The sequence below is a fragment of the Gossypium arboreum genome, chromosome 9, assembly GCF_025698485.1.
Source record: "Gossypium arboreum isolate Shixiya-1 chromosome 9, ASM2569848v2, whole genome shotgun sequence".
Lineage (NCBI taxonomy): Eukaryota > Viridiplantae > Streptophyta > Magnoliopsida > Malvales > Malvaceae > Gossypium > Gossypium arboreum.
Window position 1 is genome coordinate 17,126,340 of NC_069078.1, and position 72,089 is coordinate 17,198,428.

Consider the following 72,089-nt stretch of genomic DNA (forward strand, 5'->3'; position numbering starts at 1 on the left):
AACATTTCAAAAACTACCGAGATAAGCTGGATAATGTGACTTGAGTGCCGATCCGATCGTCCAACCTTTTGAGAATCTACAATGATAATAAACAACACAAGTAAGCTTAATGATGCTTAGTAAGTTCGATGAGTTAAATGATAAATCTTACTAAACTAACTATAATAATTCAAACAATAATAATCATCCAAGAAAACTTTCTGTCATTCACAACTTCAATAGATAATTACATCCATATTCAGATCAATACGAAATAAATAACAAATCTTTCATATTCATTAAACAAATTATCTTACTGAGATTTTCCATTCGAAGAACGACTTATGGGTAAGAGTACATCATCAACAGAAGCTCATAAGATCTAGTCCTCTCGAAGACGCCAACAGAAGCTTATAAGAGCTGAACAGAAGCTCATGAGAGATTAACAGAAGCTCGTGAGTGCTTAACAGAAGCTCATAAAAGCTGATCCACCCAAATCACTCCAAACAGAAAGTCAAACGTGAGAGTTCACAAAAAATGTTGAACCCCGGTTTACTTGGGTATTATGTCGATATCTCCCTCCAATACCATCTCCACTCCAAACCCCCGTCATACACCAAACAAGAATGTACTTAAATCTCTTGTTCAATCCAAACCGAGTATTAAAATAGATAATATAACTCTAACAATAATTCATTTCCAACAATAGAACATATATATATATATATATATATATATAATATCAATCATCAATTTATAAAAATGCTAGGTTTTAACCATACGAACTTACCTGGACTAAATTGTAGTCGTTGTAAAAGTTCAGGGATTATTTCGCTATTTTTCCTTTTCCACGAGTATCTACAGGATTTTAATCTAAAATGTAAAATTCTTCATTTATTAAAACATATTTCGTTTTCAAACCATTTTACAATTAATACCCTTTTATTTTTCAAAATTACACAATTACCACAAACTTTTACCATTTTTACAATTTAGTTTTTTAACCCGAAATTCATCAAATTAATCATTTTTCTCAAGTCCATATTTTATCCAAATATACTAGGCCCTCAAACAGCCCCTAATAAACATCAATTTCAATATCCAACTCTAATATTTTGACATTTTCACAATTTAATCCTAAAAATCAAAATTTAACAAAAATCACTTTACAAAATCATCACACAACACAATCAAAGCTCCAAATACATCATATTCATAAAAAAAAATCAAATATTCAATAATGGAACCTTCTAAAATTTTTAACAGAATCAGAAACGAAGGTACGGGCTAGCTAAACCTAGTTGCAACGATATCAAAAATAGAAAAATTACAAGAAACGGGTAAGAATTGAACTCACATGCAAGCTTCTATGCTCAACTGATTCTCCAAGATACTTCTATGGTGTTTCGGCAATGGAATAAGAAGAAATGAAGATGAAAAACTTATTTCTTCTAATTTGTTTTATTTAATTTCTATTTATTTACAATTATGCCATTAAAATCTCATTAATCTATCATTTTAATTTCTCTTGTCGTCCAACACTATCCATTGAGGACTAATTATTATATTTCTCCCTCCTCATGTAATTATTAATCTATTTAATCATTTAATTGAACTATTATTAACTTTTGCACCTTTTTTAATTTATTCCTTTTTGTTTAATTAACAATCTAAACGTTGATATTTCTAGACCAAATTTTAATACGACTATAATGAATCTATAAATACTCTAAAAATAATATTTACGAGTTGATACAACAGAAATTTGTGGTCCCAAAACTACTATTTCGTCACCACTGAAAATCAGGTTGTTACAATTAGCATATTTAATTTTCTTGCAAAACTTTCTTTTTATGATTCACTGTAATAAAAAATCATATCAGTAACCACCTAGATTCTATAGTTTACGCTATTTATCACTCAATCGCCCTCTCCTTTGGGTTCGATCATTGGAATACTCTAGTGTTCCATTGTAACACTACAAATATTACAATTGACTTGTACACTTGCAGTAAAACTGCGCTTTAATTTTTTTATAAAATTGTTTCTTTTATACGCACGCGAGAACACGATCAAATTTGTTGGCATTGTTGTCAGGGAGACAATGCAAGATTGAGTAATTTTTTGTTGTGCATTTTTATTTAGAGATAAGTAGTAAAAGTAGGATTTAATTTACATTACTCTCGTGTGCTTGTAGGATGCATTGCATGGCTCAGATCATTAATGGTGTCTTACAATTTAAACCAAAACGGGAACGTATCATCACATATGCGGGGAGGGAGTGACATCCTAGAGACACCCAACCTCTACTAAGAGAGCAACCCATCAAAGATCCATGAGTAGAGATTCAACCACCACCACGTCCACTCATAGAACAACGTACTTTTCACTACTACACTATGTCCAATCTGGATGATGTTCAAGGTAGCATTAACCGCCCAATGATTAATGTTAATAACTTCGAAATCAAGCTAGTAATGATCCAAACGATACAAATAAACCTTCAATTTTGAGGATCAATGAATAAAGATCCGAACAAACATCTTAAGAGATTTCTAACTATTTGTGATACCTTTAAATATCATGGAGTATCTGGTGACGTTATCCGTCTTCAGTTATTCCTTTTCTCTCTTACTGATGATGCATTTATGTGGCTAGATTCACAGCCGATAGATTCCATCAACACTTGAGATGAGCTAACGAGCAAATTCTTGGTCAAATACTTTTCCCCTAGTAAGAGTATGAAGCTTTGAATGGGTATTACAAATTTTCAAAAATTAGAAGGGGAATCACTATACAAGGCATGGGAGCGCGTTAAGCTCATTATACATAAGTGTCCATATCATGGCTTGTAAGATTAGCATGCTTCTATTTTGTTATAAACTCATTTTATGTATGACTAGTATGATTTAAAGTTTCCTAGGGTATTCTTAACCTTGAATATCTATAAATGTTCAAATTTGTTAAAGTTTGCATGATAATAAGACATTATGTAACCAGTGATGTTGCGACAGTGGTGTTATAACATCCAGAATTAGGGCCTAGTCAGAACAACGGTTTCGAGACCATAAATTTGAAGTAGGAATAATTATTTTATGATTATTATAAGGTCTATGATATGATTGCATGCTTGTGTGAAAATTTTGTGAAGAAATTTTATGCCTAAAGTGTTTAATTTGTAGTTAGGGACTAAATTGAATAATTTGCAAAATACATGTTCTAGAAGCATTGAGCATGAAATTTCCATGGATTCTTAATTAGAGGGCCTTAAATAGAAATTTGACCAAATTCTAAAATTTTGGACAAAAAGGGGCATGGATAGTAAAGATATGAAAAAAATACCTTAAGGGCATTTTTGTCATTTGGTTATTAAATGAGCAAAATGGGAAAAATCAAGCCAAAAATGTGTGTCCATATTCTTCCTTGGTGCCAAAATTTGCATGCCCTCCATAGCTAGAGTTTTCAACTTTTCAAGCTTGATTGTAAGTACTCTTAAGCCTTGTTTTTGATGTTCTTTCCATTTTTGAAGTCCTTGAAGCATGGTCTATCCATTTCTAGCCATATTTTGAGCTAGCGTTCATGTATGAAATTTGATCCATGTGTGACATGTTTGTAATATGATGTTTAATGAAGTAATATGAAATTTTGATGTGTGTTTAACAAATTTTATTAAGTGATTTTTCATGAAAACCCATAAAAGGACCTTTTTGAAAAAAAAGTGTAAAATATGGGTGTTAAAAATGTGATTTGATGAGAAATGTGGGTTGCTATGAGCATGTTATATGTTCGGCTAGGCTTGGATAACCAAGAAAATGCATGTCTTTCATTTTACAAGCCTAGGGACTAAAGTGTAAATAAGTGAAAAGTTAAGGGTGAAATGGTAACTTTACCAAAGTATGTGTTATGGGTCGATTTGAAAAATATATGTATTAAACGAGTTAAATTTGGTATTATAGAGCAAGAAAAGCAAGGAATGAACCTTGACCAGGGGAAAAACAAGGTGTACGACGATTAGGCTCATTTTTACTATTTTTGTATTGAGGTAAGTTTATGTGTAAATAATACAATATTTTATCATATTTTAACACTTTAATTGTGTATGAATTTCTATGTTCAATTGTTATGATGAGTGTATGAATGACCTATTAGTAAATGAGAATAACTTTGTGATGAGTTTGTCAAGGATACGATAGTCGAGAAAATCTCGTTTGAACCTTAGGAATAATTTAGGATACAAAGTGAGATGTCACTAGGAACCATATGAATCGAGCTCATGAGATGTATGATATGTGTGTATGTGAGTCTGGGTACTGGTCTTGTACGTCCTACTAGTGGCTAGGTAGCCCGACATGTGTTGCGGGTACCTATCAGCTTGTGTGAGCAGCATTGGGTAGCTATATCCCGACTGTCAGCTTGTGTGAGCAGGCCTGTGATTAGCTCGAGAGCGAGCATATGTGTAATATGTGATATGAGGTAGTGTGTGGCTACGTATGAAGCACTATGTGTAAGTTTTTCCATCTATCCGTTAGTATTCCAAGTGTTCAATGGGTAAGACAGTAAGTTATTCAATGAATAAGTCAATGAAGAGAAAATATACAAATATGCTACGAGTTGGTACAGGTATGTACGAAAAACTCATGAGTAAAGAACTAGATATGCTATGAACATATGGTAAGAGTGTATGTAAAAAGTTAAGCTTATGATGCTTTGCCTTTCGTTAATTGTATGAGTTATATTGCTTATTATTTGCATGTAAAATTACTAAGCTTTATGCTTACTCCCCCTCTTTTCCATTCTCTTATAATATCGCCAAGCTAGCTCGGGGATCAAAGGACGTTGAAGGCTCACTCACACTATAAATTCGATCTTTTGGGTATAGTTAGTCTCATTATTTTGAGTATGGCATGTATAGTAAACATGGTTATTTTATTGTGTGTCATATTGGTTAGCCAAATGTATTGGCTTATGATGGTGTTACAATTATTTTGTATATGGCCATGAGAGATGGCTCATATTGACTATTGGGTTGTAAACCTAATTAATTATGCATGCATGCAAATGTGTTTATGCTTGATATGGTCGCTTGCTTATGAATGGCATATGTGTGTAAGGAATGAATAGAGACTAATAGGTATGACCATAATTATGGTGTAATTGAATAACTTAAAAGAAGAAGTATAATAAGGAATGAATATGAAATTGGTGTGGAATGCAATATTGAAAGTATGATGGTTGGAGTTTGTGATATGTTCATATTATGAAGTCATAGACTAGTCATGATTGTATATGTTTGTGAAATCAACGTGCCATGTCGCATGCCATGAAGTGAGACTATGGGTGTAAGCGTATAAGGGTGACAATTGGCTTGGAAAATAGCCTCAAAGTTTTCCACACGGGTAGGCACATGGGCGTGTGTCTAGGCTGTATATGACACATAGTCTGCCCCATAGGCGTGTGTTCCGGCCATGTGTCCCCTGTACCCTAATTAATGCAAAATAGAATGCATAGTAGTAAACACATGGACAAAGACACAACCGTGTGGAGCACACGACCTTAGGACATAGACGTGTGCCCAGGCAGTGTGAAGTCTGTACTTAATTTTTAGAATTTAATTCGCCACATGGCCTAAGGACACAGGCCTGTGCCTTGGCCATGTGACCTTATTTGAATGACGACATCATAAACAGAATGTCCCCTAATTTGGACACAGCCTACAACATGGGCGTGTCCTAGAACCACACGGGCGTGTGTGACCACACAGCCTACCCACATAGGAGTGTGACTCTCCAAAATATGAAAATTTTCTAAGAGTTGTAAAAGTTCCAGAACTTCTCGATTTAGTCTCGATTCATCCTTAATGTATGTTTTGGGGCCTTGTAGGCCCGTATAAGGGACGTTAAGCATAAGTTTGAATGATTTTTAATTAGAATGAAATTTTATGGTCTCGGCTTTGTGTATGTGATTGTGTTTAAGTCTGGTAATGCCTCGTACCCTGTTTCGGCATCGAATACGGGTAAAAAGTGTTACATTTAGTGGTATCAGAGCTACGGTTTAGTTGATTCTTGAACTAACATAGCATGTGTGGGAGTCTAGCTGTACATGTCATACATATATTGTGATAGTGTAACGACTCTTGACAATTTTCAATTATGTTTTAATATAGTAAATGGATCCCGATCGAGCCATGTTAGATGATGTAGAAAGTAACGCGCCGGCTCCCGCTGAAGGGGCGGTGTCGACTGAGAACCGACCTCTCACGGTTAGTCAGAGAGGAGGAGAAGGGGCTTAAGAGGCCTTTCTCCACATGATGAATGCCTGGTATAAAGAGTTCGTATGAACGAACCTGAATTCTCAACCCCCTCCACCCCCGCTTATTCCTCAACCTGTCCCTGTAGCACCCCAAGGTATGGATTTCATGAGGTTGAATAAACCCTTAGTGGATAAAATTCGAAAGTAAGGAGCCGAAGAGTTCCACGCTAATAAAGATCATCCCGAAAGGGTAGAGTTCTGGCTCGAGAATACCATTAGGGTATTTAATGAACTGTCATATACACCTAAGGAGTGTATGAAGTGTGTCATGTCGCTTCTGAGGGATTCAGCCTATCAGTGTTGGAACACCCTTGTGTCAGTTGTACCAAAGAGGAGAATTAATTGGGAATTCTTTCAAGAGGAGTTCCGGAAGAAGTATGTAGCCAACGGTTTATTGATAAAAAACAAAAGGAATTTCTTGAGTTAAAACAAGGCCGGATGATAGTGACGGATTATGAGCGTGAGTTCATGAGACTTAGCAAGTATGCTCGAGAATATGTATCGACTAAGGCCATCATGTGCAAAAGATTTAAAGATGGGTTAAACGAATACATCCGATTTTTTGTTGGTGTCATTGAATTGAGAGAATTTGTTGTGCTCGTAGAGAGAGCTTGTAAGGCCGAAGAATTGGCCAAGGAGAAAAGGAAGGCCAAAATTGAGTCTCGTGACTCGAAGAAGAGACTGATGGGTAAATCATTTTAGTCTTCATCTAAGAAACTGAAAGAGTTTAACATTTGATCGAGTGCTTCAGCTGGATTATCAAACAAAAACCAAGGAAAACAGTATTCAGGTCATAAGGCTTAGACTACTTCAGTAGTGAGTGTGGGTAATGCTCGACCTAATAGACCTGAGTGTCAACATTGTGGCCGACACCACCCCGGTGAGTACTGGATGAATAGTCGGGCATGTTTCAAATGTGGTTCACATGACCATTATATCAGAGATTGTCCTGAGATGGTTGAGAAAGAGAAATCCTAGAATGCGAGGTCTAGCAATACTGCTCCTAGAGGAAGACCACAGAGAAATTCAGGAAATGGGGTGAGTAATAAGGGTGCCCCAGTTGGGAGGCCTGAGGGTAAAGCACATGCGAAGACGTATGCTATTCGCGCTCGCAAAGAGGCTTCATCTCCTAATGTGATTACTGGTACTTTTTCTCTTTATGATACTCATATTGTTTCTTTGATTGATCCGGGATCTACCCATTCATATGTTTGTGTAAAATTAGTGTCTAGTACAAATATGCCTGTTGAATCTACAGAATTTGTGATAAAAGTGTCAAACTCTCTAGGCAAGTATGTGTTAGTTGACAAGGTGTGTAGGAATTGTCTTTTAATGTTTAGAGGTTATTATTTTTTAGCTAATCTTATGTTGTTGCCGTTTGATGAGTTTGACGTAATTCTTGGTATGGATTGGTTAACAGCTCATGATGTAGTGGTAAATTGTGGAGGAAAATTAATTGAACTGAAATGTGAAAATGGTGATATTCTCCGGGTTGAATTAGATGAATCGGATAGCTTCCAGTAGTAATATCTTCTATGGTCATTGTAAACCTGAAAAATATATAGAATTTTTCCTATATAATTCATCACCTTTTACTTAATTTTTTTAAAACCAAGTAATTTTTAATAAACTAATGAAATATATGAAAATATGAAATTGGGATCTAGAAATTATTAAAATGTGATTTTATGCTTTATTATATAGTTTTCATACGAAAATGGCTTCTTTTATATTAATTTGAGCATATTATATTTTCAAGTTATAAAGTGGGCCATGTATGATAAAATTAAATAATAAAATATAAAGTTATATTTAATAATTTACTTTAATATATTTCATTAATAAATTGAGTTTTAATTAATTAAGTAAATTGATTAATTAAAGTGGTCCAATTATATTCTTTGGTCCTCTAAATTATCTACTATTTTTGGACAGGTTTGAGAGCTTTAATTTGATTACAAAACCATCCAAATAGAGGACCAAGTCAACCCAACATTCAGTTGCATATGGACGCTCATAAATCAAATTTTGGTTTAATTACACAAGGTTCTTAAAGAGATGAAGTAATCGGAGATTTACCCAGAGATTTGTAATTGATTGAGTCCTAATCCTGATGATGTTATGGCACTTAAATCAAGAAAAAATCAGCCACATTTCCACAAATCATGGCCGGCCACCCTTGGAGGAATTTTCAAAATATGGACACTCCTATTTTTAGCAAATTAGATCCATTGCCTCACCTATAAATAAGACCCCATTTCTCACTTTTCTGATCTCATTCACTCATCATTCTTCACTCATTCACCTTTCTCTCTTCTCTCTAGTTTCTCTTAGTATTTTTCTTTCACACGCCTAGCATCATCTCTTCATTGAGATTTTAGCCAATTAGCCTCTTAAAGAGCCCTTGGTCAGCCATCTTCGAGAGCCATCAGCAAGGAGCAAAGCGAAAGAACGAAGGAGCCCTCATCAGTCAGAGTCTTGGGTGACAGACACTCAAAATTGGGTTTAATCTTTCTTTTCTTTAATTTAATCTAAAAATGTTTGCTATGTGTTCTTGGTTCTTGTTTTCAACAATGATAGCTTAATTTTATTTAAGCTAGGATGATTATTTTGATTAAATAAAAATTATTTGATTCATGCTTATAATGTTTGTGCCTCAATCGATCATGTTTTCAATTAAAATCAAGTCTGTATTTCGTTCATACGTGATTGAAATGCACCTGAATTAGCTGAGCGATCCTAACCAGATGACGGCTAATGGATGTATAATTGAAATATGCATGCTCAATTTAGATCCTAACCCAATAGAATTGCAGGTTGCATAACAACCCTAACCAGGCTTTGTTATCAGCATAGTTTTTAGATTTGTGTGATTAAACTATTTCAAACCTAACACGTCCCTGTTACCTCGCACAAATACTAAGAAACCTTTAGTAAATAAGGATCAGTAAAATGCGTATTTACTAAGTAAAGGATTCCAAAAGGACCTAATGTGGTTTCCAAACTCATGAAAGATCGAGTTGCCATAGAATGTTTTTTCGAATATTGTTAACATGTCAATAATAATTTGAGTTTAATTAAAGTAATTGTCCCGGCTTATTTATGTTATAATTGTTGCTTATTGTGTTAATTCTGCTAAAATCTATTTCAAACATATAGTTTGCATACTTAGGATATTTTGCATCAGGGATCATTGCATTTAGTTTCTTATAATTTTTCATCACTCCCCAATTATATTGTTTTTATTTATCAAATTGTCAATATAATTTTACAAATTAAGTGACTTAGCACAAATACAATCCCTGTGGAGACGATAACTTGATACTTAGTTATTACTTGATAATGACTGTGTACACTTGCACAAACCCGAGCGTTATAATTGCTCGAAAATGTATAAAGAAGGGTTGTGAAGCCTATCTTGCCTTTTTGTTGAATACAAAAGAGTCGGAGTTGAAGATTGAGTCGGTACTGGTAGTTTTCGAGTATCCGGATGTGTTTCTAGAAGAGTTGCCCGGATTACCTCCAATTAGGAAAGTTGAATATGGTATTGACCTAGTTCCAGGTACGACACCCATTTCTATTGCTCCATATAGGATGGCTCCAACCGAATTAAAGGAGTTAAAGGCTCAGTTGCAAGAGTTGAAAGATAAAGGTTTCGTGAAACCCAGTTATTCACCGTGGGGTGCACCAGTTTTATTTGTGAAGAAGAAAGATGGTTCAATGAGGCTATGTATTGACTACCAACAACTCAACAAGGTGACGATAAAAAACAAGTACCCTTTACCAAGGATCGATGATTTATTTGACCAATTGAAGGGAGCCACAGTATTCTCCAAGATAGACTTGAGGTCCGGTCACTATCAGTTGAGAGTCAAGGACTCAGACGTGTTGAAAACTGCATTTTGGACGAGGTATAGTCACTATGAATTTTTAGTGATGCTTTTTGGTTTAACGAATGCTCCTGCGATTTTCATGGATTTAATGAATTGCATTTTTCGACCTTATTTGGATAAGTTCGTTGTGTTATTTATTGATGATATCTTAATTTATTCTGGTGATGAGTATGAACATGTCAATCACTTGAGGGCTGTTTAGCAAACTTTGAGAGATAAGCAACTGTATGCTAAGTTTACCAAAAGCGAGTTTTAGCTTAAAGAGGTCGGATTCTTGGGGCATATTGTATCAGGTGATGGGATCCTAGTAGATTCGAGCAAGATTTCAGCTATTATCGATTTGAAACCTCCGAAGAATGTATCCGACATTAGAAGTTTTTTGGGTTTAGCCTTCTATTACCGAAAGTTTGTTAAGGGATTTTCCATGATCGCTACTCCAATGACAAGGCTGTTACAGAAGGATGTTAAATTCGAATGGTCAAAAAAGTGCCAACAGGGTTTTGAGAAACTAAAAACATTGTTGACTGAAGCCCCAATTTTAGTTCAACCTGAACCGAGCAAAGAATTTGTAATCTATAGTGACGCGTCGTTGATTTGTTGGTTGAGAAAGCCGAGGATATTGAGGAGACTTTTGTTAATTCGCTTCATTTTGTGGTAATTGAATCGGGTAAAAGGACTTCTGATGGTGCATCTGGTCGATCGCCTAAGAGAGGGCATGATATTTAGATTTCTGGTAGACATACGAGACGTGGATTTTGACTAAGTCAGTCTAAGTAGTAAAGTAGTGTTGTGGTTAGTACTAGGGTTCGATTGGTGGTTCTAGTTGGTCGTTTTGTACACATTGTGGGCGTAGGCATCTTGGTGAGTGCCACAAGTTGACAGGCGAATTTTTAAGTATGACTCAAAGGAAAATATGTTGAGGGATTGTCCAAACAGAGTTGAGGTTTCACAGACTCAGAGTTCTGCATTTGCGCCTGCTAGAGGCCGTAGTCATGGTAGAGGTAATGGGAGACTGGTTGGGCAGCAATTTGTTGCTCATACTGTTGCTACTCAAGTTGAGTTTGGACGTTCTAGCTTAGGTTTATGCTATTAAGGAGCAGAATGATTAGGATCTGACTGATGTCATCGCATGTACTTTTACTTTGTCGTCTATCCCATTATTCTCTTTGGTTGATTCTGGTTCTACGCATTTGTATATCTTAAGTGAATTATATGTAAGTTAGGGATTCTTGTAGAGATTATTGGTTTGGGTATGACTGTTATTATTTCTTTTAGTGATAGCATTGTGGTAAATCGAGTGCATGAAATGTGTCCCCTTATGATTCAATGTCATGTTTTCTCTATGGATCTTATGAAATTGCCTTTCTATGGTTTTGATGTTATTCTTAGAATGGACTGGTTAACTGAACATAAGGCTAAGGTAGATTTTGAAATGAAACAAATTACTTTGAGGAATAGTGATGTGTTGGAGATTGTTGTTGTCGGTGAGAGACCGAGATTTATGTCTAATGTGGTTTCGGCTATTAAGGCTAAGAAGATGATGGGGAAAGGTTGTGAAACTTATTTAGCTTATGTGATGAACTCGGTTAGTAAAGAATTAGGAGTTCAAGAGATTCGCACTGCTAAAGATTTTCCTAACGTGTTTCCCGAAGAATTGTTTGGTTTATCGTTAGAGCATAAGTAGAGGTTGGTATTGAGCTTTACCCTGGTACTACATCGGTGTCTATTGTGCCCTATCGCACGGCACCAAAAAGCTCAAGGAGTTAAAGATCAAGTTGCAAGAGTTTCTGGACAGAGGGTTCATTCGGCCGAGTATGTCTTCGTAGGGTGCACCATCTTTTTGTAAAGAAGAAGGATGGTACGATGTGGTTATGTATAGACTATAGATAGTTGAATAAGTTTACCATTAAGAATAAGTACCATTTGCCTAGAATTGATGACTTATTTGATCAGTTGAGAGGAGTGATAATGTTTTCGAAGATTGATTTGAGATTTGGGTATTATCAGTTGAAGGTGAAGGAGTCTAACAACTTGGAAATGACTTTTAGGACTTGGTATGGCCGTTATGAGTTTTTGGTCATGCCATTTGGTTTAACTAATGCTCCTGTTGCATTAATGGATTGATGAACCGTGTGTTTCATTTGTACTTGGATCAATTTATGGTTATCTTCACAGACGATATTTTAGTTTATTTTCGTTCTAAGGAGGATCACGATGCATATTTGAGGATTGTTTTACAGATTTTAAGGGATAAGCAATTGTATGCGAAGTTGAGTAAGTGTGAATTTTGCTTAACAGAAGTGACATTCTTAGGTCATGTTGTGTCAACAGAAAGAATCCATGTGGATCCATAGAAGATTGAAGTGATCTTAGAGTGGAAGCCTCCTAAGAGTGTCACTAAAGTTCAAAGTTTCTTGGGTTTACATGGTTATTATTGTAGGTTCGTTGAATGGTTTTCTCTTATTGCTACCCCCTTAACGAAACTACTTCAGAAAAATGTGGTGTTTGAATGGACTAATGAAAGGTAGAAAAGTTTCGAAGAGCTTAAGGCAATTTTGACTGAGGCACCTATGTTGATTCAACCAAAGCCTGAAAAATATTTTGTGGTTTACAGTGATACTTCGTATTCAGGACTCAGTTGTATGCTAATACGAAAGAGCAAGGTTGTGGCTTCTGCCTCGAGACAGTTAAAGACGCATAAGCATAATTATCCAACTCATAGCTTGGAGTTAGCTGTTATGGTATTCGTGCTTAAGATTTGGTGTCATCATTTGTACAGTGAGAAGTGTGTTATTTATATAGAACATAAGAGCCTTAAGTACCTCCTCACCCAAAAGGAGTATAGTCTAAGGCAACAGCGTTGGGTTGAACTTTTGAAGGATTATGATTGTGTGATAGGGTATCATCCTGGCAAGGTGAATGTTGTTGTTGACGCTTTGAGTAGGAAGTTGATGATCGAATTGAGAGCTATGTTTGCGCGCTTGAGTTTAGCCAGTGATAGAGGTTTGTTAGTTGAACTTCAAGTGAAGCCAACTTTGTCTCAACAGATTAAGGAGAAACAACTATTAGAAAGGGATTTGTTAAAGAGAATTCAACTGGTTGAGCAAGGTGTTAAAAGAGATTTTGATGTTGATAGTGATGGTATATTGAATTTTTGAGGTAGATGGTGTGTGTTGCATCATGTGGATTTGAGGCAAATGATTCTTACCGATGTGCATAGTAGCCCTTATAATATGCACATTGATAGTAGTAAAATGCATCATTATTTTCCAGAGATTTATTGGTGGCCTAGCTTGAAGTGTGATGTTACGAATTTTGTGACTCGCTATTTTGTTTTTCAGAAGGTAAAAGCTGAACATCAGTATCTTTCAGATTTATTGCAATCAATTGCGATTCCTAAATAGAAGTGGGAAAGGATCACCATGGACTTTGTTTCGGGTTTGCCTTTGACCCCGACGAAGAATGATTTAGTGTGGGTAATAGTTGATCAATTTTCGAAGAATGTGTATTTATTGGCAGTGCGTACCATTTATTCTTTGCAGAAGTTGGTAGAGTTATATATTGTTGAAATTGTACGCCTTCATGGGGTTCTAGTTTCTATTATTTAATATAGGGTTCTGCATTTTACTTCTAGGTTTTAGAAGAGTTTGCAAGAGGCTTTGGGATTGAAACTTAGTTTTAGTACAACTTATCATCGTCAGACAAATGGTCAGTCAGAGAAGGTAATTCAAGTTTTAGAGGATATGTTGCAAAGTTGTGTGATCGAGTTCAATGGTAGTTGAGAACGGCATTTGCCCTTAGCAGAGCTTGTTTAAAACAACAATTTTCAAGCGAGTATTTGTATAGCACCATTTGAAGGGTTGTATGGTAGGAAGTGTAGGACTCTTTTGTGTCAGACAGAATTGGATGAGAAGCGAGTTGTGGGATCGAATTCAATTCGTGAGATTGAAGGGAATGTGAAATTGATTTGTGATTGATTGAAATCAGTATCTGACAAGAAAAAATCTTATGCAGATGAAATGTCGAGATATCGAGTTCCAAGTTGGCGATAACGTGTTTTTGAAAGTTTCACTTTGGAAGAAGGTTTTGAGATTTGGTAGGAAGAGTAAATTGAGTCCAAGATATGTTGGACCTTATGAATTTGTTGAGAGGATTGGTGCGATGGCTTATCGACTCAATTTACCACCAGAACTTAATCGGATCCATGATGTTTTCCATGTATATATGTTACAGAAGTATCGTTCAGATTCGTCACACATTATGCTAGTGGAAGAGATTGAAGTTCAAACTGACCTCACTTATGAAGAAGAGCTGATTGAGATTCTGGCTCACGAAGAAAATGTTTTACGAAATAAGAGGGTTCTATTAGTTAAGGTTTTGTAGTGCAACCACAAGACAGAAGAGACTACTTGGGAAGCTGAAGATGCGATGAAATGAAAATATCCTTATTTTTTCAGCTTAGGTAAATTTCGAGGACAAAATTCTTTTTAAAGGGGGAGAGTTGTCCCTAGTAGTTTTGAGGGTATTTTAGGGATTTTAGCTCTAGAGTGCTTAAAAATTTCATACATTGGTAAACTGGAAATGTCTTCATTTATGGCTTTTAGAAAATGAAATCAATTTTTGAAAATGATGTTCAAAAGATCTTTAATTTTGAAATAAGGACTATTTTAAAAAAGGGTTAAAACTAAGAGTACTAAAGGGGAAAATAGCCTAAAACTTTAAAATGAACCTAATATTTCTCCCTACCTACAGGTTCTCACGAAACCCCTCCCCTTTTATTTTTGTTTGCCATCCCTAGCTTAACCAAGTCATATTCATCCAATTTTAATTCTCAAACTCCAATTCCTTTTATTTCTACTATCATTCTAGCATTAAATCTCTTTAGAATTCCACCAAAACTATCAAAGATACCATTGATTTCACCATTGCTCAAACTTGTGGATTTTCTGGATTTTCAACCAAAAATTTGTTTTTCTCCCATCGAAGGTAACGATTAGCTTTCTATTAGTTTCTGATGTTATCTAGTCTTTTAAATAGAGTTTTTTTACCTATTGAATCGAATGTTTTGAATAAATGTTAAAAATTGGGTCGTTACTGGTGGATTTTGGGATTTTGAATAAAAACAAGGTTTCAAAGTGTTTTCCAATTAGTTTTGATATGACTAGAAGGTTTCTAAACATTTCTTAAAATTTTGTTAAAGAATCCTAATGTTTTATTGAATTTTCGTGAAAATTGCCATAATATATCGAAATTTTGGAACCATGAATCTGTATAGGTTTGAGTAGTTTGAAGGTTGGGAATTGTTTTTGGATATTTAATTAGTCGATTGGAATTAGTTTCATGCGATAGGAATGAGTATGTGTTGAGATTTTTATGTTTTGACTAAGCTTGTCAAAATTTTAGTTTCATGAGTATTTGGATTAGGCTTGTGTTTTTAGTTGATTTTGATTAGTCTTTGGTTGATGTTAATTGTGTTTGTGGTGTGATTTACTTTGGTGAAGTTTCAGAATCGTTAGGACCTTCTACAAGTAAAGTGAAAGGTAATGAAAAGTTAGTCTAAGCTTTCGGTGACAAGGCGAAAGCGCGATTAGTGAGTGTTTGGAATCGCTACTTGTAGATGCATGTCATAATGTTAATTGAGAACTTAGGAGTAGCCTAAACTCCTACTCTAAGTTCCGAGTGTAAGCTTACTTATACTGTAACACCCCAAACCCGTGACCGTCACCGGATTTGACCACGTGGTGTTACCGGGCTTACTTCCCTTATTTCTCTCTTTGAAATAATTGATTTCTGTTCCAGGCAGGCTAGCTAACTGCATCACTGTCACCTTAGAAATCATATCTCGAGTTCCAGAACTCGAAAATCAGTTCCGTAAATTTTCCCTGAAACTAGACTCATATATCCATCCCTGGATTTATTTCTAGAATTTTTGGTTGGGCCAATTGGCACAGTTTATTAGTTAAAGTCGCCCATGTTACAGGGGTCGACTACACTGACCTTCGCGCATTACGACCTGGATATCTTCTCGTACAGGGCTTCAATTCTCATGTAGTTTGTTTCTAATGAAACTAGACTCAAAGGGGAATCTGCACATATAAGGCACGACTTCTAATTCCTTCTGTATAATTTATGGTAAATTTTAAAAGTCGAGATAGGGGATCCAGAAACAGTTCTGGCCCTGTTTCACGAGAACTTTAATATCTCTCAGTATACTGCTCATATGGTCGTTTCGTTTCGTCCATATGAAAATAGATTCATCAAGGTTCAATTTCATAATTTATTCACTATTTAATTCTACTTCTACTATTTTTAGTGATTTTTCAATCTCATATCACTGCTGCTGTCCGCAACAGTTACTGCAGAGACTATGCCAATTTCATGAATCTTTCCTTGGCCTTACTAATCATCCATCATACATGACACAAATTATGGCCACCTTATCAAAATTAAAGTTTCTAAGACTCGTGGCTATAGGTTCTAGCATCCCACTCAACGACCACATAGGCCATTTTCACATGGCTTAAAGTTTACAACCCACAATTCAACAAAACATAATAGCCTATACATGCCAAATGTTCTCCTAGTTCAACTACGAAGACAATACCAAAAGATTTCCAGCCGGTGTGATGACTTCAACGACGGTTCCGAGCACGCAACAATACGAGTCCAAGAGACCTAAAATGGGTGACAAGAAAACACCGAGTGAGTTTATAACTCAGAAGTCATAAGCATTCATCAACCATCCATTAATAAAATTTTCACAACATCAAACAATAAACGAGGCTAGGTACTTCATCCATATCGAAACTATACCATAATTCCTCGGACCTTTCGGTTCAATCTCATACCAAGTCATACATCCACATTTCATATTCTATACAATAAGATATTTGAGGCATTTTACACACCAACTCATTCACACCACAATCATACAATTGCAATCATCACATAGATTTAAAGCTTACCAAGCTCAACCCCGAGCATGAACGTATTGCCTATTCGTCATGAGCTCAAGGTACTTACCCGATCCGCTGTCCGGGATTAACTCGATAATGTCGCACACTCAGTGCCAATTGTAATGCAAGAGCATATAGTGAATCCACACACTTAGTGTTATATATTTTCAGCTCGCACACTTAGTGCTATATAATTTTCAGCTCGCACACTTAGTGCTATATATTTTCAGCTCGCACACTTAGTGCTATATAATCAAACTCGCACACTTAGTGCTGTACAATTTAAACTCTGCACACTTAGTGCCAATCTTGTCACCGTGTCCATTTATACCCGCACACTTAGTGCCGAGACCAATACCTTATGCATTTTGCTGCCTTTATACATTCAACAATGGCATCATTCCATACACATACATTTTCATTTACACATCAACTCATTTAAACACAATTGCGTATATATTATGGTCATTTACATCAACACCAAATATATGCTTAATGACTTACATTATGTAGGGTAGAACGGTTCCAATTCGCTACTCGTTTGCTTTCTCCTTTCCTTTGTCCGATTTAGTCCCCTTTGCTCGGAGCTAAATCAAACAATTCACCTCTCCATCAAACACAAACATACGGCATTCATATACATTATTATGATTATTGCCGAATACTTAACACAACTAAGCTAAAATTTACTCAATCTCATCTTAATTTATTGCTACTTATTCATCAAATTCCCAATACAAGGTATTTAACACCTATGCAACAAAACCGGATTAGCAAACACCCATAGCCCATGGCCGATTACAACTTAAACACAAGTCAACAAGATCTCATGATTTCAAATCAAACTCTTCTCAAGAATGCACCATGCCGAACCCTTAAATGATTAAACATCTAATTTAGACAATCTTAGAACATCTAAACGACACTTGTTCAAGGCATTAAACCACTACATGTTCGGCTATTACCTTAGGTGCATTAGAAATTTATACTATCAATAAGCTCAACTTCTTGCAACAACAATTTCTTCCTCAAGGTTTAAAGGCTAAAATCAAATTATTCTCCCATTAACCATAAACGAATGTACCATACCTCCATCAAGATTTCAAGATTCTTTTGGCTTGGGTTAAGTAAGAAGCAAGATGATTAACCTAAAACAAGCTTGAATTTCAAAACAAATCTAACACTTTTCACTAACCTTTCTTCTCCTTCCATGACCGAAAGTCTTTCTCCCCTCTTCCTCTTTACATTCGGCCAAGAAGAGCTTAAGTTCCAAGCTTTGTTTTCATCACCCTCTTGCTAGCTAAAGAAGAATGCCGATTTGCTTTAGGGAGATTTCCCCTATTCCTTCATCTTTTCAAGTCATGGCAATTGTAACAAAAATGAGGAAGGATGAACAACCAATTTTCTTCCCCTATCCATACACACATTTTTCTTCATCATTTTCCCCCTTTTTTTTTTCATTTCTTTATTTCCCTTCCATAATGCACTAGGCCAACATGTCTAGGACATGTTTTCTTTGCCCATCATCATGTCATGGCCGGCCACTAACCTTAAGAAATGGGTTATTTGACATGCAACTCCACCTTTGTGTTAACATGCACTAATAAGCCATTTAAAATTAGCCTATCATATTTCACGATGTTTCACATTGATCCCTATTTAATAATTTCTCACAAAATTGGTAAAATTAGAGAATGAAACTTCCATATATGCATGCACACACATAGTAAGCATAGAATATAACAATTAATTATTTTTATGACTCGGTTTAGTGGTCCCGAAACCACTTTCCGACTAGGGTCAATTTAGGGCTGTCACATATACCCTTGTTTAATTTGTGAAAAATATGATTATGTGTTGTGGTATTGTGAATTAAGATGTGATACTATGATATGTGAAATAAACTTGTGATGGCTGTTGTGAAAGTGTTAATTGCGAGCATGTTGTACATGTTGAATGACAATGATTATGTTGTGCTTATAATGTGAATATGTTGAGAAAAAATGCTAAAATGGTAAGTAAATATTTGGTTTATTGTGGATACTTTGGCCTTGTGACTTTATGAGACCATTAGATATAGTTGACATGTCATAAGATTGTGAATACTTACCTATATGTTGTGTTTTGGGGGAATTAAGGCCCGGGAAAATTTTTAGAGAGATAAAGGAATATGAGCTAAGCTCTAGTCACCGGGACATGTTTGGCGTGTTGGAGAGTGCTAGCTATATGCTATGCTTTTGGGATATGTTCGACTCTACGAGTCATTTGGTGTGTTAGAGATTCGTGTATCCAATGAATGGTGTTAGAGCCTACTTTTATATTTCATAGCCTCAAGTGCCAAACTATCGCTAAATATGATTTCCTAAAATGTGATGTTATAATTTGTGATGTAAGCATGAACATGTGGAAAAATAAGCTAAATGTGTTGATTAGTAATATTTGAATATGTTAATATGTTCTCTTCATATAGTGTATATGTAGTTGAGCTTTGATCGTTTTCGATTAACGTATGATTGCATGTCTATTTGGTGGAGATTCTAATCATTCACTGAGCTTGTTTAAGCTCACCCACTCCTTTTTAAACCTTTGTAGACTGTTAACGTTGCAGTGTGAACAATGCGGAAAGTTTCTAAGGGAGTGATCCAAGTAGACTTAGCATTTGTGTAGGTGATTTATAACTATTATTTTGAATTGTGGGAATAAGGCAATGTGGTAGAATTTCAGTTGTTATTGCCATGATGTTTCTATGTTTGCTCGCTATTGTTTCTTGTAGAAATTATGGATGTTGATTCTAGTTCATTAGATTGTTTAGTTTAAATTATTGATGATGCGTGAAATCACCGATTTTGGTATTTCTGACGTTTGGATTATGAGACCATAAATGCATGATAACTTAGTAAGTGTATGGTTGTGTTATATGCTTTGTTTTGATAATATTACTGCTATTTTGTATTGAGGTATCGATAATTGGGTATTTATTATCGATACCTCATGATATTTTGAATGTGTAGGAAGTCAGTAACTCAATTTGGTATCGATACTTTGGATAAATTTTCTGATACTTCTCGATAGGGTATCGATAGTTTGCTGGTTTGAATTTTTGAGGAGAAACAATATGTTGATTTGACACCAGTTTTCTGATTAGTATCAAAACCATCTATGTGAATTATCGATACCATTGAATAAGTATCGATACCTACGTGATTTATTTTGACTTATGTGGTCTTAAAGCATGCTTCTATTTTGTTTTAAGCTCGTTTGATGTAGGATTAGCATGATTTAATGTCGCCTAGGGTATTCTTGACCTAGAATCTCTATAAATGTTCAAATTTGTTGAAGTTTGCATGATAATAAGACGTTATGTAATCGGTGATGTTGTGATAGTGGTGTAGCGTCCCGTTACTCGGGCTTGGCGACCTGGCCTGGTATAGGGTGTTACACTAAATGTTTCAAATGGTTAAGTTGTATATGATATGATCTTATGGTAATGTTTTGAATTTCTTTTTAGATATGTTCATATAGTTGGTTTTGAATTTTAAGGTAAATGGTTATGCATTTGAATGAATTTTGGTTGGTTTTAGGTATGAATGGTTGAAGTTAGATTGGATAGTTGATGTTTTAAAGATTACTATTTGGTATATTTTCACTTGAAATCATTTGGTAGGTTTATAAATTGGATGCATAGGAATGTATGTAAGTGATTTCAGGTCTTTTTAACTTGTAACAAGCAGAATTTGGAAGTAATAGGTTGTCACGTCGCAATAAAGAACCCTTGACATCGCGATGAGGAACAAAGTAGGGTTCTCATGGCAACACCTTTACTTTGAGGTCACGACGAACCCTAGTCAGAGTCATGTCGTGACGAGGAATCCTGAAGTCGCGACGTTGACTCGAACCTTTGTATTCTTTACAAAATGGTCCAATTTCGATCTCGGGTTAGAAAAGAAAGCTTTCGTAGGCTCGTATAAGCCCCAAAATTGATAACATATCGTATAACATGTATGAATAATTTATATTTAAATGTATAAGGATGTTGAACTGGATGTTATTGTTTGTAGTTGCTCCGGTAACGAATGTAACACCCCTAACCCGTATCCGTCATTGGAACAGAGTTACGAAGCATTACCAGAGTTTACAGAACATTTATAGATAAATTATGTCAATCACTATTCATTTTCCAAGATTATTCATAACGTTCCTTAAATGGACCCTCAGGGCCCAATATGAACATTAGTATTAAATCAGGACTATATCGGGATCACTAAAATTTTTTCGCAAAATATCAATATTTCTAATGAACAGTATCCACACGCCCATGTGGTCTAGGGACACGCCCGTGTGATCGGGCCGTGTGGCTACACACACCCATGTTCCTAACCCGTGTAACTCTCTGACTTATAAGGCATGAAGAAATTGAAGTCACACAGCCAAGTCACACGCCCGTGTGCTAGGCCGTGTGGTTAATTTAATTTTTACAAATTAGGTGTAATTTTCACACGGCAGTACCGCACGCCAGTGTTCAAGGCCGTGTCAGTCACACGGTTGAGACACACGCCCGTGTCTTTGCTCGTGTACTTAATTCTGAGCATTCTGTTTTGCAAATTTGAAATACAGGGGGCACACGGCCAGACCACATGCCCATGTACCAGGCTGTATGTCACACACGGTCTAGACACACGCCCGTGTGTCTATGTAACACCCCGTACCCGAGCCCGTTGCCGGAGTCGAACACGAGGTGCTAACAGACATAATACATTTATTTCCACAGTCCATTTAAAAATTTCCAGACAAATAGGTTACTGCGTCACTGTCACCTTAAAAATCATATCTTGAGTTTAAAAACTCAAAAACCAGTTTCGTAAATTTTTCCTGAAACTAGACTCATATATCAATCTACAAATTTTTTTCTAGAATTTTTGGTCGAGCCAATTAGTACAGTTTATTAGTTAAAGTCTCCCCTGTATCAGGGTTTGACTACTCTGACCTTCACACATTACGACTTGGATATCTCCCTGTACAGGGCTTCAATACTGATGCTGTTTGTTTCTATAGAAACTAGACTCGAAAAGGAATCTATACATATATGGAATTACTTCTAGTTATTTCTGGTTAATTTTTAATGAATTTCCAAAGTCAGAACAGGGAATCCAGAAACCGTTCTGGCCCTGTTTCACGAAAAATTAAATATCTCTTAACCTACGACTCATATGATCGTTTCGTTTCTTCCATATGAAAATATATTCATCAAGGTTCGATTAAATAATTTATTAACTATTTAATTCCATTCCTACTATTTTTAGTGATTTTTCAAATCCACACCACTGCTGCTGTCAGCATCTGTTTTTAAGGTAAACTTTACCTATTTCATGGTTTTCCATGAATCAACTAGAGGTTGTCATACATAGCACCAAAATGATCATGATTAACCATTCCAATGGCTAATCGTTACCAAACATTTCCATACCTCTCAACGAACAACATACAAAACGATTATAATGTTATGATCAAAGTATATTTAAGCCATTTTCGCATGGCTATCCAAATTTATACAAAACCCAAGGGTACATGACCAACATCAAAAAGGGTAGTCCTATACATGCCATTACAAAGTTCAACCAAAAGTGTACCAAAAGGGGCTTTGATAGTGTGGGCGACTTCGACTTCAATAATCCCGAGCCCGATAGCTGACGAACCAAAATCTATAAAAAAAAACAGAGATTCAAAGAAGCGGAGTAAGCATTTAATGCTTAGTAAGTTTTGAGCCAAAAAATTAGACACAACTAAAATGTAGCATTCATATGGCTAAACGGATAATTTCATATGCACAAATTCTCAATATCATACTTACTTCACATTACCAACCCTTATATTCACACAAAAAGATCAACTTAGCCAAAGGCCTAAAGTTCATTAATCGATGAGCGAATACTACTTAAAAGGAATCAATTAATCCAATGCATGCACAAAACATACCTCATTGTTGGGATTTTACGGCGTATTAATTGACATTATTACAGCAAGATCGCTCATTCCCAACCCAAGTATCTTGGATTTAGCGGATATAACCACTCGACAAGGCCTTGGTCTTAGCCGGATATGGTCACTAGCATAAATGCCTTCGGACTTAGCCGGATATAGTCGCTAGCACAAATGCCTTGGGTTTGGCCGGATATAGTAACTCGCACAAATGCCTTCGGATCTTAGTCCGGATATAGTCACTTAGCACAAAAGCCTTCGGGACTTAGCCGGATATTATTCGAATAACCATGCACATATATCAATAAATCATGACACATCCATATTTCATTTTCATTACCAAAGCTCAAACACAAGACACTTATCACACTTACAAATTTCGGCTTAATAGCCACATACAAAGAGCATGATTTTGATTTGCTTGTGACATAATCTAATCGAATCATAATCTAAGTTCCATTACTCGAAAACTTACCTCGGAGGTGGTTGAACAATTTCGACGGCTATTCGATCACTTTATCCTTTCCCTTATCCAACTGTGGTCCTCTAAGCTCTTGAGCTAATCCAAACAAATTTAACTTATTAAAGTCTCATTATGCTTGCTTACGGCCGAATATGACAAGGAGTTTGATAGGTCATATGGCCACCTTTAGCTCAAATACAAAATGGTCATAGGCATTTTTAATCACATTGAGCAATTTAGTACAATTAATCAAACATTTCCTCATGTGCACCTTTATGACCAAATACACACATCATTAACCTAATATCAATTAACTAAGCACTTAACAAATTCTCCTTGAGTCGATTGTCTAAGTCAAGATAGGATCATCATTATGCTTACCTATAGCCGAATGTACAACATCAATCTATGCATTCATTCGTGTGGCCGAACATGCATGTCTATGTTGAGACCGATTGCATACTTAATACATTCTACAAGTATGGTCATTTGTATTGACCAAATACCATTTTGTTTCAAGTTCAAAACTTGGCTAATACACATATATGCACTATTAAAACATCCTCTCCATTCCATCAATTCAACACATGCATTACTCATTAATATACAAAATTATATTCGCCTTAGCACACCTCTTGTGGCCGAATTTTTCTCCATCTAGCAACATTTTATGTACTATGCGAACCAAAAAGATCAAACACCTAGCTTAATCGTTTCCAAAACACTTAACCGGCCTTTGACCAAGACTTTAAACAAAGTCTATGTTTGGCTATCACACATATGGGCATTATTAGTTCAAAGTTTTAACAAGATTAATTTCTTTGATCTTAACCTAAATGACAACCCCCATTGTTCATCTAGATTTAGCATGAAACAAACACCAACCAAGAAAACAACACCCATGGCCAAGTATCATCTTCATCACATAGCAAGATTTAAACCATGGGCTAGGTAGAACTCAAACTAACATAAAAATATGCATGAATCTCATGGAACAACATCAAACTTACCTTAACCTAGCTACAAGCATGGCGAATCTCTTCAACATTTCCTCCTTTCTTTCCTTTTGAATTTCGGTCAAGAAGAATGAAAAAGGATGGACATTTTTTTTTCTTTGTTTTCCATCATTTTCCTTTTTCCATTTCTTTATTACTAGCTTTTTATTTTATTGTTTCCTACATACCACATTAGCACACCATGCTTAAAATATGCTATGCCCCATAGCATGGCCGGCCACTAGCTCAAATATTGGGCAATTTGATATGCAAACCCTCCATTTCTATAACATGCATTAATAGGCCACTTTACATTTGCCTAGCACATTTCTAAATTTTCTCACATAAGTCCTATTTACTAAAATTCACCTACAATTAAACAAAATTCAAATATAAAATTTTCACACATGTATATATACATATAATAAGCATCAAATATGACAGCTAATTATTTTTATGACTCGGTTTTGTGGCCCCGAAACCACTTCCCGACTAGGGTCACATTAGGGCTGTCACAGTCTACCCGTGTGAACGAAATAAGGCCATTTCCTAACCTTATTTCTCACCCAAACTTTGTCATTTTCCTGCACCATCATTTACAAATATTTTCCAACCAATTCAAGCATAAACACAAAGCCATTATACCATTGTCATTGTATAAAATCACTTACCTTCATCTTAATTTATTTACTTTATTTAGCTCCTATGTAACTTGAGTTGTTCAATATAGATTCATACTTATATGTACATGAACATGTGTTATTCTATATCCATCTATAACATAAAAACAAGTTTCCCTAGCCATTCCAATGGCTAGATTAAATTCAACATTTACAAACCATAATTTGGTCAAATTTGCCTATACGTGCCATTATACCAAAACAAGATTTTCATTTATACCAAAATAGTGGGAGGATAATGTGATGAATGCTCCGACCGTTATCCAACCTTCACGAGCTTTGAGCACTATAAAACATGGAAAAATAAACCTAGTAAGCATTATATGCTTAGTAAGCTCGTATAACCAGAATTTAACTTACCAATAATATTTAACATTTAAACCACTCATAACCATACTTTCCATTAAATATGACATTTTGCCTAACCATATACATCCAATCAAACATGTTAGTCACAAAAATTCATAATGCATTGATGAGCTCATCATACCATATTCCATCAAGTTTTTCTCTTTTCATTTCATATTCCTCATGTCTCATTAATCATTTTATCCTTTCCGATAGTACATTCAAAATGTACAATTCCATTATCCGTCAATTCATATCCAATAGTACCTATTAATGTACACTTTCGAGTCACATAACATGCAGCAGAATTACCAGTCCAGGTTAAATTCTGTCTGTAACATACACTCTAAGAGCTTTGTCAGGATTACCAATCCAGGCTAAATCCTTTCAGTGACAAAGAATTCTCTATAGAGTTTATTCTGAATTACCAGTCCAGGCTAAATCCAGTCAATTAGAATTACCAGTCCAGGCTAAATCCTAATTGAAACATATACTCTAGAGACTTATTTCGAATTACCCATCTGGGCTAAAGCCATTCTGCAACACATGCAGTTTTATCAAGGAAATCACCTTTATCCATCGGAATTCAATATTCACACGAAATTTAACCATTTTCAATAAATTTCTAACAGATACCATTTCTTCCATTGAAATTTCCATACATTTCATATATACAATCACATATAACATATTCAATGTAATATAACATTCAAAACAACACATTTCTATGCTAATTTAAGTTATACGAACTTACATCGATATTTGTTCGTAACTGAAATCTACTAATCCAAAATCTTTTCCTTTCCACGATCTAACTCTTTGTTCGATCTTTTTGGATCTATATAATTGAATTTAATCATCAATTTAACACATTTCATATTCCATTGAACTCAATTTACACCCTAGGCAAAATTACCATTTTGCCCTCATACTTTTTGTAAATTCCAATTTCGTTCCTAGGAACGGAAAATGAAATTCATACAATTTAATCCTTATTTCCAGGCTACCGATTTCTTATACCATAATAGTAGCCCATGAATTTCGTAAAAATCAGAATTTTATCATGGGTTTTCATCATTTTTCAATTGAGTCCCTAAATCATGTTTTCATGTAAATTCACTTTGTAAAAGTTGTTTATCTATCAACAACCTTTTATTTTCTACCATAAAATTTTAAATTTCAGCATATTAAGCTTCCCTGATCTCAAAAATACAAAAATTACTAAAAATGAGACTTGAAAACTTACCCAATTAAGCTTGAAAAGTTCCTTTTCTGTCTCCTAGGGCTTCCATAAAATTTGGGGATGAAGATGATATGAAAATAAGATGATAATTCTATTTAATTAATTATCATCTTTTAATTATTTTGTTTTCCAATTTAATCCTTAACCTTTTCTAATTTTTCCATGGATTACTCACCAAAAATATCTACATATTTTTATTCAATGGTATAATTACCAAATAAGGACCTGAAGTTTTGAATTCCATAGCTATTTAACCCATATAGCTATTAGAATTCAAATTTGGCATTTTATGCAATTTAGTCCTTTCTACAATTAAGCACATAATTGATAAAATTTTCCTATCAAAATTCTCATGCAACCTTTCTATCACATTAGTAATCATTTCATAATATTAAAATATTTTATGTTTCCAGCTTGGATTTGTGGTTACAAAATCACGATTCTGACTTCACTGAAATTGGGCTATTACAATGAATGTGCACGATTTAGCTCGGACTTGACGATCGGTTTAGGTATAGGGGTGTTACAAGCACTATAATATGAAGGTTATTATTTGTCATGTGAGAAAGTTGTAAACCATAATGAGAGTCTCTTGTAGGTATTGGAGGACCCATTTTACAACTTTCCAGTGTTGTTCAATTGGTGTATGAATGAATTAGGATAGTTTATTAACATAGTAAGATATGCTAGGCCATATGAATGATAAATACTGAAGTTTTCCAAGAACTCACCTATATTGAGTGGCATCTGTCGGTAATGAGACATCTTTGGAGAATTGTGGAAGTGCAGAACTCATAGGGGTGGAGACACCCTTACTTTCATGCAATTTAGCATACTAGAGAATGACTTCAATATATTTCCGTTGTGAGAGAACTAATGAGGTTCCTATACGAGATACCTCAACATAAAAAAAGAAGTGAAGAAAGCTAAGATACTTAATTGAAAATCAAGAACCAAGAGAAGAAATCACCTGTTTGAAAAAAAGAGTCATTGTTGCGGGTTAACAAAAGAGTCGTTTCTTTACTCGTTGGAGTTTAAAAGGCTCTGGTACCATATAGAAACTTGTAGTGGAATGGAAAAATGAGCCAATCTTATTCAATTAAATGTGATGCTTAAATACAAAGTGATACATCAGAATTTTAAAGAGCTGTTAGAAATTAGGGAAGCTATTAAAAAATAAGAGTAATAACTATACTAATCCAAAATAGAGATAGAAGACCAAATAAACAACAAACTAATAACTCATGTTTCTGAATACTAAATGTATCCAACTAGGAGGATGCCCTTTGAATTGGACCTATATCTGTTTGTACTGAGTGGAAATCTCTCTTTCAATGTGTTCTTTCTAATGAACTCTTTGTTTCATGTTTCTAATGAACACAAAAAAGAAAAAAAAATCATTATCTCTAAAACTTGGTAAATTTCGAGTATGAATTAGAAAAGAATTACAAGCGAAAATAGAATAGAAAAGATGAACAAGATGATAGGTATTTATATATTCAGTTGGAGAGAGAAGCATTGTCGTAATCGTTGTAACATAAAGAGTATGACACATGGATTTCTTATTTAATGGATTTCTTGTTTAAGTTTTATTTTTTTTTTCTTATATTCATGTTAGACAAATTTGACAGAAATCATCAACACTATTATTGTTGTCTTTATTTGCTCACAATCAAAACGTCCAGGGGTTAATTTACTTACTTTTTTTTAAAAGACCAATTTTTTCATGTCCGAAATGTACAAGACCCAAGGGGTATTTACATCTCTATAATTTATAAAAGTATATATGGCGATTGAAAGTTTTTATTCCATTAGCAGGGTTGAGATTTTTCCACATATATTATTTATTTTTTTAATCATTTTAAGGATACATGACAAAATCCTAACATTACTTATGGAGTTAAAACTTTCTACCATCAATATAATAAATAACTATACATATATTAATATATATTTTAAATATATAATTTAAATATTAATATATTTAAAAATAAAATAAAATTAACCAATTAACTAAAATAGCTTAAATAATAAATTAAAAATACAAATATTGTTAAATATATTTAATAGTTTATTTTTTTAAATTTTAATATATTGTTAAGAAATTAAAATGTTTAATTTTACTTGATTAGAATTAAAAATGTTTCAAAAATTTTAAGTGTTAATACCAACATACATGCATGTTTGTTGTACAATTTTAAAACGAATGTTTTATTTTTAATGAATTTAAATTTATAAATTATGTATGATTGTGCTAAACACCGTAAAATTAATTTTTTAATATATTTGGGACTAATTTTAATTTTAATTTGTTTCATAAAATATTTTTAAATAAAAACTTTTTGACTAATAAATAGTTAATTTCACTATGCTAAATTAAATTTTTATTCTAATTCATTATATGAATTTTTATTAATATAAAATTCATAAATACTTATATTAAATATATTTTTAAAAATTTAAATTGTAAAACTAACTACAAAAATTAAAGTTTATTATGTTATAATGTATGCTAATTAGATTCTTATTTATAAGGATTTTTATGTTAATTAGATTTTATTATAATAAAGATTGTTCTATAGAATTGAATTTTTTTTATTTGATGGAAAGAAAAAAAAGACTATACCTTCGTTATATGAAATACGAATAAGTAATAAAATGATGGATATAATATTAGAAATTGTATATATCATATATATATATATATATATAATAATTTAAGACATTATTTTTATAAAATAAAATATTGAATTACAAAATATATAAAATAAATTATAAAATTATAAAATAATTTAATATTTTTAATTGATACGTACAATCAACAACGTACCGTTGGATAAGAAAACTAATATTAATATATATTTAATATATTTATATTAAGTCATTAATTCGAATATTTTATTTGGTCAAAACAATAATTCGAATATTAGTTGAAGCTTGACTGCCAAAATGAATTTATTCAGAGACAAGCCCAAGCCCAATATTATCCTATATTTGCATCCTAAGCCCATTTTAGAAAAGAGGACTATAACCCTTAAATGTGAAATACCCGAAAAACCCAGTTTATTTATTTATTTGTTTTCCATTTTTCTTTAACGGAAACTGAACATTAGCAGCAGTTTCCAATTGGCCGCCATTGTGGTCGGAACTGAGAAGAAGCCATAATCACTGTTTTCTCTAAGCTTATTATATAAGAAATATCGAACCCGATAAAAGAAGAAGAAGAAGAAGTTAGAACGAGCAGCCATGGAATCGTCGAGTGAGCTCGATAGTCTGCACTTTTTCGAGCAAGCTCTTAAAATTTCCGAAGCTACTTACGCTTCTAATCCTCTCGATGCCGACGTTCGCTTCCTCCTTCTGTCGATCTTTTCTCTTCTTCTTCTTCCTCTTTTTTTCCAATTAAAATTGATATTTGGCTAATTTTTAATTTATATTTATTGTTTGCAGAACTTAACAAGATGGGCTGGAGCTTTACTTGAGTTGTCTCAGTTTCAAAGCGTTCCAGATTCACAGAAAATGATTCAAGGTTCTCATAATATATATACACATAAAATTTAATTTCATTCATTGGTAATTCAAATATTAATTTTGTTGGTTACTAAAAATTAATTGTGAATAGATGCTATTTCGAAGCTAGAGGAGGCTTTGTCGATTAACCCTAAAAAGCATGATGCTTTATGGTGTTTGGGAAATGCTCAGACTTCTTTTGCATTTTTGACTAACAAGGAAGATGAGGCCAGGCCTTACTTCGAAAAGGCAGCTCAATATTTCCAGCAAGCAGTTGATGAGGTTTTTCTGTAGTTTTGTTTGGCTAAAGTATCAATTACTGCATTTATGGGTGGATCTATAGATTCATTGCTTGAATGCTCTTTTTTTTTAACTTGGTAGCTTTGTATTTGTAGGATCCCAGCAATGAAATTTACCTGAAATCTTTGGAAATATCTGCTAAGGTAGGTCTCTCTCCATACTTGGTACGATTTATTCTTTAAATAATGCTTATATTTCATCTGATTTTTAACTTTCAATGGCCGAGTACAACATGTATTTACTTTTGGAAGTGTGAGATGGAGCATATTGATTCTATTTCATGACTGTTAGATAAATTCCTTGTGTTGTCCTTAGATGTTAAATGCGGAATAGTTTGCAAACCTTGCAGAAGATTGCTCCACCCTTTGTATTGATCCTACTGGTTAACTTGCACATTAACGTCTCTTGAAATGATTGCAACCATTCTTTTTTTTGGCCGAATGCTGTGAAATTCAGATGCATATGGATATAGCTCGGTATTATATAGAAATATATCTAGTAATGGTAGTCTAGATTTTGTTTGCCTATATATCTTACACTGATAAAATTCAGAATAAATAAAACTTGAGATTTGTGGTAATAGACGCATTCTAAGGGCATATAAACATGACTACCTTAGGACAAATTAATTGTACAGAACACATTTTCTGCCTTGTTTGAAGCCAATCAGTTAAGAGGTTTCTTAAAGCCAAACTAGAGGGAGGTATTAAGTTCAAAATGTTCCATGCGCCATTTGTTCTCTGCAATCCTCCTTACCTTTGATTTCTTAATTCTTACTGTTACCTCAGGCTCCAGAGTTACACCAGGAAATCATTAAGCAAGGTTTAGGTCAACAGATGCTTGGTGCTGGACCCTCTACTTCTACTTCTACCTCCAGCTCAGCAAAGGTAGTCCTTAGAGTTTCTTCCTTTTGCATTCCATTTCTTCTTATATTCACTTTTTTTTTCCCCTGCTTTTGACCCTATCATGTCTCTGTGGTTTACGTTGTCAAGTGCTGCTTAATTTATCATTGAGGCTTGCATGAGGCTTTGTAAAGGGCAAAGGTCACATAGTTATCTTTTTGTCTATGTTTTTCCTTGATTGACTTTTAAATTTGTTTATAGGTTCAGTGAAACAACATTTAATATTAGATCGATTGCTGATTTATTAAGGTTAATTTAGGGGACATGCAGTTATGCTTCCATGCAACATGTGGAAGTGCATGCCGAAGCTCCTTAGGAGCAGGATCCAGCTCATGGCTTTTGTCTTTTATAATGGAATTCTTGCAGCGAGAGATGAGATGTATAGGTTAGTTTTAAGTCATTGGGTGATTGACGAGAAAGTCAAAATCGATTGGTTTCCCTTTATCATGATTCTTGGAATGACTTATGGTGATTGATAATTCAGCTCGTTAAAGGGAGACTGAAACCTTTCTGCCCATTGAAGAGAGATTGAAAGCTTAGGTCTCATTAAAAAGAGACCTGAATCTCTTTAAGGTTTTTGATAGAAATTCTGCTTAGCATTTTATTATTTCATAGGTCCCTTCAAATTAGGACCAATTTTATCACATAAAGAGGAAACCTATTCTTAGAAGGAAGCTAAATTCAACTGAAATAAAAGTATAATCATGAAAACGAAGGAAAGAAATAAATTCACAACCTAAGCCTTAGTTAGAGAATCGAAATTGAACTAATGTTCGACTCTAAAATAGGTTCAGCCCAAACAGGTGGGATCAATAACCACAAGCTTATGCTATACTTTTTATTTTTCTTTAATTACCAGTGCATTTAAGTTTACAAGAGCCATTATTGACATTTGGGCTTTTGAGCTTTTATTGGTGAAGGAAAACTTGAGCAAAGTGGTAATCAATTAATCACAGGATTAGAGTAGGTAGATACAAACGTGCTATGGAGGAAATGTTTGATACCAAGGCACGAGATATTATTACAATGGCAAAAGGTCTAATCATGCTTTATGTTACCATGTATTGAGTTAGAAACGACACATCTCTACCCTAAAATGAGCATGGCTGAAATGAGGAAAGCTGCAGCAGCGGAGGACAAATCAGGAGATTGTTTTTAGATGATTGAATCCTGCATAATGTAGACCTAGAATGCTTTTGTGCACGAGTGGTTTTGGTAATGAAGAGGGGTAAAAGCTTGCAAAATATCACATAAATGTAAGTAGTTTGGCAGGAAGTAACCTAACAATGTAAACATTGATCTAGTGAGATGGAGATAACGGATTTCATGTAGCTTACTTTTGCAGAATGCTGATTGAGCTGCTGGATTTTCTCAAATTCCCATCAAATGCTTTTCTTATGATGAATAAGGGGATTATTAGCTAAGAATGAGCATACGTTCAGTCACTGTTTCAACCATGTTACGATTCTCTTTCATTTGAAGTGCAAATTTGTATGCAGTGTTACTTGAAGGCCATGATCTTTTTTTTTTTTATATATTATTCCTTTGTATGAATTCTCTGTTTACCTTCTTGCAGACTGCTACAAAAAATAAGAAAAGTAGTGATCTCAAATACGACATTTTCGGATGGGTAATCCTTGCTGTTGGCATTGTTGCATGGGTTGGATTTGCAAAATCTCAGATACCATCTTCACAGCTGCCACCACTACCACCACGATAATCACAGGATGCAAGCAACGCCCCGACATCTAAATGCTGTTTGCATTGATTCAAGCAGCCCTAATTTATGTTAGTTTAGTTTTTTTGACCTTATTCGTGCTTCTCGGCTAATGCTTGAACACTAGTCATTTACAGTACAATTGCTTTATTTGGAGAATAGTTGAGTGATTATTAACATGAAAAATTTTTCTGTTGATTATTTATTCGAATCTATACTTTTTGTTTTTGTTCAAATTTGTCAATAGGGAAAAGTGATTCTTTTTGTATATTAAAAAAAAAAAAAACAATATTAGAAGGATCTTTGGATTGAATTGAGAAGGGTAGATATACATTTTGCTACCTGAATTTGGCTTTAAGATCTAAATTGGTACTTTAAGTTTTTCTTTTTGGGTTCAGTTAGGTATTTGAATTTAGCTTTAAGGTTCAATTTGGTACTTAAAATTTAATCTAGTCCAATTAGATATATGAACTTGGCATTTATGGTTTAAATTGGTAATTGAACTTGGCTTTTTGGTCCAAACTAATAGTTACAATAAATGATTTATTTGAACCAATTTGAACTATGTAGCTAGTTTTTAACATATATCTTAACTAAAAAGGCAAGTTTAAGTACTTAATTTGACAAAAAAAAGAAAAAAGAAGAAGGGAATTTTGGGTACCAAATTGAGTCTTGAGGCCAAGTTTAGGTACCTAATTGAATTTAGCTTCAAGGTTCAATTTGATACTTAAAGTTTAATTTGGTCTAAATGGGTATATGAACTTGGCTTTCTGGTCTAAATTAATAGTTACAATAAATGATTTATTTGAACCAATTTGAACTAGATAACTAGTTCTTAAGCATATGTTTAAACCAAAAAGCCAAGTTTAGGTAACTTAATTTGACAAAAAGAAATGTTTAGGTACCAGGTAGTTAATTTGACAAAAAAAAGAAAAGAAAAGGAGTTTAGGTACTAAATTGAATCTTGAGTTCAAGTTAGATAACTAATTGGATAAAAAAAAACCTTTAGATACTAATTTAAACCTTGAAATCAAATTCATATACCAAATGTATATTTACCCAATTGAGAATTGTTTTTAAAGGATGGTATTTAACCAGAGTTTTAGATAATTGAAGGATAAGAGTGGATAGTGTGAATTTAATATTTGTGGTTTTTGCAAATTTAGATATTGGAGTGAATATCATATCAGTTCTAATTTAGATTAGCTTTTCAGCTGATAATTTCTTTAATTATTGTAAATTGTAGTGGCTTGGTGGATTTGGATGGAAAACAACCGTCATACGGGCCTAAGATCATTTTAATAGAAGTTGGGTTTATTTAGGCCTATATTGTGGCAATAAATAAAATAAATCGAAATTTCTTGCTGCTTCCGGTCATACTTGGCTGATCTCTATAAAATGTGAACCAAAAACAGTTGATTCATCATCATTCTTAACTGCTTTTTGAAACCTCTTCTCAATTCCAGATAAAACTAAAGCATTCATTCGTGCCTCCTGCAAATGGCGGGAACGAAACTGTTCCCTACCCAATCCACTCACTCCCTTTCCTTTCGCCACTTTTTCGCACTCGCTCCGCCGCGTGCGGTGTCGTATCCCACCCGTGTCCGCCTCGACTGTGCTAAACTCACTAGGCTTCGCGTCTTAGCTATGGCGGCTAAAAGGAGTCCGAAACGTCTCAAGTACTCTGCTCCTCGCGTTTCCAAGGTCTAATTTCTTCTCAATTTAGTCATGTTTATGATCTGTAAAAAACTAAAGTGAAAAAGAAAGTTGAAGAAATTGAAATTGACAGATAGATGATTTGGTTTACGTGGAAGTCGATCCTTCGGGAACTGAAAACTGGAAACTTGAACCTGTAATTGAACTTTTAAACCAAGGAGCTGTTGGTGTTATTCCTACTGATACTGTGTAAGAGCTATCAACATTACTTCTCTTATTATTTCTTTTACTTTTATTTTTGGTTTCTAGAAGCGAAAACCATGTTTCGATGTAAAAAATATAATGAAAACATCAAAATTTAGTGTTCTGTTAAAAAGGAAAATTTTGCATCATTTACTTTTGACTGAAATGGTTAGTACATTTGAACGTGTTGCAGTTTAGTACTTTTAGGTTTGATTGTTTTTTTAATTGAAGCAATTAACACAATGTGAAAAATTAAGGGTCAAAACAGGGCCTTACAACGTCCTTTTGAAATTTCTTAATTTCAATTTAATGTTGCTTTGTTCATATGTAGGTATTCTATAGTTTGTCATTTGAAAAGCCATTCAGCTATTGAACGTCTTCGAAGGTAGGTTACAGGTAGCAATTTTCCTTTTTATTTTTATTTTTTTATACTAATTTTATAGGTTTAAACCTTTATCTGAGTTCAATCTTTAGCTGATAAAAGCTGTTGTATATTCTCCTATTGCAGAATAAAAAACATTGAACCTTCCAAGGTAAATTTCAATACCTATCAAACTTGATGCTAACATTGCTTTTGGGCGCTTTTTTCAAATCAGAAGCGAAGTACCAAAATTTTCCATGCATCTATTTTTGCTTTTTTCATGTCCTTTTTACTGATTATGGCTTTGTGCAGCCACTTAGTATTTTATGCCGCTCTCTTCGAGACATTGACACTTATACGACGGGGTTCCCTCGTGGTGATGGCCAAGGTCATGCGAATATTTTTCGAGCTGTTAAGCATTGCTTGCCTGGGCCTGTAAGAATGTTCTTTGTCTTATTCTTGTTATTATTGTTAGCAGAAGGAACCTTAAGTAGCCATTGGTGGCATAACAGAGCCAGAATAGAAGGAATGCTTTGTTATTTATTGTTAAGATGAGGTGTAGGATCCACTTATTGTGGCTTCTTTGCAGAAATTCTTCTTGTTCTGCACTTAGTCTTAATGGCTTTAATGTTTATTATCTTCCTGCTTCCCCATGGTTGGCTAATCAATGAACACATCATAGTGGGATTTCAAACATGATGAACTCTTATGAACCTATGACCTTTTTGGCTAAATATGTTCTCCTTGCGTGTCTGCATGTTAGATTGCAGGGTCATGAAGTGGAATATTTGTGGGCAATAGGTTCCACAATTTATTCTGAATATATTTTTAACTTGCAACAAAATTTCTGTGGAAACAGTATACTTTCATCTTAACTGCTACCAAAGAGTTGCCAAAACAATGTGTGAGGTATGGCACAACTACAGCAAAATATTCTGCAAGGAAAAATGTAGGTGTTCGTATGCCCGATGATGCTATATGTCAAGCAATATTAGAAAAGATGGATGCACCTTTAATATCCACAAGGTTGGTATACTGAAGCTGCAAACATTAATAGGCCAGTGGATAAACCAAACTAATTATATGGCTCCAGCTTTTTATTCTCTATGTTCTTTATGATTTTATACTTAATGTCTTGTTCCCTTTTGCTAGTGTCAAGTGGCCTAAAGAAAATGAGTGGATGATAGATCCAGTTGTGATAGCTGATATATATGGAGCAGAGGTATGAACTTTGCCTGGTTCAATTTATCATACAAGGTTAAAATCTCACCTTGAGCTATGGCAGTATCTACTACTTTCCAGACAAATTATGCTCGGAGAGCAATAAACTTTCTTGGATCCCTCTTTAATGAACCACCTAGAATGTTGTACTTTTGATTTTAATATCAAGTTCATATGTCTATGTCATGCAAATATAATTTGGAGAAGTGAAAATAGAATGGAGCCAGTTAAATTATATATTTTGTTTCATAGCACTTGTTGCTTACACCTTATCTGCGGCTACTCAACATTTTACCCTCCAAATCTTTTGGTTGGAAAGTAGAATGAATAGTTAAGAGTTGTATTTGAGGCTTCCATCAGTACTATTCTAGATCGTGTTTTCCTCACAATTGAGCTGTATTTCTACCTTAGGGTCTTGATTTTGTCGTTGATGGCGGCATAAGAGTTGCTGATCCTTCGACTGTTGTTGACATGACTAGGGCTTCTCCCAAAATTGTAAGGCTTGGAAAGGTATAACTGAGTATTCCTGAGTCAAGTAAGATGAATGAATTGGACCGTGTTATCTTTCTATAACCTAAAAAATCCTGCTTTTGTTACAAATATAGTTCTTTTTTAACAGTGACCTAGTTATTACCAGAGCTTTTTGTGGTATCTTAGAATTTTATGAGTAGGGATGACAACAGGTTGGACATTTGTAAAATCTAAATTGGAATCCACAAATTTGCTTTAAAATTTGAATCCATTTATTATTTGAATTGAAGCCAAGTATTTACATCTAAATCCTAATTAATTAAATTATCTGCCAGATATCCAAATCCAAACTTAATAAGTCTAAAAACTTTTAAAATAAAACTTAAAAAAGTAAAGTGGATACTGGATTTGGATATCCGAGTCAGAATTTATTATCCTATAAAATAAAGCGGATTTGGATAGCAAAGTAAAACAGATTCGGATAATGGATAGATAAATCCGAATATGTTATCCACAAAAGTTAAGCAGATTTGAATAACGGATATCCGAGGGCTAATATTTGTATTTGCTCGGAATCTGCTACTACCAATAATTAGAATATATGAATCTAAAAATTATCCTAATAAGTAATATTTAAATCTGAAAAAAGCAATTTAAATATTTACAAATATCTGAATCCGCACTGCCCACCCTATTCATGAGTAACTTGGTGAAAAAGGAAGGGATGAAACCCTTGTATTTAAGAGGGAATCAAGAAACTATTTGTGCAATGTTGTCAACACTTTTGTCTGAATCTGATGGCTTGCCCCCATTTGTTATATGTATGATGCAGGGACCGAAATTGCACTGGATAGCATCAGAAGATGATAACGAATCTGCTGTCTATGCAGACGAGCTCATTCCATCAGCCACTTAAGATTCTTTCTCTTTGTAAGCTTACAGCACATCAGGCCTATGGTTCATTCGGATTCAAGGTCGAATCAGTTCACCTCCACAAAAGAGATCAACATCAATGTTTATCTATAGTAACTGAGTTCAAGCAAAGGTATTGTATTTTGTATAACTCTTCCAACTTTCATGTTAACTCTTATTATTATTATTATTATTATTATTTTGACAAAAACTCTTATGATTATTATTAGAAGGGGATGGGTTTATAGGATTTGAACTATGATTTTAGGGTGTGCTTGGTTGGGTGAAAAAGTGGAAGGATGGGAGGAGGGAGTGAAAAAATGGAAAAAAAAATTGTGTGGACTTGGTTGGAAAGAAAAGCGAGAGGAAAGAAAATAGGAGGAATGACTATTTTTCATCTTAATGCATAAAATCAATCCTTCCAAATTGGAATGGTGAGAGGAAAGAAAATGAGAGAGATATGCATATTAGTTCAAAATTATGTAATTTTCAAATGTTTTTTTTTTTTCATTTTATTTTTCAACTCTACTAAGCAATGGATGGATTTTCTTTCTATTTTTCTATCTCTTGTACCAAGCACATCTTTAGAAAGAAAATTTATGTTTTCTATCCTAGTGTTCTACCCCTTTAATTTTCCATCATTCCAATTTTCTTTTTACTCTACCAAACAAAACAAAACCTTAGTATCAAGATACGACGACTTTGCTACTACCATGGCTGTTGAAGCTCTTATTAACCATATTTTTTTTATATCTTTTAGCTACTATTTGGTGGTTATTTTAATTGAAATTTAATTGTTAATCGTCAATTAGTATTCTTAATTTTATATTTTATAGCCGTTAATTGAACTCCAATTAATACATTTATTTTAATTTTATATCTTATAACCTGGGATTTGAACCCAGGTTGATATTTAGTGAGAAAAATTTCTCGAGCATATCGGGCTTAATGAATCTAACCCAAGCGCTTAATGCATGAAAACATGACCGAAGAACGTGTCTGGTACCTTCTATATTGTCATCACAAAAAAACGCAAGTAAAATTACCAGTTAACTGTCTTCTCCTGTGTCTTTCAAAGTTTGTGAGCAGTTTGTTACTAAAGACTAGCCAAAGAAGAGCTCTTAATCTTTGTGGTCTTTAAATGTGTACTTATTTTACGGAAAATTATTTAGGAAAAATGGTTTTTGTTTTTGTATTTTCTTAGAAATTGCCTCTTCATTTTTTAAAATAATTATTTTATGATTAATTTGATTTTATACAAAAATCAACTTGAATAAGTCTAATATTATTATATTAATAATAATGTTTTAAATTTTTAAGGAGAAAACAGGTTCATAAGATTTTACATTGTAGCTATATAAATTAACACGTAGCATGAACTTAAAATTCCCCGTCTTTCTGCATTAGGTGGTTCGTCAAAAACACACAATTCTTCATTCGAAAATCGTCCCATTCTGACCATCAGATTAGCATATTTGTTACTCTCACGCTTCATATGTCTTTGCCATCCCCGCTTGCAGATCGAGTGTAGTTGTCTCAATTCAACAAAACTATTGTGGAAACCATTTTTAAAGTTTTGGAAAAAATAAGGATCGACTTTAAAAACGAATTATGGAGTTGCCAACGACCTTTTTTGAGGTGTAATCGGATCACCTTGAGGTTGATCGTTTTAATAAAATACTTGATTTATTAAAATAATAATTTTAGGTCTACGAAAATTGAGAAAAAGGGTTCGGGAGTCGGTTACGTACGAGGAAGGGTTAGCACCCCTGTAACGCCCAAAATTGGTACCAATTGATTATGGAATGTCTTATCGTCAAAAATTTAGAAAAAATTTAAAATACGATTCCTTTAAAAAATGTATGAACAATTTGAATTGAATTTTAAGGTTCACTCATTTCGAAGGAATAAAATACCACATCCAGCATGTTAGGATATGATATTTTAAGCCTCCCAAAAGCTGAGATCACTTTACGATTTCCAAAACGCCACGAAAAGGGTATTCCATTATTTGGCCCAACGAAAAAAACAAAACTCAGCACGTTAGGGCACGATTTCTCGAATTTCCAAACATAGAACATTGCCTTTATTTTAAAATTTAGAAAAACATAAATGAAATTTTAAAGGAGCATTTGACTATTTTCGGCAAGCGGAAAATTGAAGCCCAACACGTTAGGGCACAATTTTCCAAATTCCAAAATGCCAAACATTGCCTTTGTTTTAGAGGTTTTTTACGATTGATAATTACAAAAAAAAAATGAATTTAAAGACACCATAATATGCAAGACAACACAAGAATTAAGAATCAATGATATAGACAATTTAAAGACTATTAAATATATACAATGAAATAACTCAAGCGAAATTGAAATAACTTATATGCATATAAAAACTAACAATATATGAATAATTATTAAAATATATATATATATATATATATATTACGTAAGGGGAAAAAATATAGAACATAGACAAGTTAATTTAACTAAACATGTATATATGAAAATGGGAAAAACATATAAAATAAAATGCAAATGATATACACCACGATACTAAAATATTTTAAATTAATAAAATATACATTGATCTTTTAAAGAGAACCGAATTATACATAAATAAATTTAAAAATATATATATATAAAAAAATTTAAAAGAGAATATTTACATAATGATTTGAATATATATATATATATATGTTAAATAGATTTAAAAGTAACTATAAAAATAAAATAGAATTAACAATGTATATGAAATAAAACTAATTTCATCATAATTATATATGTATAATAATAAAATATAAAAGTATTTTAATTGAATATTATACAAGAATTTAGAATAATACTACATAAAATAGAATTTTAAAATTATACTTTACAATTGAAACAAATAATAATAATAATAATAATAATAATAATAATAATAATAATAATAATAGAAGTAATTCAAAACATATGTTTAAATAAATTTTTAAAAGTTGAATGCTAAATAAATTAAAGAAATAATGAATTATACAAATAAAAAACTCAATTAAAATAAAAGATAAAATAAAGGGGATATTTCATAAATAAAACAAATCATTGAAATTAGAAAAGGGATTGGAGTGCAATGTGCACGAATGCACAGGGACCAAAAGCACAAATCATCTAGACCCCCAAGCTCAGCACTCAGGCGCGGGCCAAATCGAAGCATCGTACAAATTGCGGGGACGATTTAATAAAATAAATAAAACACAAATCGGGGTTAATTAAAAAACTTGTGCAAATAGGAAGGACTGGCCGCGAAAATTACCCATTCAAGGTAAAATGCACGGACCAAGTCAAACGCGCCTACTGAACCCCCCAATTCTGTTTCATTTTCATTTGAAATTCAACCTGTTTCAAAGCCTTTTTTTTTGCTTTTCAAAAAGAAACATTTTTAACCTTTATTCCCCTTTAATCTTTTTTAAAAGAACCTTAAATGCTTTGGAGTATGCCTAAACTCCTTCACTTTCCCCTCTGCTTTCCAGCCCCAAATCCGATGACAGACGAAGCCCTCCCACAGTGCGAGTACGACGGTGAGTCTCCCTCTCTCATATTGTTCACATACAGTAGAGAAAAAAAGAAATAGAAACAAAATCGAAAGAAAAAAAGGAGACCTTAAATCACCTTTTGAAGTATGTTTTGGTTGCTTTCTATTGATTTGGTATGTATTTTGTGTACAATTTCCCTCAAAAACCCAAAAGGAAAAAAAAAACCCCTTTTCCCCACAAAATCTGAAGGCTTTATAGCCAAATAAAAATAGTTTATTGCTGTTTTTTTGTTCAAATGCAGGTTGTGAAGTTGTGGAGAATGAGGGGCATGGAGTATGGGTAGAGAACGTGGGCAGTGGCTGAGGGGAGGCAGTAACTCTTTCTTTCTTTCTTTTTTTTTTTTTGCTGAAAAATTAGCTTAGTTTTGGGTTGTTTTATTTTGGGCTTATTATTTGTAAATATTTTTTTTTTATTTTTTGGTTTTTGTATATGTATGGGCCCGGGCTAAAAATTGGGTCTACAGCTGCCCCTCTTTGCTCGTTGTTGTGTAACAAGAACGGAGCAAATACCATAAAAGGACCAATTTTGCCCGGTCTTGCTGAATCTTTGACTTCTTCGGTGCTCCTCTTCTTTAAGTAGTCTTACAGCAACTTCAAGAAGATAAGGTTTGTGACTTCAACCTGCTCCACTGCAATTTCAGGGAGACAAAGTCGGTGGCTAAAATCTGCTCCATAGCCGATACATGGAGATAAGACTCACCATCTTCGATCTGCTCCATAGCTGATACATGGAGATAAGATCTGTAACTTTCAGTCTGCTTCCTGCAACTTCAGGAAGATAAGACCTATGTCTTCAACCTGCGCTCTTGCTACCTCAGAGAGATAAGGCTGGTGGCTAAAATCTACTCCATAGCCGATACATGGAGATAAGACTTGCCATTTCCGATCTGCTCCATAGCCGATATATGGAGATAAGATCTGTAACTTTCAGTCTGCTTCTTGCAACTTCAAGAAGATAAGACTAGTGTCTTCAACCTGCTCTCTGCAACTTCAGAGAGATAAGGTTGGTGGCTAAAATCTGCTCCATAGCCGATACATGGAGATAAGACTAGCCATCTTTGATCTACTCCATAGCCGATACATGGAGATAAGATCTGCAATTTTCAGTCTGCTTCCTGCAACTTCAAGAAGATAAGACTTGTATCTTCAACCTGCTCTCTGCAATTTCAGAAAGATAAGGTTGGTGGCTAAAATCTGCTCCATAGCCAATACATGGAGATAAGACTCGCCATCTTCGATCTGCTCCATAGCCGATACATGGAGATAAGATCTGCAACTTTCAGTTTGCTTCCTGCAACTTCAAGAAGATAAGACTTGCGTATTAAGCCTGCTCCACCGCAACTTCAGGGAGATAAGGTTTGTAATCTTCGATCTATTCTGCTGCAACTTTAGAGAGATAAGATCTGACTTCACCAATGCTACTACACTGTCCTTTGAGACATGTCTTGTAGACTCGGTGTCATATATCCATGCTTATGTCAAATAATTAGGATACTATGATCGAAATAAATCAAATGCTCCTAACTAGACATGATGCTTTATGAATGTAGAAACGTCATGAGAATGATTCTTTTTTAAAATCTTAAAATGGCATCCCTCATTGTTCATCAGAGTTTTATCACATCGTATTATGCTGCATTCCTGCTCGACTAGCGAAACCCACAGACACAACCCATTTTGCTCAACTGGTTTGCCCTATCGCAACTTCAGGGTCTATTTCACTATATTTCTAGAACCTAAGATTTGTACCATATTCAAAACCCCTCTTCCATCAATTCGGTCTATTACACCACTCCTCGGGCCCTATGACCAGATTTGTACGCCCACCATTTCATTAATGAAAAACATCATGATCCCCTCTTATGATTTGGTTTTCACAACATCTTATTTTCTTATTCAATCAATATTTTTGACTGAAGAGATAATCCCAATTTGAACACAAATATTCCACCGCTAAGCCGGGTAAGTTCTAAACGATAGTCCTATTTCAGGTTCTTATACCATTTAAAAACTTCCAGAGTAACATGAAAAACCTTTTTTGCAAAAGTATTATTAGTCCATTAATCGTTATCTCAATACAAGCATGTGGACATAAAGATAAAGATGGTCAAAACTGAAGTTTATTAGGAACATAATTCAAGAAAAATAGATTAATTACAGGAAGCAAATATTGCCAAAGTACAAAAATAGGTAAAGAGGAACAAAAATGAGCGCCTCAGATATCACAGCCCAAGCTCCTCCGTATGAACTCCACGAAAACCATTTTGAGCTTATCATGTGCCTAGGAGATCTAGCGTATTCTGTCGATGCCCCAAGACATGCGTACTTCCTCTTCATTAATTCCAGCATAGCAAGACTACCTCCTGGCCCATCCTTGGTCAAAATTTGAATTGCCCTTTTCGGGTTTTCAATTCAAAACCCATTTGGTCTCAAGGCGCCATTTGCGGGTTTTCACCTCTTAAGCGAAGTACTTCTTGACTGAATCCGAATTTACTAGGTTAGGCAGGCTCCTACCATCCATCTCAGTTAATATCAGTGTTCCTTCAGAAAAAGCCTTCTTTACTACGTAAGGTCCTTCCCAGTTTGACATCCATTTCCCTCTAAAATCTTTTTGCATAGGGAGAATTTGCTTCAATACCAAGTCCCCCTCACGGAATACTCTGGGGCAAACCTTTTTGTTGTAAGCTCGCATCATTCGCTTCTGGTACATTTGACCATGACGGATAGCCTTCAGTCTCTTTTCTTCAATCAAGTTCAGCTGATCATTCCGGGACTGAATCCATTCTGCTTCGTCTAGCTTCAAATCTAATAAAACCCGGAAAGAAGGAATTTCGACTTCAATGGGCCAAACTGCCTCCATCCCATAAACCAATGAGTAAGGTGTTGCCCCGGTAGAAGTTCTGACAGATGTTCGATAGGCATAAAGAGCAAATGGTAACTTTTCGTGCCAATCCTTGTAAGTCTCAGTCATTTTCCCCACGATCCTCTTAATATTTTTATTAGCTGCCTCAACCGCACCATTCATTTTCGGGCGATATGGTGACGAGTTATGGTGCTTAATTTTGAATTACCTGCAGACCTCTACTATCACGCTGTTATTCAAATTCAACGCGTTGTCAGATATGATCCTTTCTGGCATGCCATATCGACATATGATTTATTTTTTCAAGAACTTGCTAACTGCCGACTTTGTGACGTTGGCATATGAAGTAGCCTCTACCCATTTAATGAAGTAATCGATGACCACAAAGATGAATCGATGTCCATTAAAAGCCTTCGGTGAAATTGGCCCAATGATGTCCATGCCCCACATTGAAAAAGGCCACGGAGAAGTCATGACATGAAGGGGTGAAGGAGGCACATGGATATTGTCACCATAAATTTGGCACTTATGACTTTTTTTGGCATAGCTGATGTAGTCTCCTTCCATTGTGGACCAATAGTACCCGAATCTCATGATTTGCCTAGCCATTGTGAACCCATTGGCATGCGTCCCACAGACACCCTCATGGACCTCTTCCAGGATTTTCTTAGCTTCAATAGCATCAACACACCTTAACAGTACCCGATCTTTCCTCCTTTTATACAGGATTTCTCCATCCAAGACATAGTCACTGGCTAGCCTTCTCAATGTTCTTTTGTCATTTTCCGTTGCCTGATCAAGGTATTTACGTTTTTTCACATATCGTAGAATATCATGATACCAAGGATAATCATCTCTTTCCTCTTCGTCGTCTATATTGCAACAATGAGCTAGAGCCTCATAAATACTCATCTGGATCAGCTTCATATTCTTTCGTCCATTTACTCTAATCATAGAAGCTAACGTAGCCAAGGCATCTGCCATCTAGTTTTCGTCTCGCGGGAGATAAAAGAAAGTGATATCATCAAACACCTTAATTAGATCCCAAACTAGCTCTCGATAGTTGATCAACTTTGGGTCTCTTGTCTCCCACTCACCTTTGAGATGATAAATCACCAGTGCAGAATCCCCATACACCTCTAACACTTTAATTTTACATTCGATGGCTGCACGGATTCCCATGATACATGCTTCGTACTCTTCCATATTATTCGTGCAATTAAAATCCAATTTGCAAGTGAATGGATAATGATCTCCAGTTGGGGATATCAAGAATGCCCCAATTCCATTACCAACGGCATTTGATACTCCGTCAAAATTCAGTTTCCATGGATGATCTTCTGAGGTGTCCTCTTCGGCAGCTGCCACATACATTAGATCTTCATTTGGGAAATCAAAGTTCAAAGGCTCATAATCTTCCAAAGCTCTGCTGGCTAGAAATTCTGCTATTGCACTCCCTTTCACAGCCTTTTGACTCACATAAACTATGTCGAATTTGGAAAGAATAATTTGCCATCGGACCATCCTTCTACTCAAAGTAGCTGACTCCATCATGTACTTTAAAGGGTCCAATTTTGAGATTAGCCAAGTCGTGTGGTACAACAAGTACTGCTTCAATCTCCGAGTGGTCCAAACCAAGGCACAATATAACTTCTCAATTGACGAGTATCTCAGTTCACACTCAGTGAATTTCTTACTGAGGTAATATATCGCCTTTTCTTTTTTTCTCGTCTCATCATGTTGACCGAGCACACATCTCATTGAATTGTCAAAAACTGTCAAATACAATATCAATGGCTTACCAGGGCTAGGTGGCATTAGCACTGGGGGATTAGACAAATACTGTTTAACTTTGTCAAAATTTTTCTGGCACTCATCATCCCACACGCCTTGGTTGTGTTTCTTGAGATGGCGAAATATGGGGTCACATTTCTCAGTCAACTGTGAAATGAAGCGGGTGATATAATTTAGTCTTCCCAGGAAACCTCGAACTTCCTTCTAAGTGCGTGGCGGAGGCAATTTTTGTATAGCCTTGACTTTTTCGGGGTCGACCTCGATTCCTTTTTTGCTGACTATGAAACCAAGCAGCTTCCCTAACCTAGCTCCAAAAGTACATTTTGTTAGATTGAGCTTTAGCTGAAACTTCCTCAATCTTAGGAACAATTTCCTCAAAACCTGTATGTGCTCCTTTTCTGTTCGGGATTTTGCGATCATATCATCGACGTAGACCTCAATTTTCTTATGCATCATGTCATGAAACAAGGTTACCATGGCTCTTTGATACATTGCCCCCGCATTCTTCAACCCGAATGGCATCACCCTATAGGAAAAAGTCCCCTATAAGGTTATGAATGTGGTTTTTTCCATATCTTCAGGATGCATCTTTATTTGATTGTACCCAGAGAAACCATCCATGAAAGAGAACAGTGAGTAACCTGCCGTGTTGTCCACCAAAGTGTCGACGTGAGGAAAAGGGAAGTTGTCCTTTGGGCTGGCCTTGTTTAAGTCCCTGTAATCTACACACATCCTCATCCTTCCATCTTTCTTAGGGACGGGGACGACGTTAGCTACCCATTTTGAATAATTAACAACTTGCAAGAACCTAGCATCAAATTGCTTCCGGACCTCTTCTCTTATTTTTACTGCAACATCGGGACTCATCCTTCGAAGCTTCTGTTAAACAGGCTTGCACTTTTCTTTTATAGGGACGCGATACACCGCAATATCAGTGCTTAACCCAGGCATGTCCTGATATGACCACGCGAAGATATCTTTGAACTCTTGCAGTAAATCAATGAGGTCCCGTCTTGTTTCCTCAGTTATGCAAGTTCCAATGTTCACCTCTTTCCCTTCTTTCAATGTCACATTCTCAATTGTCTCTTTATGGGGTAGAATCTGTTTCTCCTCCTGTTCTACCATCTTTAACAAATCCACAGGTAAGCTACAGTCTTCATCATTTTTAAAATCTCGAGATCCCTCCAGACACACGTCTCGCTCAAAAAGGAACTCCGGGTTTATAACAACGTCACTCATGCCATTGATATCTAGAGACCTATTGTAGGCACAAAAGAATATCCAACAAACAAATGAACCTAAGTATAGCTTTATTTGTATGGTATGATTATAAATGAAATGCAAGAAAAGAAAATTTGCTCAAGATAAAAGAATATTTGCTCAGAATAAGACATGAAAGTGTATTTATATTGAAATAAACGTTTTGAACATGAGCCTATTTTGCAAAAGATTCTTATTGCTTCTAAGCTTTTAAAACAACAAGTGTGTTTTGAACATTACTCTGTATTAGTACTAAAAACTACAGGAATTTCCTCTGCAGTCCAATTGTTCAGAACACTTCTAGGCTCATAAGGGCGAATGCTTGCTAAGTCATGTTTCATCACTTTCTCTTCAGATATGACATTGATATTCAAATTTTCGATTGCGTCTTCAGCTGTTCCCTCTCTTGTCATCTTCAATTCAGGATAAATAACTCCACCTGACACAAATGTATAGGATATATGGGGAAAAGTCATTGATTCCCACTCAACTTCTGCCCCATTCAGTCGCGCTCTTCGCCTCTTCTGCCTCCTTTCCATTTCCTTTCCATCTCCTTTCTTTTCTACATTGCATCTGGCCTATACCCTAAGCCAAAGCAATCTTGTTTATCAGCCAAAACTGGTATCTCAACTCGTCCATGAAGATACTTTCCAAGTCCTCTTCCAGGCAATGCTCCATTTCCCACTATTAATTGCAAGCTCATCCTCGTAGCCTCAGATATTCTTGGCATTGAGACCCTGCCCCCTTTAATGATGAAAGTTGCATTTACAAACTCCAATGACCGAAAAGAACACTCAATTGCTTCATCATCATTTTCTATATACGGTGTACTACTAGTAACAGATGCAATAATGTCCTCCTCAGCATTTATCGTTATCAAGCGGCCCTCCGTCACTAACTTTAACTTTTGGTGCAACGATGACGGTACTGCCCCTGCTGAGTGAATCCAAGGCCTCCCTAACAAGAAATTATAAGAAGGCGTAATATCCATCACAAGGAAATCTACCTCGTATGTGTTTGGTCCAATCTGCAGAGGTACCTCAATTCTTCCCATCACTTTCCTCTCAGTGCCATCAAATGCCCTCACTATGTTCTGGCATGTCTTCATGTGAGAGCTGTCAATTGGTAACCTATTTAATGTGGACAAGGGTAAAACATTCAGTGCTGACCCATTATCAATTAATACCCCCGGCAGTGTATACCTTTTGCAACGAGTGGTGATGTGCAAAGCCTTGATGGATCCCATGCCCCTTGGTGGTATTTCATCGTCACTGAAGGAGATGAAGTTATCGGCGCTTATGTTACTGATAAGGCGGTCTAGCTTGTTCACTAAAATATCTTCAGTAACATAGGTCTCGTTCAACACCTTCATCAATGCATTTAGGTGAACCTCCGACTTTTGGAGCAGAGCTAGTACCGATGTGTGTGCTGGCTGCTTATGCAACTGTTCCACAACACTATACTCACTGTGTTTTAGGAACTTCAAAAATTCTTTATCTTCTTCTTCAGTTACTGGTTCATTAACCAGTGGTTTTGTCATCTCTTTCCCTTGTTCAATCATCATGGACCTCCCTTTTCCAGGCTCGACCTTTGTATTTGGCGTGCTGACCAGACTCTCCTCCCCTGGATATGTCACATTACAGTTGTAATTCCAAGGTACCTTTTTGTTATCCTCATACGGAAAAGCCGCGGGTCTCTGGATTACAACTCTAGGTGTAATTTTTGCTCCGACTTCATTAATTTTCGGTCGCGAAATGATCACCACTGGGTGATTGACCTCAGAAACCTTCTTTATCAACCCCTCCTCCGAGGAGCATACATCTTCTTTCTCAGTAAACTCAAAGAACTCCAGTTTTTTGTTGTCCATTAGAGTATGTACCAAAGCCCTAAATTCATTACATTTTTCTATCTCATGGTCCTCCTCTCCATAGAATTCACAATAGTTTCTTGCTTCTAGGGATTTGCTCCCAAAGTCCTGCATGACTAGACCTTTCTCCACCATCTTCTTCAAAACCTCCCTCATCGGGGTTCTCACTTCTGCCACATCCAACTTAATTCTCCTCCCCATATTCTCAACTATTGTGTTTACCCCTTTATCAGTATGATTGGGCAACGGATTTCCTACACTAGGTGCATCATCGAATTTTACAATACCCATATTGATGAGCCTTTCGACAACCCTCTTAAAAGAGGTGCAGTTCTCTATCGAGTGTCCCGCAATTCCAGCATGATATTCACATTGAGCACTTGCATCATACCACTTGGGGTATGGGGGTTGCAGTAGCTTTAACTAAAAAGGAGATACGACGTGTGCATCAAACAAACTTTTATACAACTCCTGATACGTTACTGGAATGGGAGTAAACTGGGGCTTCTCCGTGTTCTGCTTTGTATTGGGCTCCTGTTTTGACGAAGCTTGCTGGCCCGTGGCTACCACTTTCGGTTGATTTACCATGATTGGTTTCGCATAACCCATATTCACATTGCTGACTTCATTTTCTTTCTTTTTCGGGGCTGACTTCCTGGTACTTTCCCTTGTCTCTATCTTTCCACATCTTATTGCATTCTCAATCATTTTACCGGACATAACTATGTCCGAAAAACTCTTAGTTGCGCTTCCCAACATGTGATTAATAAAATGTGCCTTCAAGGTATTAATGAAAAGCATGGTTGTTTCCTTTTCCAACAGTGGGGGTTAGACTTGTGTAGCAATCTCCTTCCATCTTTGAGCGTATTGCCTGAAACTTTCATTTGACTTCTTCTCCATGTTTTGCAATGTGATCCTATCAAGCGCTATGTCAGTCACATGGCCATATTGTTTCATGAAGGCCTGCGCTAAGTCTTTCCATGATTTGACTTGGGTACGACTTAATTGATTGTACCACTTAGCCGCAGCCCTAGCCAAACTGTCTTGGAAACAGTGGATCAATAACTGATCATTATTGACATGACCAGTCATTCTCTGACAAAACATCATGATATAAGCCTCAGGGAAACTGGTTCCGTTGTACTTTTCAAATTCTGCCATTTTAAAATTCGGAGGGAGTACCAAATCCGGGACCGGGCTCAACTTCCTGGCATCCATTTCGCAATGATAATCATCGCTTTCCAACGCCTTGAATTTTTCTTCCAACCACTTGTATCGGTCTTCTAGCCGCTTTGGAAATTCTGCTACTGCCTTTCCTACTTCTGCGACCTCATCGAAGTCAGGGACCGTAGGATTTGCACGATTGTCTTCGGGGTTACAACATGAGCCCGTTGGAAAATTTAGCGGTGCCGAAGTACCAGTCTGATATTAAGGTTTGATACTGACAGATACCTTTTGCGGAAGCACTAAGGTGTTTGTTGGGGTGAAATCCGGAGGGTAAGTAAGAATCCCGCTATCATCTTCAGCATTAACCATGGGACTCTTCCCCTTTTCTGGCTTTTCAACTAGTAGCTAAGTTAATTCACTCATCATACTCCTCAGTGATTCTAGCATTTGATCTTTCATATCTTGCTGGATCTTAGCTAATTGCTCTTGCATTTGCGCTTGCATCTGTTCCTGTATTTCTTTCTGCATTTGTTCCAATTTTTCCAATCTTTGATCCATAACTTTGGACTTTTTCTGTGTGTAGTATTGATGTTCCAGGGTAACTATAATACAATTTTTAATCAGGATTCTTTTGTGAAATTTAATGCACATGATGCGATGAAATGCAAATGCATGAAATGAATGCAAAACTAAAGAGACGTCGATTCTGATTCAATTCCATTTAAAAAACTTTATTAAAAAGCAAAATCCTTTACATAAAATAGATCACATATACAGCTTAGCCCTAATGCTCAAAGCTTTAACTTTCTTAAGAAGGTAAGCTAGCTCACAACCCTGGTCCGACTCTAACTCATACTTCACATTTAGGACATCAGCCTGAACCGCTAAGGTCTGTAAATAATCAGCCACTTCTCGAATCTGAGCCACAGCTTTACCCATGATGTGATCTTTATCTCTGACTTGGTCCTACGATTGATGGAGCTGTTCCTTCCACTGCTCATTGTTCGACTCAAGTAATTCAATTCGAAGCTCACAGTTTTGTAGTGCAGTCTCGAGCTCTTCTAACTTCCCTTTCAAATCTTCGATTCTATTCAGGCTGGCGTTTAATTCAATATCAGAGTTACGACCACGGTGCTGATGCAGGGCCTTTTCTAGCTTCGCCACCCGAGCTTCCAACTTCTCTTTCTCACCTTAGCCTTCAGCCAAACACTTCTTTAAAGCGCTTTCACGTGCTCAAGCATCATGTAACCTCTTTTCCCACTGATCAGCTCTAGCCTTTTCCTCTTGAACTTCTTGTCGCCACTGCTCTGAAGTCTTCCCTAACTTGGCAGTTCTCATCGATATACGTAGCTTCTTGTAATCAGTTTTCAGACTGTCCAGGTCTTCCTCAACCTTCCTTTTCCCTTTTCTCAACTTCTAGGCCTCGAGTTTCTGAACATCGGCATCCAATCTCAAATGCATTTTTTCCTCCTCTAATTGTTCTATCTTTTTCCCTAACTCTGTATTTCTCTCTTCGAAGTCCCGTTTTACGATTTCAAGCTCGGAAGGGATTACTTACAAATATTCTTCCATTGTACGAACATCCTCTAAACTCGGCTCGGGGATATTATCATTAACTCTTTTACTCGACCACCCATTGTATTCAGGAGTCGTCATTGATCCAACAGCCAATCTCTTCATCCGTCGCGTCTGTTTCCATGCATCAGAAATCTCTTGAACCTTCTTCTTATAATTCTTCTCCCTATACGCAAATTCACTCTGGGCTAATCCATGTGTCATCAGTATAAACTGCCTTGACCTGTATTGTCTTAAAAAGAGTTAAGGGGCATATCCAGCAGCTCCCCAAATTCCAAGTAGGGGTACCTAATCAAAACTCCCACACTGATAGAGGATCTCATCAGGAACAAACCAAGGAGCTCCCCACTCAACATCCTCTTCCTGAAGATTTCGGAGGAGCGCGATCCAATTTTTCTCTGATATGTCATCTCTCCTAGACATGGCTGCTATCTCCTTTAACGGGGAGTAACTTTCGGAAAAAACCCGATAGGAAACCTTATCCACTTTCCAAAAGTGGCTGTGGAACCAAGCCAACAATAACTGTGTACACCCTATAAATCTACCTTCACTTGCCTTCCGACATGCACTCAAGGATCTGAATGTCTCAGCAAGAACTGCTGGCACCGGTGTGATTCCTTTGTCAAGTCGATCAAAGAAATCGGAAACTACTTCATCTATATGCCTTAAAGCCTTGGGAAAAATCACCAAGCCATAGATACTGAAGGCGAAGACGTCAACTTTCCTCCCTGTATCTGGAGGTGCCACGATCAGGTCCCTCAAACTTACCCAAGGAATGCACCTACTATCACCCTTTTGCTGAATTCGAGCTATAACCCATTGTTCACTCATCCCAGTGATACTCATTAACTTCTTTACAAAAGCTGGGGCACTAGCAGCCTTGCAATAAACTTTGTCGACTTGAACATTTGGACAACGAAGCAAAGCTGTATACTCCTCTATAGTAGGCACCAAGTCCACCTTTCCGAAAGTGAAACAACTATATGCCGGGTTCCAAAATTGAGCCATGGCCCGAAACAAGTACTTGTCGACCTTGATATCAAGCAGGTAGGGTAAGTCACCATAACTTTGATAGAATAGCTGCTTGGTCTCATCATCCCAACGAGCCCATATATCCCTCAATTCCTGGAACTCGTTTTGGGTCACGTTGATGCGAGTGAAGCCCGACAACCCCGATGTATACCCCTCAGCTAGGCTATCCCCTTTCTTAAGTTGCATCTTCTCTGACCACATACGGATAGCTGCATTATCCTCTACTTTATCAAGGAATTCACTCTCCATAACAAGCTTTCTAATTTAGCAACCGAACAGAAATCGACACCTCTTTAATATGAAATGACATGCAAAACATAATCATAACAAAACACAACAAGTTAGTATCAAAGAAATAAAAATTTAAGCAAATAGGAAAAAAAATTAAACACCTAACTGGGTAATCACTAGAGTTCAACATAGCTCTACCTAGGGCGGGCTCCTAGAGTTCACTATATGTGGCTCGGTTCTAAGGAAATGGTACCTGAACCAGCAGATTCCTCAACCCTCACCCATTATAGGCTCATGCGGATCGAGTTCAGTTCAGGGGAATACATTTCCCTATGGCCATGCGGAGGTGAAAACCTCACGAAGACATAGGTACAGATGTATCCCGAAAGCAGTCCACTAGCCCATGCGGAGGTGAAAACCTCATGAAGGCATAGTTTCTCACTCCCACTTAAGAAGGTGCGACTACAACGGTCATGCAAGATGATGCAAAGGAATATAAAAACAAAACTCCAAATGTAAAACACAAATAAAATAATCAAAAACCATAGAATCCATGAAATGCAATAAAATGATCGTATGTTAAAATCTAAATTTTAAATTTTCGATAAAAGGACAGAAAATAATCAGTTTTACGGCTTAACTCTCTTATTATCCCCAGTGGAGTCGCCAAGCTGTCGAAACCATTTTTAAAGTTTTGGAAAAAATAAGGATCGACTTTAAAAATGAATTATGGAGTCGCCACAGACCTTTTTTGAGGTGTAATCAGATCACCTTGAGGTTGATCATTTTAAAAAAATACTTGATTTATTAAAATAATAATTTTAGATCTACGAAAATTGAGAAAAAGGGTTCGGGAGTCGGTTACGTACGAGGAAGGGTTAGCACCCCCGTAACGCCCAAAATTGGTACCAATTGATTATGGAATGTCTTATCGTCGAAAATTTAGAAAAAATTTAAAATACGATTCCTTTAAAAAATGTATGAACAATTTGAATTGGATTTTAAGGTTCACTCATTTCGAACGAATAAAATACCACATCCAGCACGTTAGGACATGATATTTTAAGCCTCCTAAAAGCTGAGATCACTTTACGATTTCCAAAACGCCACGAAAAGGGTATTCCATTATTTGGCCCAACGAAAAAAACGAAACCCAGCACGTTAGGGCACAATTTCTCGAATTTCCAAACATAGAACATTGCCTTTATTTTAAAATTTAAAAAAATATAAATGAAATTTTAAAGGAACATTTGACTATTTTGGGCAAGCGGAAAATTGAAGCCCAACACGTTAGGGCATGATTTTCCAAATTCCAAAATGTCAAACATTGCCTTTGTTTTAGAGGTTTTTTCCAATTGATAGTTACAAAAAAAAAAAATGAATTTAAAGACACCATAATATGCAAGACAACACAAGACTTAGGAATCAATGATATAGACAATTTAAAGACTATTAAATATATACAAAGAAATAACCCAAGCAGAAATTTGAAATAACTTATATGCATATAAAAACTAACAATATATGAATAATTATTAAAATATATATATTACGTAAGAGGGAAAAAATATAGAACATAGACAAGTTAATTTAACTAAACATGTATATATGAAAATGGGAAAAACATATTAAAAAAATGCAAATGATATACACCACGATGCTAAAATATTTTAAATTAATAAAATATACATTGATCCTTTAAAGAGAACTGAATTATACATAAATAAATTTAAAAATATATATAAAAAAAATTTAAAAGAGAATATTTACATAGCAGATTTGAAAAAAAAATATATATATATATATATATATGTTAAATAGATTTAAAAGTAACTATAAAAATAAAATAGAATTAACAATGTATATGAAATAAAACTAATTTCATCATAATTATATATGTACAATAATAAAATATAAAAGTATTTTAATTGAATATTATACAAGAATTTAGAATAATACTACATAAAATAGAATTTTAAAATTATACTTTACAATTGAAACAAATAAATAACAAAGTAATAATAATAATAATAATAATAATAATAATAATAATAATAATAATAATAAAGTAATTCAAAACATATGTTTAAATAAATTTTTTAAAAGTTGAATGCTAAATAAATTAAAGAAATAATGAATTATACAAATAAAAAACTCAATTAAAATAAAAGATAAAATAAAGGGTATACTTCATAAATAAAACAAATCATTGAAATTAGAAAAGGGATTGGAGTGCAATGTGCACAAATGCACAGGGACCAAAAGCACAAATCATCTAGACCCCCAAGCTCAGCACCCAGGCGTGGGCCAAATCGAAACATCGTACAAATTGCGGGGACGATTTAATAAAATAAATAAAACAAAAATCGGGGCTAATTAAAAAACTTGTGCAAATAGGAAGGACTGGCCGTGCAAATTACCCATTCAAGGTAAAATGCGCGGACCAAGTCAAACGCGCCTACTGAACCCCCCAATTCTGTTTCATTTTCATTTGAAATTCAACCTGTTTCAAAACCTTTTTTTTTTCTTTTCAAAAAGAAACATTTTTAAGCTTTATTCCCCTTTATTCCTTTTTTAAAGAACCCTAAATGCTTTGGAGTATGCCTAAACTCCTTCACTTTCCTCTCTGCTTTCTAGCCCCAAATTCGATGACAGACGAAGCCCCCCCACAGTGCGAGTACGAAGGTGAGTCTCCCTCTCTCGTATTGTTCACATACAGTAGAGAAAAAAAGAAATAGAAACAAAATCGAAAGAAAAAACGGGACCTTAAATCACCTTTTGAAGTATGTTTTGGTTGCTTTCTATTGATTTGGTATGTATTTTGTGTACAATTTCCCTCAAAAACCCAAAAGGAAAAAAAAATAACCCCTTTTCCCCACAAAATCTAAAGGCTTTATAGCCAAATAAAAACAGTTTCTTGCTATTTTTTTGTTCAAATGCAGGTTGTGAAGTTGTGTAGAATGAGGGGCATGGAGTATGGGTAGAGAACGTGGGCAGTGGCTGAGGGGAGGCAGTATCTGTTTCTTTCTTTCTTTTTTTTTTTGCTGAAAAATTAGCTTAGTTTTGGGTTGTTTTATTTTGGGCTTATTATTTGTAAATGTTTTGTTTTATTTTTTGGTTTTTGTATATGTATGGGCCTAGGCTAAAAATTGGGTCTACAACTATTATTTGCAAATTTTAGAATTAAGTGACCCGAATCTTTATTTAAATAAAATACAATAGTAAAATAAAATAAAAGTAAAATTCATATAGAACTACACTTCTTTTATTTTATTTTAGAATAAGGTTTTTTAAACCTTATTAAACTCCATCTATTTGATGTTGATTAGAATAAGGTGTTTCAATCTTACTACACTCTAGAATATGATTTTACAAGCCTATAAATAGACATAGTTTACTCCTCTTGTAATTATTTGAATTCGACATAATGAAATTTTTTCTCCTCTACCCGTGGTTTTTTTCCCGAAAGGGTTTCCACGTAAAGATTTGTGTGTTCTTTATTTTTATTTCTTTTTTCTTTGCGATATATTGTTATTACCGACATTCTATTTTTTTCAAATTGGTATAAGAGCTTCTGGGTTGTTCATCTTAATCTCGGTAATAGCATCTTTGAAGTATGAAATTCAGTTGTTGGATCGCAACACCAGATTCGCGTTGTGGCAGATAAAGATGCAGGCAATTCTTGCACAGATGGACTTAGAGGAAGCCTTGGTATGGGTAGATAAGATGCCTTCGACATTGATGGAGGAAGAGAAAAAGCATAATGATTGAAAGGCATTAACACAATTACATTTGTATTTGTCTAACAAAATTTTGCAGGATGTGATGAAGGAGAAGACCGTCGCTGCATTATGGAAGAGGCTAGAACAAATAAGTATGTCGAAAACTCTGACCAGCAAGTTGCATATGAAACAGCGTCTTTATGCTCATTGTTTGGAAAAAGATGCATTTGTGCACGAACACTTAACAGTGTTTAAAGAAATTCTCTCAAACTTAGAGGCCATGGAGGTTCAGTATGATAAAAAAGATCTAGGGTGGATTCTACTTTGTTCGTTGCCCCCGTCTTATTCAACCTTTAGAGACACGATTTTATATAGCCGCGAGCCTTTCACAGTTGATAAGGTTTATGATTCTTTGACCTTGTATGATAAGATGAAGCATCTTGTGGTTAAACTCGACTCTCAGGGAGAGGGTCTCATTGTTCGTGGGAGACAAGATCGAAATGCTGATGATGATCGTAGAAGGACACAAGAACGAAATCCTTGCGGTCAATCTAAAATTAGATCAAAGTCTTCAAACAGAGGTAAAACTTGTAACTTCTTCAAGAAAAAAGGAAACATTAAGCTTCAGAATAAGATCAAAAGGGAGGTTGCGAATCAAAAGGGAAAACAACTAGAAAAATCCGGTAAAGTTGATATTGTAGAAGACTACAACAATGGTGAACTTCTAGTCGCTTCTATCAACAATTCTAAAGTGAGCGAGGAGTGGATCCTTGATTCAGGCTGCACATTCCACATGAGTCTCAATCGGGATTGGTTTACAACTTATGAAACAGTGTTTGAAGGTGTTGTTTTGATGGGAAATAATGCTTCATGTAAAATTGCAGGTCTTGGAATGATTAAAGTTAAGATTTTTGACAGAGTTGTCAGAACACTTAGTGACGTGTGACATGTTCCAGAATTGAAGAGAAAATTAATTTTGTTGAATACTTTTGATTCAAAAAGGTATAGGTACACAGCTGAAATAGGGTTTTGAAGATTTTTAAAAGTTCCCTCATTGTGATGAAAGGGCAGAGAAAGATTGCCAAGTTATATGTTTTGCAGGGTTCTACTATTACTGGTATGCAGCTGTTGCTTCCTCTTCCTTGTCAGATGATGATATTACTAAAATTTGGCATATGCGCTTAGGGCATATGAGTGAGAATGACATGGAAAAATTTAGCAAAAGAGGACTTCTTGATAGGCAAGGGATTTGCAAACTAAAGTTCTGTGAGCACTGCGTTTTTAGGAAGAAAAAGAGAATTTGATTCACCAGAGGAATCCATAACACGAAGCAACGTTGGAGTATATTCATTCTGATCTATGGGGCCCATCCAGAGTGCCTTCAAGAGGTGAAGCTAATTATATGCTTAACTTTTATTGATGATTTTTCTAGAAAAGTTTGGGCGTTCTTGTTGAAGTAGAAAAACGATATGTTTTCTGCATTTAAGTCTTGGAAAACTGTGATTGAAAACAGACAAGAAAACAAATAAAATACCTCTGCACAGATAATGGCTTAGAGTTTTATTTTGATAAGTTTAATAAACTGTGTAAGTTAGAAGAGATCATGAGACACTTGATAGTTTGTCATATTCCATAGAAAAATAGCGTTGTAGAATGAATGAACAGAACGATCATGGAGAAGGTTCGATGTATGTTGTCAAATGCCAACTTACCAAGGTCATTTTGGGCCGAAGCAGATTCTATTGTATGTTTGTTGATCAACCGATCTCCATTTATTGCCATTAAGAAAAAGACTTCACAAGAGGTATGGTTTGGTAATCCTGCTAACTATTCTTATTTAAAGATCTTTGGCTGTCCTGCGTATGCTCATGTTGATAATGGAAAATTGGAACCGAGATCCATTAAATGTGTTTTTCTTGGTTATAAAGCTGGTGTAAAAGGGTATAAGTTATGGTGTCCTGAAAATACAAAAGTTGTGATTAGCAGAGATGTTGTTTTTGATGAAACTGCTATGCTATCTAACTTATCTCTTAAAGCCTCTTCCAATAAAGAAAATCAAAATCAGGTGGAGCATCATATTAATCCAGAATCTACAACAGAGTCGACTCCTCAAGCCAGTATAAAAATTCAAAATAGAGTTGCTTCTTCACCATAATACTCTGTCGCCAAAAACAGAACTAAAAGAGAAATTAAACCTCCAAAGAAGTATGTCGAGGCTGATCTAGCTGCTTATGCTTTAAATGTGGCTGAAGATATAGATACAAACCAAGAGTCATCTAATTATTCTGAGGCGGTTAGTTGTGAAGACTTAGAAAAGTGGATGTTTGCTATGCAAGAGGAGATGGAATGTAACACCCCTTACCCTTATCCGATGTCGGGACAAGGTACAAGGCATTTTCAGACCTAAACATACACATACATGAAAAAATCGGGCCATAAAATTTCTTTTAATTCAAACTTTTCAAACACATGCATGTCGTCCCTTAATTGGGTCTACGAAGCCCAAAACATACATCGGGATTAATTTGAGACTAAACTGAGAGCTCTGAGAAGATTCGGGAAAACTTAAGAAAATTTCCCAAGAAACAGGATCACATGCCCGTGTCTCCAAGCCGTGTCCCTCACACGGTTGAGACACACGACCGTGTCTCAGCCCGTGTGGCTAACACTTAGGTTATTTTCCAAGCGATATTTCTCACCTATTTAATCATTTATTTTCACCAACATTTTAATACATTTATGAATCAATTTAAGGTATTCAACCAAAGACTTATAATTATCATTGTTTGTTCATTTCGTAGCCATATCAATTATGATAAAATCATAATAATTTGAATCTCAAACTTACTAAATACAAGCCATACCAATGGCTAGTTATAGTTATACCATTCATAAGCCAACATTGACTAATGAATTAATATATATCAGCCATATCTCTATAATTTAAATATATTTTCATAACAACTTATCTTGATTTCATACCATTTCATATTTGAGCTTAAATAACCAAAGTATTTGAAATACCATCTTTGTTCAAATAGTACACATGAGATACAAAATACCATAATTATGAATGAACACATTTATCAAACATATTCCATATTCATATATCAATGTTTCATGTCTCCATATATCAATAACCGTCATTTTCATGAATTTTGAGTTCAATTTCATAATTATTTGTCTCGTGTTTAGTTTATTCCATGTCGGAACTTTATTCATTAAATCATTTGAAATATCAATACATATTGATAGTACACTCAAAATGAACAATTATATAATCACAAATGAATTCATTCATCAACCAAGTTCTATACTCATGTCATATCAACTCGTACTTTCTTATATCACATAGTTCCATATAACACTTACCAAACTTTGTCAAATTAGTGAATGTCTTACGGAATTGAGTACTTCATTTTCTCGATGACATAGTTCAACTATGGTCTTACATATCTTCACATAATGATGCCATAGCCCAGCTATGGTCTTACACATATTCATATATCGATGCCATAGCCCAGCTATGGTGTTACACGTAATCACATATCACATATCGATACCATAGCGCAGCTATGGTCTTACACGGATGCCATATCACACTGATGCCATATCCTAGATATGGTCTTATACAGTAGTATATATCACACTGATGCCATATCCCAGATATGGTCTTATACGGAAGCACATAATCACATCTCTCCGATGCTATAGCTCAGCTGTGGTCTCATACGGAAATCACATATCACATGTTGCCATGATCCAACCATGACCTTTTTCATCAATTTGTTTTAGCCACTAAACGAAAGTACTCAACCCTGCGTTCCACTCAATTTGAACATTTAGTTCAATTTTCATACTTTTTCAATATTTACAATTTAAAAATGAACATATGAAATAAAACACTATATCATTACTAATTCAACGTTTATTGTTTATAATCGGGCATGTAATCAATTTATACACAAGTCATTCATATGTTTTTCCCCCTCCTCTCCATCCACATCCTTGGTATAATTAACACACTTGTAAGTAACCAATCCATAATTTTCACTAATTACTTATGTGAATAATCAAGCTATCCACCCGTGTCATAGTCACTAAATTATTTATATCTGGAGCTGCAGAACTCCAAATTAATATCTGCTAATTTTCCCTAAAACTAGACTCACACTTCTTACCATAAAATTTTCAGAATTTTTGGTTTAGCCAATAAGTACAGTTTATTCTTTAAAGTCACCCCTGTTCTGCTATCTAATAGTTCTGACCCTTCTTCACTAAAAATTAATTATCTCTTCATACAGGATTTGAATGAAGTTCCTGTTTATTTCTCTTGAAAATAGACTCATTTAGGATTCTAGACATATAAATTTAATCCCCTAATTATTTTTATTCAATTTTTTATGATTTTTCAAAGTCAAAACAGGGGAACCCGAATTCATTCTAACATTGTCTCACAAAATTCATTATATCTCATGATTTATAAATCTATTGCTTACACCATTTCATCTATGGGAAACTAGACTCAATAAGATTTAATTTCATATTTTTTTCATCTTCTAATTCGATTTCTAAAATTTATGGTGATTTTTCAAAGTTAGTCTACTGCTGCTGTCCAATATTGTTTTAGTGCAAGCTATTTATTACCATTTTTCCCTAAGCTTTTAATAAATAACAATTTCGTCCCTACTCAATTAGCCTCTCAATTGAGCTGATTTTTCACAATTAACACTTTATTCTATCACTTTAAACTACTTTACAACTTTTGAAAATCATAATTTCAGTACTAGACTTTAATTCTAAACATTTTCACAATTAGGTCCTAAAATCAATTTCCATCAATTTTACTTGATAAAATTATCATATATCAAAATTAAAGCTTCAATTCTATGTTTATTCATCATATGCTCCCAGCATTCATCCATAACAACTTCAAAAATTAGCAATGAAATCAAAAACTAATGAAACAGTAAGTTGGACCCAATTGTAAAAGTCCAAAAACATAGAAATTTCAAGGAGAAAGCAAGAATTAAACTTACATGAAGTTAGAGTATGAAAACCAGCTTGAACCCTCTTCCATGGCTATTTTTCAGCTGATGAAAATGAAGAGAATTGAAGAGAATTCTAGATATTCCCATTTGGTCCCATTTTTATTTAGTTAATTTTGACAATTTTCCAGTGTTGCCCATAATTCACCCATTTCCTGATTTTTCTCAGTTATTGCCTCCCAAAATATCTCCTATGGGCTTATTTTCACTTTAGGTCCTTCCTTATTTGACAATTGAGCTATTTAATCCTTTTAACAACTTTTACATCTTTTTTAATTTAGTCTTTTTTTATTTAATTAACCACCCAAACGTTAAAATTTTCTGACGAAATTTTAATTCTATCTTATGGATACTCCATAAATATTTATAAAAATATTTACGGCTCAATTTATAAAATCGAGATCTCGATACCTATTTTCTTCAATTTCTTAACTTAATAAATCTTTATAAAACACAAATTACTAATTTAAAAATCTCTCAAAAATCACATTTGGCTCATAATTATTAAATAAATTAATTTACGAGCTTATTTGTCGAATTTAGTGATCTCGAACCACTATTCCCGACATCATTGAAAGTTGACTATTACATGGAATCACTCCACAAAAATAGAACATGGGATCTTGTGAAACTTCCTAAAGGTGAAAGGGTTATTCATTATAAATGTATGTTTAAAAAGAAAGAAGGGACTCTAGGAGTTGAAGAACCTAGATATAAAGCAAGGCTTGTTGCAAAGGGTTACAGTCAAATTCCAAGAGTGGACTTTACAGATGTGTTCTCCCCAATTGTGAAGTATAGTTCGATTTGAGCTTTGCTTGGTATTGTGGCTATGCATGATTTGGAGCTTGAGCAGTTACATGAAAAAACTGTATTTTTACATGGAGAACTTGAGGAGAATATTTACATGCAAGAACTAGAGGCTTTTACAGTATCAAAAAAAGAGGACTATGTTTGCTTGCTGAAAAAGTCCTTTTACGATTTGAAACAGTCACCAAAATAATGGTACAAGAGGTTTGATTCCTTTATAACTTCTCATGATTTCAAAAGAAGTAGCTTTGACAGTTGTGTTTACTTTAAGAAAAACAGTGATGGTTCTTTTGTGTATCTACTCTTTTATGTTGATGACATACTGATAGCAACAAAAGATAAAGGAGAGATAAGAAAGGTCAAAGCCCAACTAAGTGAAGAATTTGAGATGAAAGATTTGGAACCAGCAAAGAAGATACTTGGTATGGAGATTCTCAGAGATAGAAAAACAAGTAAATTGTACCTATGTCAGAAGGGGTACATTGAGAAAGTTCTTTGCGAGTTCAATATGCATAGTGCTAAGCCTGTTAGTACTCCTTTAGCAACCTATTTCAGACTTTCATCGGCTTTGTCTCCACAATCAGATGATGAGATTGAGTACATGTCACATGTTTCATACGCTAGTGCAGTGGGATCTCTCATGTATGCTATGGTTTGTTCACGTCCAGATTTATCATATGCAATCTGTGCAGTTAGCAGATACATGGTGAATCCTGGTAAAGAACATTGGAAAGTAATTCAGTGGATTATAAGGTACTTACGAGGTAATACTGATGTTTGCTTACAGTTTGGAAGCACTAATGATTCGTGATATTTACGATAAGTTTTAAATAATTTATAAATGATCGTTCTTGAAACCAACTATTATCACGATGAAGGCAAGTGTACTTATCGAACAGTAGTATAGCTTTAGCAAGACCAGATTGTCGAACCCAAAGGAACCAAGAGTACTAGTAATTACTTTCTTTTTATTATCTAGCCTAAAAATTAAGGGATTTGTTTATCAAAACTAATTAAAAAACTAAGGGTGTAGAGAAAGAAAGTTGGGGAAAATACTTTTAGAAAATTTGATTAATTAAGACAATACCCAAGGAAAAATCCACCTAGACTTCACTTGTTAGTTGACTCTGAATCAGACGATTTATTTATTTGACTTGATTCGTAGAAATCCCTAAGTTATATTATTATCTCTCTCGAGACTAATAACGTCTAGCCCTAGGTTGATTAATTGAAATCTCTTTCTAATTAAAGTCCTAGTGTTGTATTAACTCGTTCTATGGATCCCCTTATTAGGTTTCACCCTAATCCGGCAAAATCCTGTCACCCTATCCCTAGGCATGCAATCAACTTTGCTTAATTATGACAAATTTACTCTTAGACAGGGTCTTTTGCTCCTCTGAATAAGCCCATTAACTCGAATCAATATTCCTGGAATATTAAGACAAAAATTAAGAAGACATAATTAAGAAAAAGTCAAATATTTATCATATAATTCAGATAATAATAACAAGATCTGTCTTAGGTTTTATTCCCCTTAGGTATTTAGGGGGTTTAGTTCATAATTATAAAAGAAAACATCTCAGAAGAATAATGAATACAAAACATAAAGAAAAACCAAAAACTCCATAATGGAAATTGAAGGGAGATCTTCAGTCTTTATGAATAATCTGACTTTTGAGATGGATCAATCGACTTTCTTCGAGTAATTCCTTGCTACTTACTCCATGTGTCTTCCTAAGTGCCTCCTCAGGTGTTTAAATAGGCTTTAGAATGCCTAAGAGCCCTCAAAAGTGGCTTTTTCCGAATAAGACTATACTTGGGCTCGACAGGGACAAGTTCGTTTGACACGCCCGTGTACGATTGCTCTAGACCGTGTTCAAGGCTTTAAAATAGGCACGGGTGTGTAGTCTACCCGTATAAGTTGTGCTTCGATCCTGCCAAATGGACACGGCCGTGTGGCTTACCCGTGTGTGGAAGTCCAGGCCGTGTTGATTTCCCATGTAGGTATATTTTCTCCGTTTTCGGCCCGTTTCTCGCTTTTTTTGCCCTCCTATTCTCTCCTAAGTATAAAATATGAAATTAAAGGATTAGGAGCATCGAATTCACCAAATCTAAGGATAATTCATCCAAAAAATGTGTTAAGCATGGGATAATAATATGTATAAATTATGATTTATCAAATACCCCCACACTTAAACGTTTGCTTGTCCTCAAGCAAAATCCTCAACTCACAATCAAAATAAATTTTTCTCAATTTATAATCCCTATCAATAATATCTCAAAATAATCCATAAGTAATCATACATTGAAAATTCAACTAAAAGTACATCAAAGTTTCAAACATTCCAAGTTGAGCATTTTATCACGAAAATATAGGTGTCCCCGCTCATCTAAGTAATCACCTTTGATCAAAATATCACAGAGTTTAGCATTCTCACTAAAGATTCTCTCAAATCACTTGAGGTGTTTAAGGACATCAAATAAAGCACTCAACAGTCAATATGAAAAGTTATTATCATAGGCTTGCATGAAAATCAAATCTCCACCACCATAAATTGAGATAAAACGTCAATTAAAAGGTCTTTAAAGGGTTGTAACATGGCTTTGGTTAGGGGGGTGTGGTCACAAGCAGAAAAAAAAGGTTAGAATCGAGATTGAATTGAAAAAAAATCACCTAACTAGAAAAATAACTAATTATCAGTTGAATACAAGTGAGCTTCTTCTCAGAATATGGAATTAATACGAATTACTACTAATGTGTATATAAGTATTGTATGTTTTTAAGAACAAGTCAAATAACATAGAACTTTGCTAATTGTTCCACGAAGAATAAAACATAGCTAAGCAATTAATTCAAATCAAATCTCGACAAAAATAGGGATCAAATTAGGGGATTTCAACAGTAATGGGTTATGAGTTAAGATTGAGGGTAAATCAATTAATGGCTTGTTAGGCTTAAAATGGTTCACTAAGGTTTAATTATGAAGGTAGGCTTTTATGGAGTGAGTGGGTTAAACCTAAGTGCCTTTATCATCTTGACATATTAACTCAAGGGTGGTCTCTTGACATGCATAATCAATCAAGTTCTAGAATAACAAATCAATATTAACACACTCATTATCAATAATAACAGTGAGCATGAAAGAAATAAAAGATGCTCTAAAGGCTCAAGATCTCACAGAAATTATGGCTTTTTGATGTTAACCTTGTGAATTTTAACTCGAGATAATACCTAAACTTGGGGAAACAACCTAAAATTTTTTAATTTTAAATAATCAACTTATCCTGCTTGATTCTTTAATTCCTTAAAGTTAAACAATCAATGCATGAATACCTATGTTTTAATTCAAGACATATCAATAATAGCCATAAATTAATCAAAATTCATTCTAATAATGATATGAGAAGATTATTTGAGAAGAAGACAAAATTTAAGGATTTTTCTGATAATGATATAAAAGACCCACCCACACTTAAGATGTACATTGCCCTCAATGTACAAAGATAGATATACTGAAAAATATAGATATATAATCATAAGATAGGGAAAGAAGTGAAACTTCTTGAATGATGAATGAACTCCTTGAATTGGAGTTATGGAGAATAATCAGCCAAGGCAATGATGAGAGTGGAGGAGGATACTCCGGTGGTGGTAGAGGTTCATTAGTCCATAAGTCTTGCGCCAAAAGAATATTATATCTGGTAGTAGCTATGGTCATGGTCGAGCAGGACATGGTAGTCGTGGAGAACCTTTTCTAGTGGAGTTTTTAGTTCCTAAGTGATAATGAACTTTGGAGCTCTTTATAACTGTGATAAAATCAAGAACTCTTTAGGAAATATAAGGAAGCATAATTACTCGTAATGAAATAGCCGAAACTATAAATTATTCAATAAAAATTATAAAACCTAAAATTGAAATAATATTAAAGGAAAATAAAATAAAAAGTACTTAAGGAAGATAAATAAAGATAAAAATGGAAATACAAATAAAAAATAAAAAGTCTTTAAACATCGTCATCGCCAAATGGTTCGCGAGGTGGTGGTAGCGATGAGATGTGAAGGTACTGACAAATCTGATGAAGAATAGCATCAATGTGATCAAAGCGCTTGAAACACTGCTGCTCAAATCGAGTAAGGCGCTCAAAGATGCCAGAGTATGAAGCCGCCGCATGAACTAGAGAATGGATGGGTGGTGGCTGAGACGGTGGGTCATCATGACGTGGAGGGACATCATCAGTTATATCCTCTAGTTCCTCCTTCTCGGTGGACTAGATGAGGCGGTACTGAGGAGGGTAGGTTCCATGTTGTTTCTCAATCATCCTTATATGTAGCATACTCGAGATGCCTTGTGGGGACATCTGACCAATGAGAGTGAGGGAGGATGATTGTGCTGCTGTATTGAGGAGCCCGAAGTACCGTGCCAGTCGAGTCACATAGAGGCCAATGGAGATGACTCCTCTCCTATGCCACTCCGTCTGATGGCGGATGGCGAGGGCAATGAAATAGGCAAGGTCAAAAACGTGCCCGTTCGCCATGCTCCATAAAAAGTAGGCGTCGTGAGTGTTGACGATGCCAATGCTCTCTCGCCGCCCTGTTAGAGTGTGGGCTAAGATGGCGTGTAGGTATCGCAGGGATGGGGCGAGTGCTGATGCCTTAGAACAACTAGGATCATAGGTGGCCGAGGCAGGGACGAGGTCCTTCTAGCATTTGGAAGGAGAGTAGTGATGTGGCGATGAAGGGTGTCGAGTTTGTTGTCGTCCATGAACTCCTTCGTATATAGCCCTAGTGCAATTCCGAACTCCGGTACGCTTAACTAGTGCACTAGACCACCAAGGTGGAACTGGGCCGTTCTAGGATCGTCAAAGTTTGTCATGATGACTTGAAGATGGAAGGTCGAGTAGAGTTCCATTGTAAGCTCGAGTACGTCGGCTCGATGATCTTAAAGAAGAGCCCCCACAGGTCAGTCGTCAAGAGGGCTCAGACTGTGTTAGCAATTTGAATTTGTTCAAGTGCAGCCCAGTCAATGCAGTGGCCCACACATAGGGGTCGGGCTCGTAATATCTGAAATAGTTCCTCCTGAGGTCCCAAAGAAAATTGGAGGAAAGGGTGACGAATCTTAGCAGTAGGATCTGAGGATGACGTTGCTTTTTTCCTTTTCTTTGAAGCGAGGACGGCGGTCTTCTTACCATGTGAGGTTGACATAGTATACCTGCAATAGTAAGACAAAAAAAAATTTACTCTCCAACAATAGCATGGAAAAATATGCATGGTAAGACTAATAGAGATACTTCATAGAAGTCATGTACTAAAGAACGACTATGCTAAAAAAAAATAACCCAATCAGATATATTAAGTCATTACTATGAATAGGACTATGAGAGTAATGCTAACGGAAATATCTAGTGAATGAATGCATGTGGTTTGATAAGTATGAAATCTGGTGTAATATCCTAAATTAGGGCTTAATCGGAATAGTGGTTTCGTGACCACAAATCCGACATAGAAATAATTATTTTACAATGATTTTGATGTTTATGATATGATTGCATGATTGTGTGAAAATTTCGTGATGAAATTCTATGCCTAAAGTGCTTAAATTGAAAGTAGGGACTAAATCGAATAAGTTGCAAAACTTGCATTCTAGAAGTTTTTAGTATGAAATTGTTTTGGAATATTAATGAGGAGGTCTTAAATAGCAATTTTACCAATTTTAAGTTCATGGACAAAATTAGGACATGGAAGGAATTTTTGGAAAGTTTAGTAGTAAGGGTATTTTGGTCATTTAGTTATTAAAATGAATTAAAAACAAAATTAAAAGCCAATTTTTGTCCATCTTCTTCATTAGGCCGAAATTTCAAGGGTTCTCCATAGCTAGGGTTTTTTCAAGCTTCCAAGCTCCATAGTAAGTGATTCCAAGCCCCGTTTTTAATGATTTTTACGTTTTTGAGATCCCGGTAACTCGATAAAGCTTATGTTAGCAATAATTTAACCTAGGGTTTATATTTGGAAAAATACCCATAGGTGAAATTTGTGTATTTTGATGTTTTATGATAGAATATGAAGTTTTAAATTATGTTAGACAACTTGTACTACTCGATTTTAAGCAAAAACGAGTAAAATGGCTTAATCGGTAAAAATACCTAATAGTCACAAGTACATGTTAGAGTGAGAATTTGATGTTGCCATAGAAGAGAAAAGTGATCAGCATGTTGTAAAACATAAGAATAAGGAATAAAGTTTAATCCCGAGCCTAGGGGCAAAAATGTAAATATGCAAAAGTTTAGGGGTAAAATTGTAATTTTGCCAAAATTTGAGTTAAGGATTAATTTGATAATGTGAGTATTAAATAAGCTAAATGTGTTATTTTAGATCAAGAAAGACGTGGAATCGACCTCAATCGAGGAAAAGAAAAGATTGTGGACTAAATTGCAAAATCTTTGTATTTTGGTACCAAGGTAAGTTCATGTGTAAATAATGTAGCATAATTGTTATTTTTAAGTTATTGATATTAATTATGTGTTATGCTGAATTTTATTATGAAATGTATGCTTTGTGGTTAATTTCAAATAATATGTAAATTATGTGAACTACTTGTTAAATATGATTGTTACAGAGTATTGATTTGACATTCTACGGAAGGCGACAAGGATAAGTGTTTGAGGAAAAGCCCGTTTGAACCTTAGGAATAGATTAGGATACAAGTGACATGTCACTAGGATGGTTGAGCATCCGAACTCGTTGAGTTGAGTCCGAGTTCACTTATGGATGCGAATGTCCGAACTCGTTGAGTTGAGTCCGAGTTCGTGAGATGTAACTAGGCATCCGAACTCGTTGAGTTGAGTCCGAGTTCACTTATGGATGCGAACGCCCGAGCTCGTTGAGTTGAGTCCGAGTTCACTTATGGGCGGGTTACATGATTGCTTGATTGCATATATGGCACTTATGTGCAAGTTATCCATGTATCCGAATTATATTCGATGTGTTCAACGGGTAAAGTTCTACTCAAATGGAGGAAAATTTCGAGATGTAAAGAGACGTATTGGTAAGTGATATGAAATGGATATTTTGGACAGGTATGTATTTAACCCTCGGGTTGAGTATTGATACAACCACGATAAGGTAATAAGATGATGAAGAATGATTAAAAACGTGATATGTGTTTTAGTGATGTATGCTAATGTTGACCGGTATAACTGTTTGTTATGTTACTTATTATTTGCATATGAACTTACTAAGCATTTATGCTTACTCCTCCTTCTTACTCATTGTAGTTTTGGACAAGCCACTTCGAGAGTCGGGATAGGTCGAAGGCTCACCACACTATCCGAAGATTTTTGGTAAATGGCTTGTAAATTTAAGTATGGCATGTATAGCAATATACCCATTTTGTGTAAATGATCTTATGGTATGGTTGTGAAATGGTTGAGGAAATGCTTGATAATGATAAATTATGAAAATGGTTAGTTTAGATTATGTTTGATGTTAAGGAAAACTATTAAGATACTTAGTGCATAAAACTCATAAAAGGATGAAATTTAGCATAAACAGAATACTTGCAGCAACACTAACGCGAGCTTGAAAATTTACTAAAATCATAGAAATTGAATTTGGTGGTGAAATACATATCAAATTGAAGCTTATTATGTCTAGTTTCACATGAAACAAATGAAACAAGTAAAGGAAGTATATGTTAGAAGATATTTTAATTTTAGTGAAACAGAGTCATAGCAGTTTCTGAATCCCCTGTTCCTACTTTAGAAATTCACCATAAATTGTAAAGATATAATTAGGTGGTGTATTTTATATCCTCAGAATCCTTATTGAGTCTAGTTTTAGTATAAACAAACCTCATAGTCATATTAATTTTTTACAGAGAGAAATGTGGTTCGTAGTAAACAGAGGTCAGACCAGTCGAGTCTTGAAACAGGGGTAACTTTAACTAATAAACTGTACTAATTGGCCCAACCAAAAATTATAGAAAAAAATTAGTAGATAGTTTTATGAGTCTAGATTCAGGAAAAATTTATGGATCTTAATTTTGAGTTTCGTAACTTGAGATATGATTTTTCTTGTGACTATGACGCAAGTAGCTTAAAAGCTATGAATGTAGAAACAAATAATTCAAAGTTCTAAAAATGTTAAACTAAGCTTAGTAACACCTCATACTCGACTCCGGCGACGGTCTCGGGTGTGGGGGCGTTACATCTGGTGTGGGTAAGCATGAAATCTATGGAAACAAGAAAAATGGATGAATGCAGCAAAATGTATTGACTAACATGACAAATTTCTTAACAAAAAGCATAAGTATTCTATCATTATAACTATGATTATTTACTCAAAATAAAAGAAACTATCATGAAATAAGTAAAAGAATGAAAAGAATAGAGGAAAAAATGAACAAATGTAAGAGGGAGGAGCTTTGGGTCGTCGAAGGTGGTGCTGTGGTCGGCGCACGGGCGTAACAGGTAGGGCGTGCGAAGTTGCAGTGGCTAGGGTTAGGGATTTTGGGGAAGAGGTGATGAATAGTGAGGGGTTTATATAGATTTTGGGGCACACGGCCGTGGGGCACGCTTGTGTGCCCTTATTTCAGCCCGTGTTTATCATGATTTTCAAATTTGAGCGCGTCTGAAATTCATCACACGCCCGTGCTCTTTGGGCATGTTGGTGCACACGGCCGTGTCACAAAGCCGTATTCTGCTTCGTTCACTTCTCCCACGCCCATGTATGGATGTCCACACCTGTGTTATTTTATCAGTCTTGAGCACGGTTGAAGGGCACGGGCATGTCGTATGCTCATACTAAATTCTCAGTTTCAACCACGATTTATAGACACGGGCGTGTCGCACGCCCCTGTTGCTTTGACAAACTCGCCCACGATCACTTCGCATGGCCGTGGCAACTTATCGCATCCCGTGTTAAGGAAAAATTTTTCCCTATTTTCATACAGCCGTATCGCACAGCCGTGTCTCCTCCCGTGGTGTGAGCATGGCCTAAGGCACGCCTGTGTGCCTGGCCGTGTGGATT

General features: G+C 35.2%; 5 protein-coding genes, 1 long non-coding RNA gene and 1 other non-coding gene across 9 annotated transcripts; 3 read left to right on the top strand and 4 right to left on the bottom strand.

Moving 5' to 3' along the window:
- Nucleotides 1-2,723: 2,723 nt before the first annotated feature.
- On the bottom strand, nucleotides 2,724-2,830 carry LOC128281306 (small nucleolar RNA R71). The gene has a single exon (XR_008271519.1). It is a non-coding gene; the product is annotated as a small nucleolar RNA R71 (small nucleolar RNA).
- A 27,078-nt stretch (nucleotides 2,831-29,908) lies between these two features.
- Nucleotides 29,909-33,521, top strand: LOC108454716 (mitochondrial import receptor subunit TOM20-like). The gene is made up of 6 exons (XM_017753264.2): nucleotides 29,909-30,184; nucleotides 30,290-30,368; nucleotides 30,462-30,631; nucleotides 30,745-30,792; nucleotides 31,438-31,536; nucleotides 33,128-33,521. Exons 1-6 carry the CDS (start codon nucleotides 30,089-30,091, stop codon nucleotides 33,269-33,271), a joined length of 636 nt encoding a protein of 211 aa, XP_017608753.1. The 5' UTR covers nucleotides 29,909-30,088; the 3' UTR covers nucleotides 33,272-33,521.
- Nucleotides 33,522-34,571: 1,050 nt separating this feature from the next.
- On the top strand, nucleotides 34,572-38,343 carry LOC108454799 (uncharacterized). Of its 3 annotated transcripts, none has more exons than XM_017753377.2 (9): nucleotides 34,572-34,972; nucleotides 35,058-35,173; nucleotides 35,499-35,552; nucleotides 35,676-35,700; nucleotides 35,841-35,963; nucleotides 36,388-36,554; nucleotides 36,681-36,750; nucleotides 37,161-37,244; nucleotides 38,053-38,343. In XM_017753377.2, the coding sequence occupies exons 1-9, from the start codon at nucleotides 34,769-34,771 to the stop codon at nucleotides 38,134-38,136; spliced, it is 927 nt and encodes a 308-aa protein (XP_017608866.1). In that variant the 5' UTR covers nucleotides 34,572-34,768; the 3' UTR covers nucleotides 38,137-38,343. The 3 variants fall into 3 exon arrangements, with proteins under 3 accessions (XP_017608866.1, XP_017608867.1, XP_017608865.1); XM_017753376.2 differs by having other exon boundaries at nucleotides 34,573-34,972; nucleotides 37,161-37,259; XM_017753378.2 differs by lacking the exon at nucleotides 37,161-37,244.
- A 3,139-nt stretch (nucleotides 38,344-41,482) lies between these two features.
- Nucleotides 41,483-43,309, top strand: LOC128280856 (uncharacterized). Its single transcript, XR_008271044.1, has 2 exons — nucleotides 41,483-41,685; nucleotides 41,942-43,309. It is a non-coding gene; the product is annotated as an uncharacterized LOC128280856 (long non-coding RNA).
- Nucleotides 43,310-45,546: 2,237 nt separating this feature from the next.
- On the bottom strand, nucleotides 45,547-46,113 carry LOC128280424 (uncharacterized). Its single transcript, XM_053018573.1, has one exon. The coding sequence runs from the start codon at nucleotides 46,111-46,113 to the stop codon at nucleotides 45,547-45,549; it is 567 nt and encodes a 188-aa protein (XP_052874533.1).
- A 2,065-nt stretch (nucleotides 46,114-48,178) lies between these two features.
- LOC108455413 (uncharacterized) lies at nucleotides 48,179-50,191 on the bottom strand. The gene is made up of 2 exons (XM_017753970.1): nucleotides 49,967-50,191; nucleotides 48,179-49,906 (listed from the first exon to the last, which is right to left on the bottom strand). The coding sequence occupies exons 1-2, from the start codon at nucleotides 50,189-50,191 to the stop codon at nucleotides 48,179-48,181; spliced, it is 1,953 nt and encodes a 650-aa protein (XP_017609459.1).
- A 120-nt stretch (nucleotides 50,192-50,311) lies between these two features.
- Nucleotides 50,312-51,589, bottom strand: LOC108455412 (uncharacterized). The gene is made up of 3 exons (XM_017753969.1): nucleotides 51,426-51,589; nucleotides 51,135-51,252; nucleotides 50,312-50,905 (listed from the first exon to the last, which is right to left on the bottom strand). The coding sequence occupies exons 1-3, from the start codon at nucleotides 51,587-51,589 to the stop codon at nucleotides 50,312-50,314; spliced, it is 876 nt and encodes a 291-aa protein (XP_017609458.1).
- Between the last annotated feature and the right edge of the window lie 20,500 nt (nucleotides 51,590-72,089).

Coding starts and splice junctions, on each gene's coding strand:
- LOC108455412 (XM_017753969.1), bottom strand. CDS start 51,589: ATGGGTAAAGCTGTGGCTCAGATTCGAGAAGTGGCTGATTATTTACAG. Junction 51,253..51,425: donor TTGAGCATTAGGGCTAAGCT/GTATATGTGATC, acceptor ATTGTATTATAG/TTACCCTGGAACATCAATAC. Junction 50,906..51,134: donor ATGCAAGCGCAAATGCAAGA/GCAATTAGCTAA, acceptor CCTTAATATCAG/ACTGGTACTTCGGCACCGCT.
- LOC108454716 (XM_017753264.2), top strand. CDS start 30,089: ATGGAATCGTCGAGTGAGCTCGATAGTCTGCACTTTTTCGAGCAAGCT. Junction 30,369..30,461: donor TTCACAGAAAATGATTCAAG/GTTCTCATAATA, acceptor AATTGTGAATAG/ATGCTATTTCGAAGCTAGAG. Junction 30,793..31,437: donor CTTTGGAAATATCTGCTAAG/GTAGGTCTCTCT, acceptor CTGTTACCTCAG/GCTCCAGAGTTACACCAGGA.
- LOC108454799 (XM_017753376.2), top strand. CDS start 34,769: ATGGCGGGAACGAAACTGTTCCCTACCCAATCCACTCACTCCCTTTCC. Junction 34,973..35,057: donor CTGCTCCTCGCGTTTCCAAG/GTCTAATTTCTT, acceptor TGAAATTGACAG/ATAGATGATTTGGTTTACGT. Junction 37,260..38,052: donor AAATTGTAAGGCTTGGAAAG/GTATAACTGAGT, acceptor TGTATGATGCAG/GGACCGAAATTGCACTGGAT.
- LOC128280424 (XM_053018573.1), bottom strand. CDS start 46,113: ATGGAGTCAGCTACTTTGAGTAGAAGGATGGTCCGATGGCAAATTATT.
- LOC108455413 (XM_017753970.1), bottom strand. CDS start 50,191: ATGATTGAGAATGCAATAAGATGTGGAAAGATAGAGACAAGGGAAAGT. Junction 49,907..49,966: donor CCCAGTTTACTCCCATTCCA/GTAACGTATCAG, acceptor TCTCCTTTTTAG/TTAAAGCTACTGCAACCCCC.